The following is a 72,089-nucleotide window of genomic DNA, read 5'->3' on the forward strand; positions in this document are numbered from 1 at the left end:
TGCAGGCCTCAAAAGACTTAAATTTGAAGGTTGGTAAGCAGGCTCGATGTAAACATTAGATGCAAGAAGATGTTGATCATTGTTACCAGTGACCATCACCGACTTGTTATGCCTAATTCACTTGGTCCGATTCGGCTTGCGATTTTCAGTATCGTCGTCGACCATCTCAGCTACGGTTCACGCTTTTGCAGCCCGAGCGGCGTCGCGACTGAAAATTGCGAGCGAAATCTCATCATGCGAATCAGGCATTAACGTACATACATACTGTGGCGTCCACGCGGAATGAATTGCCACATGTCACATTATTCACGCGAAGTTTTGCGGTGTAACGAGCCTCGGTAATTTCACTGACGCCGCTCAAGATAGTCAAACATCGCCAGAAAGACGTAGAATCAGCGATTCGAACGCGAAAAATTACACCATCTTCCCGAGGGGAACCATGAGGTGATGCGGAGCACCGTTCCATCACACTTCATCGGAAGGACGGAGTGAAGTGGAGTCAACAGCGGTGAACTGAACGCGCGCAGAAATTGGTTTGCTTTTTATGTTTATACAGCCTTGATGGAGATGCGCCTCAACGGGTAATCGCTCTCTTAGCTGTAGATGAGAAATTTAGCCAGTGCAGTGCAACCGCTAACCTGGGATTTTTTAAGTGCATCACGCAGTAGTGATCACACGAACGCGTGCCGGTACGAAACTCATCCAGATCGAAACGGGAGGGGGCGGCGGGGACTCGAACCCAGGAGGTTCCCAGCGCAAGCTTTCGCTCCACGCTCCGAGCTGAGACGCGTTAGCCCACTCCGCCACTTCCTCCCCTTGAACGCGCGCAGCGCGCTACCGCTGCTTATATTCACACTTGAAGGAGAGAAGACTAGAAGAGGAGGGTTGCGCATGCGCGCGCGGTGTGAGTAGAAGCGAACGCACGCGAAGAGCAAAAATATTCCGAAAGCAGGGAATCATAATGATAAAAAAAAAAAAAAAACTGCTCCGACTTTACCCAACAAGATTAACAATTTAATCAAACGTTTCGTCTCCCATGCGGAAAACATCGTCAGTGAAACCTTCAAGCAGGAATGATGTTCCCGCATGGGAGACGAAACGTTTGATTGAATTGTTAATCTTGTTGGGTAAAGTCGGAGCACGCGAAGTGCACGCAGCTGGTAGAGAGAGAGAGCGGAGAGAGTAACGCGCAGCTGTTGGAGAGAGGGAAGGAGGAGAGTTGCGCATGCGTAGTGTGAGTACGGACTACGACGCCGCGGGACATAGACCCGAGCAAGAGATGCTCCGCATCTAAAAGGGCAGGGGGACTCACAGCGACGCCGAAAACATCGCATTTCAATGGCTTGTTTATGGGCGACGGCGAGCTTCTTGCCCACACCCCCATCGCGCATGCAGGGCGCCGGTAGCGTCCGTTAGGGGCGCTCCGGTTTGTTTGTAAACATGAGTTGGTGTATATATATATATCAGCTCGTTTTCGATTTTAGTGCAAACTCGCGCAATACTGGATGTACACAAAAGTGTTCTGCTGTAGCCAACTAATGACGCTAACACGTTAAAAAAAATTTTTTTACAACGTGTATTAATGAGCATGGCGTTTCACTTGTCCAGTGTCCCTGTGCTAATCGCATTTTACAAGAGTTACCTAGAGCGCCTTCAAGGCTCCCCAGAGTTACCTGTCTTTTAAGCACCGTCATTTTCTGGGGCCCATCCGCGTTGTTCGCCGAGAATGTCTATCTGCATGTTCTGCAAGAAAGTAAACTGACAGACATTTTTTTTTAGAATGTATTTGGCGAGGTTTTTACAGTCTCAGTCAAATTGCTCGTACAAGGTACAAAATACACGGCGTTCGTTACAAAGACATGATGACAGAATCATTTACCGTCGCAAGCCTCAGGCATGTTTCGAAGCACGTTCCCTTTATACAACTGCGCGCTTCGAACATGTCTACAAACAACTCCGGCATGACCCACGTGACCGGAAAAGCAAAAAGGAACACGCCTCAAGCAATGGGGAGTTTTAGGGAACCGTTTTTGCACGTACGATATGGTATACGATGGGCCACCCGGTACGAACTGCGCATGCGCAACAGCAGAAGACTCGCTCATGCGCAGTTTGTACCGGTTGGCCACTCGTACCCTATCGGTCTCTTGTCTGCGAACTGTCTTTGGTGCGATGCATTGAGAACGTGACGGCGGCTTGCTGCTGGTCGACGAAGAGACCCCAGCGCATTAATTACAGCGTCGAATAAGTGAGTTGTTCGTAGAGCGACTGCTCTGTATACGTCGCTGTTTCGTATTCAACGTGCGTAAACATAAGTCGCCGGCCGGCTTGTGTTTCCCGAACCCAATTTTAGCTTCCAGGTGTCGCCGAGTTTGAGCTGCATATACGGCGCATCCCTTTCGCGGCTGTGGCACGCGTGTGGCAATGGCCCGTCCTTCACCCGCATCCGACAAAGTGCGTCCCTCAGCTGAGACGCGACCTACTTCGCCACGCAGCTTTCCTTCCGGTCGTTTAGCGAAGGTGACAACAAAGAACGAAATAGAAACAAAAATAAAATGCTTATACAAGCACAGATTACAGCGGTGAATCGCGGGGAAAAAAAAAAAAAAAGAAGGCTCGTGCGACGGAAACTTGCTATAGCTTCCGCATTAGCAAGTACCACGTTCTGGAGAAGATAGATGGGTAGTTGTCATCGCCACTCACTCACCTCTGCCGTGTTGGAATATTTGTGACTCCCGTGCATCACAAAGTACGTTTTCTAGGCGAAAAAAAAAAAAACGCGACGAAATGAGGCCACGGAAGTTTCTGTAGAATATCGCCATCCAGTAAAAAAGTGCGATAAAAAAATATATATACCGATCACTCAAAATTCACGCAGAAATTGGGGGACATAAATCTATAAGGTGTGACACCGAATGCTCGATGTGTGAACTTTTTATACCCTCGTTGTGCAACTAGACTACTTCTAAATATTCCCGTATGCAACACTGCGCGCGTTGCATTGCGAGACCTCCTTGGCCATAAAGAGAAGTGGCATGGTTTCGATTTCGATTGCCCCGTTGACTTCATTTTTATGCAGTTATGATACGCACTATGGCGGATATCGGAACTAAATAAAAATAAAGTCAGCGCTCGCTTGCATTGGACCCATTAATCTTCGTCAGAGCCCCCGTTGAATCACGAACTTCCAACGGCCATGAGGACCTCCCTGTAATTCTCGAGGGGTACAAGAGTAGGGCCTGCCGCGTCACCTCCCGCGTCACAGGTAATGTAAGAAGCCTGGGAGATTGAGACGATGAAGCAGGATGATAGGCCCAGACCACTTCTTCTTCCTTTTTTTACCTGCGCAGAAACTTTGTTACGTCGGGAGCACCGAAAGCGTTCCCCTGCATTCTATCCGTATTGGTAGGCATGCACTGTATTTGGTCGTGACTAGAGAGTGGCTCTAGTCGTGACTAGTCGTGACGGGATGTCGTGAATTGATGTTGGCAAATCGAAACCGAAACGGGGACCAAGCGGTACCCAAGAGGCTTTGCGCGGCACTGCGCCGCTAGGGTCGCTTCGATTTTGCAAGAGCTCTTTTGGAAAGAATGCAGCAAAAGCTGTAAAAAAAAAAAAAAAAAAAAAAAAAAAAAAAAAAAAAAAGTCCTGTTTTTTTTTTTTAGAAAACGCCGATCTCACTAAGCGTTCCACGGATGCATGACACCGCCATAACTTTAGTTCACAGGAGGCAGGAGGCAGTGCACGAGACGGCTCGTGCCGTTTCGGGCTGTGCGCGCATAGAGCACCAGCGAAGTTGTCCCACATGCAGAAAGACTGAGTTCCCTCGATGCATTGCGGCAGCGGCGGTGTAACGAAACTGGCTGGTGAAATCGGTCAATTGAAAGGTTGTCATCCGAACTACGGATTTGAAGAAATGAACGATCGTCGCTTTTCAAAGCCGTATTTCGAATGACAGCATTAGTCAAATGCAAAAAATCGCTTAATCGGTCGGTCAAATTCACGAAAAAAAAAAAAAAGTCTCGCAGTGTGTTAGTGAAGATTTCAGGCTCGCTCCACCAAGTCATGCTTGGTTAAACCGGGGTCACAGCGCTCATACATCACACAAACGACCGTCTGCAAGCGCCAGTCCCCGCGATACCCGTAGTTGGAATGCAGCGTGCCAAGTTTTTTCCTCGAACTCGTTGTCATGCGGCACTCGAAGCACGGATCTCGCGGTCGCTCGCGTTCGAATCTGTGTGCAGACTGTCTTTTATAGACGCTTTGCAGCAGCTGTGCATGGACGCCGCCATAACTGACCTTCAGTTTTTGTTTCCTCTTAATTCGTCTATTTCACTTCATCATTACCATAGCAGGCTAGGTTATTGCCACATTAGACTCAACTGTGTCCTTTTCTAAAGCATCGGCCTTTGTAGAGGATCGTCAACTATCGTTTCAGTTGCTCGGCATCTCGGTAAGACAAGAGAAGGTCAGCAATGGCGGCTGTAATTTGGCGCGTGTGTAAAGCGTCTATATCACCCCGGCTTGGTGAGCGTTTGAGACAAAAACACACAGAAAAAAAAAATCTGGTGCGCCTACTCTTCCGCGAAGCACCTGTGAAAGCGAATTGCTGCAATACACAGAGGACGAACCTTAAAATGCTTAAGCATAAAAAAGTAAGATCTGCAAAATGACACTGAGCACGGCGCTTCATCATGCTCCGTGTAACGGCAGTTCAATCAGCTGGGAAGGTTGGGGTTTGCTAAATTGTACTCTCCTACGCTTTTCTCCCGAAGGTAGCCCTCGAGGCAAGGTTGATTCACGTCACCCTCTGTTTATTTCTGTCATTTCGTTACCTTTACGTCTAATTCGTCTTGAATCGATCTTGAATCGATTTACGAAGTTAAGGTCAATAGATCTGTCCAATCTAATTCTGATGAAATGAATTTCTGGGGTTTCTCGTTAGTAGAGAGGTTTAGTAAACCCTTCCGTTGACTCCGATAACGATACCCGATACACCGCCGATGCCTTTAGGGACGGATTTTATCGTTATCGGGTACCGTTATCAAAGGTACCAGAATGGTCTACAGGGTGTCTCCCAAAAGCATTTACTTTTTTTCTCGCAAAAATAATCTATGCACCACTGAACTCTCCTTTTCCGCCTATAATGTAGGTAGCCCTACCGATCCTACTGATCCTACTGATAAATCTTCAGAAGGGTGCGTTATCTTATTAAAATGTTATAACCGATTTTCAAAACTTTCCAATGGAAAAATGGCGGCCGATGAACCTCTCATAATACATGCAGCTGAATGGCGTCAGTTACCGAAAACGGGCGAACACGAGCCCCATTCGTCCCATTGAAATTTTAAGAAAATCAGGTATTGCTTTTGATTGAGATAACAGTTAGTTCTAAAACTTTAAAATCTGGTTCGGACCTTTAGCGCTACATTTGGACGGATAGTGTGCGTTCAACGATGCGTAGTTTAGTTTTGAGATGAAAAATACACTGTAAATTTGTTTTTTTAGGACTCGTTGTACTGAACTGTTCTAATGTAGCGGATTGGTGTGTTGCGATACTCTAAAAGCGTCCGTGAGTTCGCCTTCATATACAGAACACGGAGACATCGGATCACGGCGAAGGATCGAAGGATCCCAGCAATTGACGAAGTCAGAATATGATTAGACGCCAAAAAATGCGATGGGCGCAGTGATGATCTTATGTAAAACGTCATGGCGTTTTCTGGTTTATCTTTATTCTGAGCTCCATCATTCGCTTGGAGCTTTTCACTGTTCCCCATAATTGGCCCTTTCTGTTTTGTAACGACACTACCGCGAATGTGTTTGCGTGTTTATGCGATGCTCGCGCTCCCAGGGTGCTTCCGTCATGCTATGCTGTGCAACAGTCGCTCATATCGCGACAATAAAAAAAGTGTGGCAATCCATTCTATTTTGATTTTCTTCTTTTGACAACTGAACGCGTGACTTTTTCTGCCGCCCTATCCAGAACGGCACTAGGCCAGATGTTACTGCTGCACAGCCTTCCTGCTGCGCTATTTGGAATTAAACAGTGCCCGGAGTTTAAATCTCGGCTCCGCCAAAGATTGTGTCTTTCGGCGGCTTCGTATCTTTGATTCAGTCGATCAAGTACGGTTCATTCACCTGCCTGTATTCGATAATTCTGACTATATACACACAAAAAGACAGACAGGTTGGTTGATCGACCTGTCATGTCATGTGTATTTTATACTATATGTTAATATATTTATAAGAATATTTAAAAGAAAACATAAATTAAGACTCACAGGAACGTGGGTACCATATAGAAATACGATTACTGACCATCCCACTGAGGTCCAGCTAATAAAAGGGACCATATAAATAGATAACGTAGATTGCATTTCCTCTTTTCTTGTTTTTGCTATTTTAGATAATAAGGGCAGAAGTCTTTGGCAGGTCGACCACAAGTGTTTGGCGTTGGTCCAGACATACGTCAATTTTTCGGCACGTGATCACGCTCCTGCATACAACGACGTTCAGAGAGGGGAGGGGGGGGGGGAGGTCAGGTGATTGAAAGGCAGGCTGTTCACTGGCTCAGCAAACACGCAGATTCTTTAGGGGTATCTCGTCTGCCAAACTTGGGAGAGAAGCTGAGATAAAGCAGTGCGGGAAATAGGCAATAGTTAAATTATCCGGCAAACTTGGACATAGACTGCCCCTCAATGTGTGTGTGTCTGTCTTGCCAAGTAGCGTCAAATACGCCAGTGTATACGAACCCGTGTCTCGAGCGGCCCTTGGAAACAAATGCCAATGCAGCACTGAAATGAGCGGCCCTTGGAAGCGAATGGCGGCAGAGCACCCGTTCGTGGCACGTGTCTTGCGCGTTTCCAAAACAATGGTTGGCGGTACTTTTGGGAGTGAAATTTATCGAGGGAGTTTAGTCAGCACGGTTGGCGCGTCGCTGCTTCACGTCGTCTGTTCGTTTCGCGCCTGTTTCAATTCCTTGAGTTTCAGTGTAACGGCTCAGGGAAAGCCGCCGTTGTTATTTTAGAGAGCGTATACCACATTCCTAAAAGTGGTATTGCTATGGTCAGGAACTAAAGAAGAGAAGGAAGAAGTAAAATGGCGGCTTGGCGGGGACCGCCCGATTTGTCGGGGGACGGATCGGTCCCTCAGTTTCCCAGAAATGACATCGTGCCAAAGCTCGCACCATGGACACCCCTTCTTCGTTAGCGGAGAGCATGGGTGAGGCGGCGACGAGGTGCAAAATTGGGGTGCTTCAGTAGGGATCCGCCGCTCCACGCGTTATATTCTCCAGCCGTCGTCATGGATGTGGTGCGCGGTTTCGGCGAGTACCTCGGCAGCAACAAAAGGTACGATCGGCCGCGCTCGTCACTTCGGTGTCCGGTATCGGATATGTGGAACTACCGACGTCTTAATACAAGGTGTCCCCGAAAAAAAATGTAGTTTTTTTGTTTGTTCTTGTACCGACAAAATAAACTACTCATCACATGCCAAAGCTTCAGTAACGAACCGATAGTTTATTTAAGAGTTGTAAGTGACTTTCTGAACATTTCAATGGGGAAAATAGCGACTGACGGAGCTTTCAAATACCATGGAGCTCTATGGCTCCCGGAAAACAATTATAACTTTTGAACAAGATAGCGGTTTGTGCTGAAACTTCGGCATCTTGTTCGGACCGCTGGCGCTACCTTTGGGCGGAGAATGAGCGTTCTGCGATGCGTAGTTAATTTTTCTGGCAAAAAAAGCCCTATAAATTTTTTTTTTTTTTTTTTTTTTGGGGGGGGGGGGGGGGGGGGGACACCTTGTACATGGCTTGCATTCACGTCGCATCAGCTGCCCTTGTGAGGGACCCTGCTGCTGCGAGCGTGCATTTTGTCGCATATACTATTTGGCACCACCGGATTTTGTTTCGTAGGCAAGCAGTGGTAGGAATGACTATTAGTAGCTGGAGACGACGGCACGTGCAAGCCATGGATACTAGCGACACCAACATATTGGCGACTCCAGCGAAATCGACGGCACCTAGCGGCTAGAAGAAAAAGCTGTTGCGGCTGGTTCACTCGCCAGCCTTCTCAATCAAATCGGATACTCACAGCACCTCGTGGTCTAAAGACGAAGCCGTGAATGTAGGTTCAAAAATACGTGGTGAAAATGATCAATGCCATGAGTCATTTGCGAATCGTGCGACTTTCTTGATTTGAAAGCTTGAACGTGCGTGTGCGAAAAACCAACCGAAAATTGGACGTAATTCGGAAAGTGAGAAAATAGCTCCACGTCATTTTTCAAACGACCAAGCAAATGTGGGTTTTTATTGTACATAAATTGCAGGAATGCCATAATTAAACCACATTTCTGATCTAAGGGCGGTGTAAGACAAATACCGCGGTTGGTCAAATAAATATAGTGTGGAACAATTTTTGCATGTTCCAACTGTTGTGCGATTTCTTCTTTTTTTTCGCACATGTGTTCTAAACTTAAGCAAATGTTACGACGTACCCCAAAGCACTTCAAGGGCAGGCAAACTTGATTCTTTTTTTTCTCCGTACTATTATCCTTGATCGCTGTCATAAAATATGGCCTGTACACATGTGTGCACGTCCGGCGTAGTCATGAAGATACCCTCAGCCTCTGAATGTGGTCAGATTCCGGGGATATCTTTGTGGCGAGTTTCTTATCGACCGAGACCGCACATGGGGCAGTTACCGCTCGAGAATTCTGGAAGAAAACTGACGGCGGTTGAATGCTGTACACGGCAAGAATCACGTAGCAACCTGTTTTGACTTACAAACAAAACTTTATCTCGGCGATATAGGTTCTTGTTTTTAATGATGACAGTGTTATTAGCATAAGGCAATCACTAATTACCAGCGCGATTAGTGTACTGAATTACAATATCATGCGCTATTTTTATTTATACGCATTGATGACCTTCTTTGGGAGGCACGAAAAGTTAGCTAATGCACAGAAAAGGTACTTCAAACACCTTTTGTGTAATATTATAGTACTCAGCGAAAACGCGGCAAGGACACACAAAAAAAAAATAACAACAACCGTGCAGTACATACAAGCCCCTTAGCCAACCTTAGTTCAAGAATTAGTCTTCAACAGGTTTAAAAATGTAACAGCAGAGCATCTAAACGCAAACGCTCCAAAACGGCTGTTTCATTCCTCAACAGTTGTATAACGCCTTGCCATCTGAACTACATGAATTAAAAAAAAAAATTACACCCTGAACTTATCATGGCGAGTACGTAGATGAACAACCCCTGAGGTCTTTTAAGTGCGTCCTCTGAATAGCGAGGTTTCAAATCCTTATTTTCCAAACGTATGTCAATTACGCATAAACAGTCAACTTATCGTTTCTGCATTGGCTGCGTTTTCTACACAGAGCCACCTTTTGACCTCGTCACTACGATTCCTAAGGCACGTCCAGCGAATGCCTTGGAAGAAAAGTAATTGACTCGCAAAAACAATGAACACAGGGACAATGAGCAGATGAAACATAATGGTAGTTTCTTCAGTGGAGTGTGCGTTCACTACATTTTTTTTTGTGTGTGTGTGTGTCAAATCCTCTAAGAAATGGAATGCTCTGCCTTTGCGAATGCGAAAAAGCTTTTTTTTTTTTTTACGATTGTTCGTCCCTGCGATAATGACTTATGCCGCTGCAGGTTAAAAATAAATGCAGAATAAATAAAAGGTCTATTCACACGGTTGCGTTTGACTGCGTTGCGTCAAGATACGACAGTGAGTCAACGTAAAAACCGTCCATCGTATTCCGCGTACCAAGAATTGCTCGCCACGCTTCATACTGCCTCGGTAACTGGCAGTCGCATCTATACACAAATCGCCGGAACGCAGTAAAACGCAGCCAAACGCAACTATGTCAAAGGGTCTTATAGGTGCGCATGAAGCAAAACATATAACAACGAGCGCAAAGCTTAGACCGTTGCATGTCCTGCGCGCGCTGTCGTATACCAACGGAAGATTCGTTCGAGGGAAGAATAGTGCGGCAATGTTCCCTAGTTGGAACAATCCAAAGAAGGGCTAGAGATCATTTCCTAGTCCCACTTGAGCTACAAACAGCAAAAACCGACGATGACGAACTTCGAGTACACGTGCAGCCTTCGTGGGAACGTATAGGGAGTATTCACTGGCGGCCATACCTGTGTGCGCTGCTGCTGAGCGCGTGCTGACGGCGAGCTTCCGCAGTCCTTCTGGAGCGTGCATTTAGCACCATCAAGGTTACCGGTCTTAGCAGGCTATTAATGTGAGCTCGTTCTGAGCATGCGCTCTAAACATCGCCCTTAAATATGGAGTCCAGTGAATACCTCCTATAAAGACCTGCATTCTCTCGGTCCTCGTGAAGCAAGCACGAGGGATTGTAATACTGCCAAGGATAGTTTCGCCAAGCTCAGAATATATGGTCCGATCTAAAGGATCCAATCCGCACCGGAACAATTCTCGCGACGTTTGAGTTGATCAGCTTCGCTCAGACATGGGAAGTAGTCCGTTACTTTTTAAAGTAATTTTGTAATTGTCACGTCACTTTTCTTTGCGGCAGCAATTTGTAATGTAATTTCGTTACAAAATATTTGTAACGAATTACTCTAATTACTCGTTACTTCTAAAAAAATATATATGAACATAATACGGAAACTGGAGCAATAGGAGCAAGGAACTCGCAGCAAAAAGATAGCAAGTACAAAAAAAAAAAAAAAAAAAGCGAAGAGGTGAATAGCCAGAAAGAAAACGCAATATTGTGTATAAACAGTCACTATAGAACCACTTGAACACGTGCAAGGCATATACAAATATGTAAAACAAAATCATCAAGAAGACAACGCCGGGCAGGCTCTGCACCTTTCCATCGCCTTTCATCGTGTTTTTCTTCTCCTGCGCGGGATAAAGCTCTTCGTGTGTATTCGATTTTGATTTTACACAGCTTGAAAGGCCCGCTCGAAAAGGGAGCGTAGATCAGTTCCTTACCTCCGAATCTCCTGGCGGAGGTAGTCACTCATACTGAGCATGCACACCGCTAGCTTTGTCTGCAGAATTCTAGGGATAATTTCCGGTCGCTGTGAGCTAACGCGATGGCGGGCGTGGTTGCAGCTTTCGCTGCCTTGTCTGCTTACACGTGAACTTTGCACCTACAATCTTTCTTTTAAATACAATATTTTATTTTTACAATGATTACCACGATGCGGGCGTATGAGAAATGGAAAGTAGTGTTGCAGACCTTTTTTTGAAGACATCCACATTAATTCTATTGGTTTCTCGATAAGTGTACGGGAAAAGTAACTTGTAAGTAATTTGTAACGTAACGAGTAAAGCAATCCGTTACTTTTCATGGAATGTAATTTGTAGAGGTAATCCATTACATCTGAGGCTGGGTAATTCGTAATTCTAATCCATTGCATTTTTCAAGTAACGGGCATAAGTCTGGCGTTCCTGAACACGTAATTTTCAGATCTATTCGCGGCGAAAAGTTTGGTTATCGCCACCTGGTGGAATGTTTCACAGCCCTGAGTGAACAGACTTCAATAGACCGATCTCACCAGCCAGTTTGACTACGCCACCGCTGCCGCAATGCATCGAGGGAACTTTAGTCTTTTTGCACGTGCGACAACCTCGCTGGAGCTCTTCGCGTGTAGAGCACGAGAAGGCACGAGCCCTCGAGTGCACTGCCGTCTGCCTCCTGTGAACTAAAGTTATGGCGGGTTTACGCATGCGCCCAAAGCTTAGTGAGATCGGTCTATTCTTAGTCTGCTGGTGTAAGCACGTGCAATGTGAAGCTTCTATGCACTATATAGAAATTAAAATATAACCGCGTGGGTGGCACGTGCACTACCCATAGTGAGGAAAAGAGAAGCGCCCTAGCAAGCTTCTGACCGCGAATAGTCCTAATTTGAGCTTTGACATTTGCGGGGATCCTTCTGCTGTACTGCTCGTCGTGATTCGTTGCCTGCGTGTTCTGCGGAAAAAAGTAAACTCACGAAGATTTTTTTTTCTTTGTTTTAGAGGTATGGGAATCTATGATTAAGTGAAGCATCGACATACACCGCAAAAGATCTGGTGCTTTGCCTACTTTTTCGCACAACATTTGAGAAAGCCAATCGATCACTGCACTCTACGAAGGGAGGTCGGCGAATCACGAGGCTGTAAATATGTCTAGACCCTAAAACACAGACCGCCCTGGTACACTTGCTCATGACGTTTCACGTGCTTACGTGGTACTCACTGCCACAGCGCAATGAGTACACATCATTAGTTTTGCTATTTGCCGAGAGCCCGCCGTAGCTAGCGATTGGCTCTTCATAGTGATTTGCTGGAGAGAAGGCGCCCCAGAACTGCCTACAGTGTAGACATTCGGGTTCACCTTAATACGTTTAACAAGAAGCGTGACTCTTTCCTTCTTGTCTGGACGCAGCTTAGCGTCTCCCGAGACGAGCCTGCTGGTGAACCGGTTCACGCTATGGGACTACCTGGTGTTCTCGGGCATGCTGTGCGTGTCGGCCAGCATCGGCATCTACTACGCCTTCTTCGGCAGCAAGAACGCGACGCCGGACGAGTTCCTGATGGGCAGCCGCAACCTGCGCGTGGCGCCCGTGGCCCTGTCCATCCTGGCCAGCTTCATGTCGGCCATCACGCTGCTGGGCACGGCCACCGAGATGTACGTGTACGGCACCCAGTACCTGCTCATCATCCTCTCGTACTGCTTCGTCATCCCGGCCACCGCCTACCTCTACATGCCCATCTTCTACAAGCTGCAGGTGACCAGCGCCTACGAGGTATGCCTGCGTTTTAAAGAGACGGTTCTACGTGCAGTGTCGTGGGCATTACAGAAAGAAAAGAAAAAAAGTGACAACATACGTTACTGGCATATAAAAGGAACGCGTTAGAAACCAATTTTAAGCGTTACGGTTATTTATAAACTAAAACGTTTTACTTTTTTGGCGTTACAGACATGCATAAGCGACATATTTAAAGAAACGTTATGTCCATGCAAAAGCTTAACATCATTACCTTATTTCTCTTACGGCTCCACCTGAACATTCGGGAGAAAAAACGCCAAGCAAAACAGAAATAAAAAATAAAGAAATCATATGTCTGGGCCCCTAAAAGCGCACACACGAAAAAAAAAATATTTTTTAAAGTTTTGGGAAGAAGACCTAACGAGCAACGTAACTACGTCACACGTCACTCAAAATAAGTAACGTAAGTAAGTTATTGGCTACTGTTTTGGAAACGTAACGAGTACGTTACTACGTTACAGAAACAAATTAGAGTTACATGTAACGATGTTACTTTGTAACGCGTTACCGCAAAAAATCCGTTATGGGCACCCATTCAGGGATCTTGCTTGCTCGTGTTCGTGTTGGTCGTGCGGTAGCAATGTGACGGCAGAAAGTATAAGCAGGGGAGCGTAGCTGTTGGCTTGACATCGTAGCGCGTGGGACCAATGACGTAGCCCCGGGGTAAGCGGAGCGCTGACACTGCTTTCTCCCCACCCTCCTCCACTGCGTAGGAATGGGGGATGCCCAAGAGGGTAGGAATTGCGTATTAGTAGATTAATTTAGTATACATGTTTGCAAGTCCGGCCTCAGAGCGCTGCCATCTTGTCTGGTTGGGGTGCGCTCGGGCGCGGCCGTAATCGGATCGATTACGATGCCTTAACAAGGCTTCGTAATCGGATTATGACGCGTCCAAGCGCGCCCCAGCTGATCAAGGTGGCGGCGCCCTGAGGCCGGACTTGCAAATGTGTATAGGTGCGGTCACAGTCAGAGAGTACGCGCGGAGGCATTTCAAAGAAAACAATGCAACTCCCCCTAAATAAAAGGTGCTGGGATCAAGAGAAGTCTTTTGTGCATTTCATTTTTGTAGAAAGTGCCGCGGGCGGCAACGATTATGGAGGCGCTGTCAAGATAAAACGGGTAAAGCTGCGTTGTCATTCAATCAAAACGAAGCAGGCTTCATTTACTGGAATACGGGTGTGGTGGCTCACCTCCTACTGTCATCGTAGTTGATGCCCACCAACTTTAAAAGCTTCGTCGCAGCACACAACTCCCATTCATTTTTGAGGTACCGCTGCATTACCAAAGCGTGCCGGCCAGACAAAATAAAATAATAGCTGTACTGTCACAAAAAAAAAAAAAAAAATTAAACAACAACGCAAAAAAAAAAAAAAAAAAAAAAAAATCTCGACGTTGAAACATGAGGGGAAGCGTCCACCCACAAACACTAGAAAATATTCCAAGCCGGTATTAAAATGTCCGAGACAGCGGAAGTTGAAATTCAAATGCCGCGAGTAACAAGTTGGCAACGTCACCGGAAGAACATTTTAAGCGCTCCGTGTTCCTTCCTTTCATGAATTACCGGATCAAACAGTTCGATAGGAGATTTAAAAAGCACCGACGTAACGTTGCAATTACTTTCATCGCTTCTGCCTGCAAAAATCTTGGAAAGCGGGACAGCTCCCGGCGCCGAAGAATTTTTAAAGCTCTATTCAGGCCTGGTTTCAGTTCCTGTCCTCCATTGCGAGCTACTCATATGGGCTGCCAAATGCAAGAGGGAGAAACGTGAAACAGCCGTCACGTCCGCGCTACAGTCGGTCACCCTCTGCCCGGAGCCCCTATTCCCAAACGTCCATCGTCTCCTCAAGATCCTAGCGACTCTGCGCGTAACAACGGCGGAACCTGCGCGCTCGTTTTCTTCACCTGAGAGCGTCCACTTCAAATGAGTAACTGCTGGGTCTAGCGCTTTTGAATGTTCACCGCGACATTGAAGTTCAAGCGGAGGACGTCCTGGATACTCTTTGCCATGAACGCAGGCGGCTGTATCTTAATGTGTAGGCGCTTGGCATAAATGAGATGATCACTAGAGCCTTTAAATTGGTTTCTGAAATAACTGGTCACAGTTACTTTTTAATTCGTGGTAATTCTAGTCGAAAGCACGTACTTTTGATCAGTACTCAAGGTGTGCGTGAGCGCAGCGCCACCCGTTGCTTACAAGGCAGTTGTTTTTACAAATCATTTAATATTCCTTACATCACTGACATTGTTTTATATTACCACCATGTGTTCGTTTCATTATGTTCGCTTTGGCTTAATTGAACCGTGTATTTTAGTGAGGGTAGTTTATTATAATTTGCCTTGAAATTGCCATCCTTCACCCCACAAATGTTTCGAAATATTCGTTTTCTATATATCTGAGATCGAGTTCCGCATCCCAGCAAATAAACACGAATGAAGAAATATTGCCTATTTTATTTGTTTGAGTATTTTCTACCCCACAAACACTTTCCGAAAGCATATAAGTTGGAGATAGTCCTCGCTCCCCCTTTGCTCCATGCCCCGTGCAAAATCGACCTCCCAAACCTTCCCTGCCTACGCCACTAACCGTTTCATTTTTTTTTTTTCTTCAGGCAGTGGTGTTAATCCGCCCTTTGTTCATTTTTTTTTATAAACCGGAAGTTCTCTGGAACGTCAAAGACTGGAGCACCACTTGGTGGCGTTTGCCTTAATACGGACTATATTATAATGCAATCGTTGCAGGTGATGCCACAGCTTCGTTGTCAAACCACCTTTACAGCATAGATTGGAGCCTTAATTTTTTTACTACGGAGACTTTATGATCGAAGAGGTTCGACACACGCCACCGTTTTCAATTGGCTAACTGAATTAAGAAAATACCATTGATTGGATGTTTGAGTGCATCGAAGGGCGGCTTCTTAGAGTGGTGGCACGAATATCTTAGCGTTGCGGACTGAACACAATCAGCTGACCCCAGGGTGCTTCGCTTACTTTTGTTTTCAGAGGAATTCATACAAGTCCAGACAGCTTAAGAAACGGATTCTATAGTTCTCATATACCTATACCACATACAAAAACAAAATCGACTTCCGGCATGGGGAGTAGAATTTTTAGGCCTGCCATTGTGACATGGCAGTCATGACGGCGCCGAACGACAGGGTGCCTTTTTGTCACGCTGGCGACATCCATCCTAAGTTTGCCGACGCTTGAATGCACATATTTTGGGGATTGCCATTGTTCGTCAGCTGTAGCTGACACAAGCCACGGTGAAGACGGTTGCACCACCGTCACCGACATAGGCTGACAGACGGGATTTCCCGCGAGCTCACTTTTTTACTTTGTGCGTGTAACCTATAGAAATACGACGAGCCAACTCGAAAAAAAAGTATCTGTGTACACGTTTTTACGGAATACAGAGAGAGAGAGAGAAAGAGAGAGAGGGGGTCAATCACGGCAGGCAATAGAAGGGTCCTAGCGAATGAAAACGCGAAACATGGGACAAATAAAAACAAACAAACAAAATAAACAAACGACGTGCGCAGGGACAATGAACGGGTCAGACATCATAATCTTTGCCTCTGCGCACATGTAATTTTTTTACAGCGAAGCTGTTTATGGATAGGGTTCCATGAATTTTTCGTGTGCGTCAACAAAAACTCAGAGCGGGTTCGCACCGCCCCCTATTTGCCATCGTTCCAAGCGCCTGCGTGCCTAGTTTCCTATCTTTCCGCCGGGTGGCGGTCCCGTCGCGCGCGTCTAGTTTCCTCCGGCTCCTCGGGGCGGCGACTGTCTTCGGCATGTGTGTGCGCTAGGGAGCCTTCATGTGCGCTTTGCTAGGGTGATGCCATCCTTTGTAATACCACTCGCCGACAAACCAGCAGCCATTTTGTTCCTCGGCGATAATCCGTGGGGCTTATAACCCTCCCGGAAACAAGCACCTTATCTCAGAAGTTCGGAGCAGCGTTGTGGAACCCACGGAGGGAGGATTAGCATATTTCCCCTCGGATGGGATTACCGATGGACACAAAGGCCACTTTCAGGCGCACGGGAAAACAATGAGGGGAACAAAATGGCGGTGGACGAGGGTGTGGAAAAGGGAAACAGGCAGTTGGCATCACCCTATGCGAAGCGCACATGAAGGCACCCTAGTGTGCGCATCTTTCGTAACAATGGCCGCCAATCAAGACAATGAATGTGTTCGTACGTTGTTCAACATTCTGTGTCACGTTTATGTCCTGTGCTAAACAGCTGCGCTGGTCATTCACCTTCATAGAGTGGAATGGCTCATGATTTGTTTACTTTGCGGTCACTGAGAGTTTAGGAAACTGGAGGTGTGACCGCAGTCAGTCAGACTCATGCCCGACCGGGAACAATCGTAATAAAAAGTGCTCGAGACTCGATGGCCACGCCTTGAGCTCCTTAAAAGATGCGACACACAAGACGCGTCCAACTGTAGGGAAATCCATCACGCACGACCAATCCCTCATTTCTCTTCCTCTTCTCCTCAAGCATCGTCGCCAAATCTTGACTTTGATGTGCTACACTCGTATTCATGTAAAGGTGGCCAATAGCCGTGGATACGTGGACGCTACCGTAGGGTAGAAGAGAAAAAGGAGAGGAGCTATAGGCTCCCTCTCTGTTGGATACGCTACTGTTGCATCCATGGTGGGGTTTACGTAGATGCGACCGTATATGAATCAAAATGAAATTGCCGCCTTGGATTGGGGAGAGCGAGGAAGGGAAAAAAGGATCAGGGGCGTGTGATTGGTCACCTCTCTATTCGATGCTCTATGATCGCATTCAAGTAGATCCCGCCCATGTAATCGCTGCCATCCCTTACAAAAAATTTATATCTGGCCAGATCTGAAGATTTCAGATATGGCCATATCAAAAATTGGCCACATATAACCTGATATGGTATATCTGCCAGATATAGCCTGATAACCCTGGTCAGGTATGGAAATCCCAGATCTGGCTAAGTAAGGAAATTCCAGATCTGGCCAGGCATTTCAAAAGGACACAAGCCTGAAATCAGCACTTTACAACTTTTTATTGTCTACAATTCTCACAAGTGCCCCCGCCCGCACTCGAGGAGTTATGGACCTTAGTGATCGCTAGTTTTGACCAATTCCATGGTTACACAGTTTCGAGTGTAATTCGTAGTCACCCTGAACATGCGTCCCATAGGGCTGAAGTACCTGTCATATCACTTTTAAATTTTCTCGCCAATGGCAGCGTTTATGATACTGTGCATTCTGTCCAACCTTCAAACAGGCTGAGCCGCCGAAATCTTTTACCATATTATCATTCTCGTGATTGTTGTTTTAGCTGGAATTACTTAAAAGCCGAGAAATTGCAACAACCAAAACCGGGATTTAGCTCGGATTCAGCGCAGCTGTTTATGACATTTTTAGCGTTTCTAACTTAATATCAGCGTCTTTGAAGTTGTACGAGAATGATAATAATATAAGAGATATGTCTGCAGCTCATCCAGGTTGAAGGTTGGACAGAATGCACAGTACTGACATTGGCGGTACTTGGGTTCTGTACCGCACGTGTTCAGGGTGACTCCGAATTACACTCAAATCTGTGTAACCATAGAATTGCTCGAAATTTTCGATCACTAGGCAGCTGAAGAAACGCCGTCCCCATGATTCCTCGAGTACGGGTCGAAGCGCTTGGGGGATTTAGCAAATCGTCTATTCGGGCGTAATGTTAACACTTTGAAATAATTAAGCTACATTGAAATCCTCGTGAAAACTAGCACAACTAATCTCAAACTTAAGCTTGTCAAAGCTGAAGTTTGGGATTATTTATGTTAATATTTAGCTCGCGAATAATGAGTCATTCAGAGTTTGCTAACAAAAAAAATATTTTTTTACTTTTTTTATTTTTTGTTATATTGAAAACCGGCCGGCCAGATAAGTCTGTATATACGCAAGATAAGTCTGTATATACGGCATATCAGGCTGTAAATACGCCAGATAAGTCTGTATATACGCCAGATATGTATGTATATACACCATATCAGGCTGTATATACGCCAGATAAGTCTGTATATACGCCAGATAAGTTTGTATATAGGCCGTATATAATCATATAATGTTTGATATGGCCAGATATGGCCCAGATATAAAATTTCCATACGGGATAATTCGTTTTTTTTTTAATCTTTGTCGTTAGTTTAGATCCTTGTGCTATTTTTTTTTGTGATTGGCGGTTTTGTGTGCCGCGAAAAAAATAACCCCTCGGACATTTTTTTTTCTTTTTAGTGAATGATTGTTCCATACAAAATACAACACGCAGACAGGATACGTAAAAATAGATAGTTGCTTTCCTGCCAATACGGCCTGATAGGGTTATTGTGGCAGAGGTTGCAGCCAACTTCCAGCCGACCTGTTTTCGCTCGGTAGCGGCGACGTTTCCAGCGAAGCATGCCTAAGTGGTTTGACCCGCGTCGCTGTGCGTGCCATCATGCCGGGAAATGAATTAAGGCTCTGCTCGGGCATCAATCTGGAGCAACTTACTTAATTTGGATCGCTGTTCCAATGGCCATCGGGCCGAACTATGCTGTTTCTGATGCTTGACAAAAGTCAAAACATGTCGAAAAAAAAACATAAGATATTAACTTAGATTCCACAAAAGTAATGAAAGATGATACATTTTTTATTTGACCCTTTGATTTTAAATAAATAACATTTGTGATTAGCTGAATTTACTTGAACTATAGTTGGTGACAGGCTAAGTATACCTGGTAGACGCTCCGTTTGGAGCGCGGGCGTTCCACTGATCTATACTGTAGTACGCTGGATCGCAGATCGGAAGCCCGTTGGTGTCACCACCGGGGCCATCGCTTGACACCAGGTAATACACGCAAGTCTATGGGAGAAACACAGAAAAGTAGGAATATTGAAGTTGACACGCTGTGCTCGAGGGCGAGTGTTTTATGATGCCCTGCGATAATTATATACGCTGTTTGGAGATTGAATAGGTACCTGTCAAACGTTTGAAACACACTTAAAAAAAAATCAAATGTGCCAGAGCACCGTTGATGGTATCGGCGTTGATTGCTTCAGTTGCTAAATAAGTGGCACGTTAAACAAGTGAACGACACGCTCCAAGTTTTAGTTCATCACAGAAGACATCATTGCAGTTTCAAGCAGAAGCTTGCACCAGAAGTATTTTGGACAAGCGCTTGAAGCGATGTCCCCACTAAAGGCCATCTAACATATCATCTGCTACGCTCTGATGACTTTGAGACCGCGAACGATTCCACGTTGATTTCGGGCAACCCTTGTCTCATTGAACAGCATCACAATTTACGCCCAACAAACTCACAACCCTTGACCCTCAACCGCAAAACAATTAGCTAAAAAAAAAAAAAAATATTGGTATTCTAACGTTTTTGATGTTTGCGCCCAGAATATTAACTGTGATTCCCGGAGAACACGAAAACAGTTTCACCGTCAAGAACAACCTACTTAGGTAAGGAATTACAGTTTTCCCCGTCTCTCCCTAAGAGTCCCATGCATTTGATGCTGTCAAGCGATGGCTGTGGATGGTGCCGCTCTACTCCAGCAAGACAATCCTCGATCCGCGATCCTGCCTGCTACAATAGAGATCAGTGGAGCGTTCAGCCTTTGATAACACCTCGTCGCACGCCAGCGAAACCCCGGCGTAAGGAAACGAGCGAGTACTGTATTTCTACACTGGGTTGTTGACTTGTCACCGACTGTAAATCACAGTGGTTATGCAGAAAGACAGAACATTATGTATACCCGTAAATATATACTCGACGTCGATTTTTTTTGTGTGTGTGTGACTTTTTTTAGGTTAGTTTTACACAGTACACCTTCGGCCCTGCACGGCTGCGCTAGAACGTGGTTTCGTCTTGTGTCTGATTCGCACGCGCTCCTGTGGGCAGGAGACGCCACACGAAGCCACAACGTTGCGGAAACTATACTCTATGCGGGCCACAACGTGGAGGAAACTATAGGAAGTATTCACTGGCGGCCATAGTTGTGTGCGCGACTGCTGAGCGCGTGCTGATGGCGAGCTTCCACGGTTCTTTTGCAACGTGCATTCCACACCATCAGGATTGCCGGTCTTAGCAGCCTATTATTGTGGGCTCGTTCTGAGCGTGCGCTCTAGACAGCACCCACAAATATGGCGCCCAGTGAATTGGCGAGGTGCGCGACCGAAAGCGTCGCTGTGGTCGGCCTTCCACGATTGGCTCAAAAGCTGACTATGACGTCGGAAAGGGTATACCATCGACCCAAATAAGAGGAATGAAAGAACTTTAATTTCGACGGTGTTGGCAGTGTTGCTTTGAGAGCGCAATGATTTGAGGCTTCCACCATGCTATTTACAAACACCATCGAATTTGTTGTTCGCAAGGTAATGACGTCACAAGGGGGAACCATAGGAGGGCGCCACCAAAACATCTCGCCGCTAATACTCCTTATACTATATGCGGAGCGCAAGTTCGTCTGCTTCTTTTGCAGGGGTTGTGGTGACGTCAGAAGGCCGAGCTCTGATTGGCTCTGAATGAAGAATAGTGGGCAGACCTCAAAGTAAGCTGCCTTGAGGTCTACCAACTATCCTTCCATCAGAGCCAATGAGAGCTCGGCGTTCTGACGTCACCACAACCCCTGCAAAAGAAGCAGACGAACTTGCGCTTCGTATAGTCTCGTCAACGCCACAAAGCAAAGTTCACGTTAGGTTTAGCAGCTCGACTGATTGGAGTAATTTGAGTTTGTTTTGGGGGTAATTGGGGGGGGGGGGGGGTTCACATTGAGGCAGTGTTGGCGGTAACACGTTTCCAGTAACGGCGTTACGGGCAATGTATACGCTACTTATTTAGAGTAACGCGTAACGTAGGTACCGTTGCTCGATATGTAATCTTCCCGATACTTAAAAAAATCACACTTCTATTTTTTATGTTTTTTGACGCAAAGCCGTACGAATTATTTTTTTTTGCTTTTGTTTTTTTTAGTATTTAACTGAAACCCTAAAAAAAAGATAGGTACGTAATTATGCTCAGTTTCTGCTTAGATATGATGTTTATTTAAATATGCCGCTTATGCGTTCCTCTAACGTCAAAACAGTAAAACATGTTAATTCGTAATGAAAAAAGTAGCGCAAATGTAACATACATTACTTTTTGTCGGTAACAGCAACTGTGACGGTAACGCGTTCCTTTTATGTGCAAGTAACAAGTAACCTGTTTCATTCGTTTTTTGTTTTTTCGGTAACGCATACAACGCTGTATTGAGGACTAAAAAATGACAAAATTCACCTTTGGTGCAATATTCACTCCCCCTCACTGTTTTCTTTGTGTAAATAAGTTCTTTTACCGCCCAATATCTTAATTAGTAGACAAACGAGCTCACCATGCTCTATCTGATTTGGCTGATAAAATTAAATTTGGAAAAAAGAATGAAAGTTGTCGTTACTTCGTTATTACCATTGTGACGTTAAACTCCTATAAGAGGTTACAATAAGAGTTCGTTAAAGATTCAGTAGTCTAAGAAAATCATTTATGAAAACGTTCAAACTGTTATCACGCAATTTGAGTAAACGTGCGACACCAGCCTCATTGCACCACCGTTGAGGGCTATTACAAAGCGGGAACGCCACACTAAGCAGTATTCTCGCAATCAATAATTGATCGCCAAAATAAATAGAACAAACAGCTGTATAATCCGATTATTTGATATGTCTGCGCTACCGGTCACGGCAAATCTGATCTCGCTCGAGTCGCAATACGCTGACAATTCATCGACTCACAGGCTCGCGTTTTCCTCCTACTTATTTGATATCTTATTCGGCGAGTCAAACAGTCACGCACAATATCAGTCAGCCGTGTACGGCTATTCGTGACAAGCTGACTACACAGATAGGCGCACGCAATTGTAAGAGGTACACCACCGTTTCAAATCAGCGAAACTGACGACAAGGTTTCGAGCCACCAGACACGCAAAGGATACACTTGCAGTGGACAATGGGCGCAGCGCATTACGCACGCGCCCTCAACATGGCTAGATCAATAACACTCACATTTGCCTTTGAATATCGCCTGCGTCCGCAGTCCAGAATAGTGTTATTCTTTGGTAGCATTCGGGAAGAACCGAGCGACTGTTGTTCTTTCTCCGTCGAAAAGGCGAGTGACAGTGACAGTCGCGGTGCTTTCTTTCACTTAATTCGCGGACGAGGCAAACCCGAGGCATTTCTGTTTATTTTCATGTGTTTTGTCAGCTGCAAAAGACGAATCGATTATGGGGGTCGTTCACGAATGGCCGGTATATCAATGTATCCCGCACACGTGCATTTACCAATAAGGAGTATTTATTCACTGGCCGCCATAGCCGAGTGCGCGGCTGCTGAGATGCGTGCCGACGGCGAGCTTCCGCAGTTCTTTTGCAACGTGCGTTCCGCATCATCAAGAAGGTTGCCGGTCTTGACAGGCTATCAACGTGTACTCGTTCTGAGCATGCGCTCTCAACCCATCGCCCACCAATACTCCGTTTCACATTAGGTCCGACCACAGCTAACGCTACGATCCAAGAGAGCCGATCAGACGGCGTCAAAAGTGCGTTGTCACGGCGCTTATGCGGCGCGCGAGATCGTCTGCTTCTTTTGAGGCGAAGTATACGATAAGGCGCCGGTTCTTGTACGTGTTGCTCGTTTCGTCGGTGTTTCAGTTGGCGCTTTTAACCTTTTTAAATGTAACATGGACCAGCTGTACACCCAACCAAACTTTTAACGTTTGTGTGAGAGTTTGGTGTGTTTGGGGACAGCCAACGTTACTAAAGCACTCAGTTGGAAAACTCCCATAGAGACAGCTTTCAAAGAGTGGCCCCAATCTGTCTCCGAGCACCGAGCTAATGACGAACACAACGCCACCATTTCTCCCGCAGCGGCCACTCGAGGAACTGCACGTGACTTCTATTTTGGCTTTCAGAACAGATACAGCGGTAGGGGTTACAGGGGTGCCACCCCCGTCTCCCCGGCGGACGCGCCGCGTTCGACTATCGAAGTTAAAATGCACCTAGGTCAGGACGCGCTACCTGAAAGGCCCGCTGAGGCATGGTTGTATAAAAACAATATTAATTGTTCCGCAAAACCTTGCGAACTAAAGATGATAAAAACATCATGCGCCCATCATTTGGTACTAAACTCCAATAAATTTCATACAAAAAGAGACTTTTCCGTTTGCTTTTACGCAAAAACAGGCTTTCAAAAAGCTCGAGGTGACCACAGTACAGACAAACGATAAAGAGTAGCGCTGTTGTCGCATTTAGCTCGGTCTCGGTGGACGCCAGCGGCCCAGGTTTCGACGGCGAGTTTCCCAACTGAGTGTTTTAGTAACGTTGGTGATAGCGAACCCGCACAGAAAATGAACGCCGTGACGATGCACTTTTAGAGTGGCTTTATTGAGATTATCTTTATAAGATCGTAATGATCAGCTGCGGTCGGACTTGAAGTGAGAAGGAGACTATAGACTTCCATTGCTTATCACTCTCGCGAAAAATCTCGCGAAAAATTCTGAGTCACTGAGCTGTGGATGCATGCGCGGCGTACGATATACCGCATAGCATACCTACAGCGCATGCTCAGGAGGCGTTGCACAGCCCAGCAGACAAAGATGGCAGTGCGCAGAGGGCGATTTTATTGGCAAAGGTCTATATTGTAGTTGCGTTCGATTTACTCACGCCTCCTGCACCAGTGCAGAGAAGTGTAGGGCAGTCTACTTCCGGTATGTGCATTTAGATATGACCGGAAGTACACCGCCCTACATTTTTTTTTTTGCGCCGGTGCAGGAGCTGTAAATAAATCGAACGCAGCCATTGTTGGTCTGCGGTCGCGTACGAAAGCAGCTATTATTCTATTCCTGTCCAAAAATAGCGAATGACTGTGACAGTCGCGGTGCTCTCGCTTATATCGCAAACAAAGCAAGCACGATACGTTTTTTTTTTGTGCGTGACTGTGTGTGTGCGTGCGTGCGTGTGTGTTCGTGTGTTGTGTGTTAAGTGTGTGTGTCTGCTGCAAAGATGAACCGATTACCGCGGTCGCTCACGAATGGCCGGTATATTATTCGTCCTCGAGACGAACTTGCACACGTGCCCTTGCCTCGAGGGCTTCGCTTTATCCTCCTGTGCAACGGGTTAGCAATTACGTTTGCCGCATCCGCTGCAACTGCAACAACACACAAACACTCGACGAAGAAAACCGGTCTCCGCGTCTGCCGTATCAAAAATGCAGGGGAGATGCTGGCTTCTCTGTCGTCATCGTCTTCTCGCATGGAAGTGCATCGAGTTGCTCGAATTTAATTTGACCAGTCGGGTCGTTGGGTTCGGCGGAAGTTACCTAAAGTGTTGCAACGCACGTTGACGCTGATCGGTATTTACTAGGTTGATATATCTGACCGCCAGATGTGCGTGCAGCGCTGATAGTTATCTCGTTTTGTTGTGGCGGCGTGGGTAATATTTTGCGACTCGTTTATCTTTCTTTCGTTCTTTTTTTTTTATGGGGGGGGGGGGGGGGGGGGGGTAGGGGGGGGGGGGGCTTGTGGTTTCTAAAGGAGCAATGCAACAATTTTCGTCCTTTCAGTAAATACGACTTAAAGTTAACCCTTGACATTCCTAAGCTAAGTTCGGTTCTCGAGTACCGGATCGGAGCCATTTCTTCCCAACTGAGTTGCTCTAGTGACATTGCCACCAATGCAGCGCTGTATGAGCACTGAGTCACTAATTATTCAGTGCTGATACAATGTTGCTTAAAAGACGCGTGATTGGCTCACGCTTACTGTTTGGTGAGTTGTTCTGCGTTCTTATCGGCCAAGGCTCTCGCTGCGTTTCTTAAATCAGTGACTGTAAAAGTTTGCACAGCGCGTCACACAAACTTGGCACAAGCGCTGCCCCAGCGTTTATTTTGGATTTTCGTATAATATTTTCGATGAATTAGCAGACGCTTCGGCCACAAACCCTTAGATGCAGTGGGTTTTTGTCAAGGACTTTACTGAAGCCACCTCATAGTTTCCTTCTCACCTGCAAAACTGAAGCGAATCGAGAGAGAACTGGTACGGAGGACAAAACATTCGTTGGCTTGTTATGGTACCCAGTGAAACATTACGTTTCTACCGCCGTTAAAACGTGGCAGAAGCTCGTCTGCTATTTGAGCCACTAGACGGCATTGCATGTTGGGAAAGGGGTTTATGATTACGGTGGAGCGCGGCGGCGGAACGAGGAGCATTGCACTCATTTCGTACCTGTGTATTTCCACGTTTTCGTGGCTACCCCACAGGCCACGGTACGGGTGCTGCCGAGCGTAAACCGGTCCGTCGGAGAAGGTCGTTTACAGTGCTCCGGCGCGTGCAGACGGTTCCGACGCGGGAACAGAATGCGAGCAGAGGAAGGTTAAAGCAATCACGGACGCACCCGGCAGAAGCCGGATCTTATCGCTGGTGATAAAATAAAATAAAATAAAATCTTTATTTGACATCACAAAGTTGTTGGGTGCACAAACAAGAGCCTTTTATGTAGGCTTGGTGAGAGATCTACAACGTCTGCCCAGACCTAGCTTGACAGATGACAGCGCACGATTGTTTGGTGACGAAAAGCAGTGCGGAAGCTGCCGATGAAACCGGACCACTCAGACCGTAAGATACCAGGCGACTCTTCTCTTTCTTTGAAGATCGTGCCACTGTAGCGTCGATATGAAGTTTTAGCGAATCGTTGCAGTACCGCAAATGGGTATTGGCCGCGGAAGCTTTTTGATGTATATTTTATTTTGCTAGATCCAAGTTTCTCGAACACAATTGGAGTTTGCTCCAGCAAGCCCGACTGAACCGAGGTTTTATCAGCAGGATATGTTTTTTTTTTTCATCCTGCTTTTGGAATAGTGTGTCATATGCACGTGACTCTCGTGGGCGGGACGAGCCGGTGTCACGTGCATAAAAGAGGATAAAAAAAAAAAAAAACACGAACGGAATAACGAAGTTTTAAGATGAAGAGGTAGTACTTGATAAAACAAAATAAAAAAATAATCAAGCTTTTCTTTATTTTTTTTAACACGAAATGCGTTAAAGGGATAAGTTTCACCCAAAAACCGTTACACTCTAGCGTTACGAAAATCGGTTACGCTCAGGTCTAAGCAACATAAAGCATTCAAAGCCCATAACTGGGAATGTATAAGCATTTAAAGCACGTAGAGGGCATATATAGTCATAGTTCAAGGGACACTAAAGACGATTCTGCAATCTTCTGTTTTTGGTCATAACCGATTCTACGCACCTAAGCATCCTAAAAATCCAAAGATTACAATGACGCGACGCCGATTTTCCTTTTAAAAACGTGATGCAAGGTCGGGACACACCCCTTTCTGAGCGGATTTTTCCGCTAAGGAAAAGCGGGGCATACCCCAGCGCGGTGACGACGGGCGCTCATTTGCCAATCGCAAGTCACCTGAAACCAATAAACCCCGAAAATTAACTCCCGAGCCGGTTTTATCAAAATCTGAAAAAACCGACAAACCTCGAATTTGAATTTGCCTTCACCAAAGAGCACCCTAACTACAAGGGCGAAAAAAACAAAACAAAAAAACTCTAACTACAATTTTATTGTGTGTTTGCCTTAAACACACTGACACTGAACTGCCCGCGAGGCTACGTCTTTGTTCGAAAACCAAACCCCTTATTTTTTTTTATTGGTACCGGTGCGTTCTTTAGGTATTCTGGGTGCGAGCATGTTCTCTTGAGTCACGAGAATTTCATGCCCGTGTCTTGTTTCCTCAACAGAGGGTCAAATAAACACTGATTTCTTTTACGGCACTAAAAAAATGTACACCGAGAATACCTTTTTGTTTGAAAAACTAAACCCCGGAAAAAACACTTCGAATTCCAGAAAAATGAACCCCCAAAACACGAAACCTGAAGTTCATAGCACACCAACAAATTGCGCAGCGGACGTATGTAAGCGAATAGATGTTTTAGCGGGGCCGATAATCCCCATCTCCTCAAGGTATTGCTTGCACCCTCTGAAGAGACAGACCCCATGAAAACTTATAATTAAAACATAATCTCCAAACAGACTCTTTCTGAATGTATTTATACTTGTTTTGATCATTGTGATAAACTCCGAAAGCACATGAGACCATCGTGGGTGCAACGCATCTGAAACCACTGAAATTTTCTAGTAACCAACATAAATCATAACTTACAAATAATGCAGCCAACACATTCTGCACTTTCCAGGAAAATCAAAATGATCGAGACAAATTAATTTTTCTAGGGAGGGGGGAGGGGGAAGATAATATTGTGTAAACTTAAACTGATATACGTTTGTTTTTTCTGTGATTTAACGAACAAAGAGAGCTTACGCACAAACAATGGAGAACACAACGCCGGGAATGCAAGAAGCACATGAGGACGCTGGCGGGCAACAGCGATGTTACTGCGTAGGAGCGCAAGATATTGAGAGGCTGTTGATATGTAGTTAGTTATGTATGGTCAGACACATCATTTTACGTTAGGAAGAAAAACGTCATGTCCGGTTGGTGTGCTCAAGAAGAAAGAGTAATTAAACATGCGAGCTGGTTGATGTTACATATTTTCAAACAAAAAACAACAAATAATAACGAAGACGACGTACGAAGGGGACAAACACAAAACGTCTCGACGTTTTTGTGTTTGTCCACTTCTTCGGTCGTCGTTTCCGGTTCCTTTTAACAATGGTGGGATCAGTTGGATTTGTGGTAAGACCAACAGGAATATCACTCCCGTTAAATACGGGGGCAGCTGATGTTAGACTCTTTCTTTATGGCAGTCAAGTTCGAGACAAAGCCGCCAATTCTTCCTCGTGTCCCGCTTCCAACTTAAGAGACGTAGTTCAGATCGCGCATTTTTAAATTTGAAGTCGTCTCACCTCTTTCTCGAAGGTTAACATGACCCCACAAAGGCACAAGGTACTTCAAAAAAATCATTACATATTTCCCGGTTTGGTAGCGAGCCTATACGGAGCGCAAGTTTGTCTGCCGATTTTGCAGGGGTTGCAATGACGTCAGAAAGACGTCGTGTATTTTTTTTTTATCTGGTATTTAACACAGAAAAATTACAGCATCTACCGTTTGTCAGAGCGTTCCAGTAATAAAACTAGGTAAGCTTGACCCTTTCAGTTGTTCATGCGGTGGGCGGTGACAGGCTAAAAACAACACAAACAAAATAAGAGGCACGTGTTGGCTTTGAGCCAGTGGATGTTTGCCTTCCAGCTTTCTTATGTATCTATTAAAAGTATAGAGAAAAATTCCAACAAATATGAGATATTTCTGAGCTTTCGAAGCCCAGAAATAGTCTTGCTCCATAGAGTACCCGTCGATTGCCAGGAAAGATAAAACGTTTGAAAGAGAAGGTTAACTGCGAGGAAACTTGGGAGCGTATGTGCTTTTGTATGCTACTTAGAGGCACGGAGTTTTTCTTTTTCTTTCTTTCTCATTCCAAGGCTATATTGAGAGAATAAGCATTTTGTATTGCTGGTGGCTATGTATCGTGTAGACCAACTCAATTGTCACGTTACTGCGGTGGCGCTGCTGTGGGCACTAAGCATTCGCAGACAAAGACACCTGATGTGGGCAAGGCGGGCTTGTTTGTAGACAGTGTGGTAGTGTATATCCGGCTTAGGTTTTTTATTCATTACTATTTGTCTGTCATTTCTATTTTTCTGGTAGTGGGAGCACCAGTACATTTTGAACGACCGTTAAAGCCTTGTCAATTTTGCTTTTCACTTTGAACATAAACACTTTTCTTCAAGGCACGCAGGTAGCCAGCCAATCATTGCCAGTATCGGAAAAAGTGCAGAGAATGATTAGATTAAAAAAAAAAAAGTTGCGCTGGGAGATTACGCACGACATTTTGCTCGTTCATTGTCCCTACGCACATTGCGTTTTTAAGATTCCTCATTTGCTGAGCGAATAACTGACTGCCTGGTGTGCAAAAAAAAAAAAAAAAAAAATGCGTACAAGCGTGTTTTTTTCGTTTTTTTTTTTTTTTTTTTTTTTTTTTTGTTAGAGCGTTTTGTATTGACGAACATCCTTGCATCTGTTTCTTCACGAAGCTGGTGACGAACCGATCGTTGCGATCTATCCACTCTGAGAAACTCAGTAAGCCTAACTTCCATCAGTGCTGTTAGGTTTCAGCAGTCGGCTTGACTGCTGAAACGTATGAAGTGAATGACGAGCCTAAAGATATGTTTGATAGGCCAGAAAAAGTTTCTTTTTCTCGTATAAACCCGCGCTCGTCCACAAGCCGTGCAGGTGTGTCTGCGTGGTCTAGTCTGTAGTGTCACGTATCACGTGACGTCACAGGACGTCACGTGTGATGTTATGTCCCGTGACGCGTGACGTCACACGTGACTGTGACGTCATAACTCTACCGACCCGCTAAATTTAGAGGCAAATTTTCCGCTAAATTTGGCAAAACGTTTTCGCTATATTTGTCGGGAAAAGTTTCCGTCAAATTTGGTGGGAAATTTTCCATAAATTTCTCGCCTTATTTAGCGGGTCGACAGGGTCATGACGTCACAGCCACGCGTCGTCACACGAGGCTGCGCGAATTGCGTTATGGGATTTTTTGGTCCAACCGACGCCGACGTCGACACCGACGCCGGATTTTCTGCGACACTGGCTCCTAAACGCTATCGCGTTAAAACGCCCGCGCTGTGACACTGAGCATAACATTTCATGTGTTTACGTCACACCTATACCACCTGCAAGTTGGTCTGCTCTTTGTGCACCTCGTGCGGTTTTTATTCCCCAAACGCTCCATGTGATTTTGTTTTTCCCCGACCTCAACCAATGGCAACGAGCGCTTGGCTACATCGTCATCGCGTTCCGATGCGCGAAAGACGCATTTTGGAACACTTGCTCGCCGTATGCGGAGAGCAAGTCGTCTGCTTCTCGCCCAGGAGTTGCGGTGACGTCAGAACGACGGCGAGCTCTGATTGGCTCTGATTGAAACGATACTGGGTAGACCTCAATGCTAGATGCCTTGAGGTCTACCCACTATTTTTTTCAATCAGCCAATAAGAGCTCGGCGTTCGGACATCATCGCAAACCCTGTTCAAGAAGCAGACGAACGAAGTCTTCAGACATTTTCAACCTTGTCATTCGCAGATCTTCCTTCGTAGGTTGCGGCGAATGGTTTTTTTCAGGTTGCGGTGAATGGCTTTCGAGACGAGCGCTCGCGGAGACGTCGGAACGCCCAGCTCTAGTTGGAACGGTTAGCGGGTTGGCACTTTTTCTCGACTGCACTGGTCGAATGCGTTGGAAGGCGAACGCCAGACGCCGGCGCACCGCGCTCTAACGCGCGTTCGACGAGTGCAATGAAGACAGAAACAGCTACCTTTGCGTCTAGCCACTAATCCTTGCATCTCTTCTCCTCCTCTTTCTCAGTTTCTGGCCGCAATGCATGGCCAGTATCGAGCCCACTCTTGCAACAATATTGAAGTAATGCAAAAGTGCAACGTCAATGCCGGGGGGGGGGGGGGGGGGGTACATTTACCAGGGCCCTAGCCTACACGGCGGCATCAAGCGGGACCAAGACATAAACATGGTTGAGCGTGTTGGTTTCTAATATACGATATCAAAAAAAGGGACATGGAAGACAAACAGACAACACAGGCTGTGTCGTCTGTTTACCTTCCATGTCCCTCCTTTGTTATAGTAAACTACTCTATTTTTACTGTAACACAGTTAGCCTTTTTTATTTGTTTTACCTTACTAAGTGGTTTGCGGACAATATTTGAAAACCTAATTAACAGTTTTCGTTTGTCTTCCCCTCTTTTGCAGTACCTGGAACTCCGATTCAACCACATCATTCGTACCATTGGGTGCCTCACCTTTTCAATTCAGATGGTACGTGTGCACCACTGAAACTACGATATCTGTTCGCTTACACACTTTCTAGAAACGAAGATAATATAGAAAATTGATCGCTAAAACATTCAAACGTGCTAGCTAACTAAAAGAATTAAAGAACCTGCTAGAGAAACATCGTGGAATATAAGCCCCTGTTTTGTCACTCCTTAGTTGAATGTCATACCTCGCTATTCAGCCTAACTTTATTGAAAGAAACCGTCAAGAGTCTCTCTTCCCCCCCCCCCCCCCCCCCCCCTTGTTCACATTGTGGTGTTTTTATACAGAGACAGAACACGTGGAGCTCGTCAGGTCATGCATCATGCATAAACGGGTTTCGACTATTTTTGTTTTTCAGTTAATTTATATGGCCATCGTCCTGTACGCTCCTGCGCTGGCACTTTCCCAAGGTAAGCTTGCAGCGCCAAGTCCGAGTAGTTCTTTGAAACACAAAAAAAAAAAAAAAAAGAGCAGGGTAAAACCCAAAGTCATCTTGATTGCGGCACATTTGGAAATGTTTGGGTCCATGGCTTTAATTGAACGACGTGTATAGAGGTCCGAGTGCGCTCGCCTTCAGGTAAACCAGAGTGATGTACTTTAGGTTATAGTTTCTATTATTGTTATAGTTCTAAATCATGTAATGGGGTAACGCTATCAAAACCCTGGCACCCTCTATCATAGCTCACATATTTGTAACATGACTGCCAGTTGTTTTGGTGATAGCTGGTATAATTTAAGCAGATCGTGTCAATGAGCAGGTTCCAAAAACGATCAGTTCATCAAACTAATAAGATCGTAATGCACAATGGGCATTGAAAATATCAAGACACACTTTTTCGACGTGAAATGTTTCGACGAATGTTTTCGACATGGAAGACACACTTTTTCGACGTGGAATATTAGACGTATTGGGTGTATTTCATCTTGAAGTAAATTTTGGAGCATGGATTTCCATGAGTGTGCATAAGGTAGGTTTCTTGCTTCTTTAGGCGGTCAACTTGGAGTTGTCTACCTTCATGATATGCACAGAATTGCACGACATGAAGCCTTTGCGCTTGTGGGGTGGGGCTACACCCAGACGGGAAAACTGTATTCTGCGCTTTTTTTTTTTTTGAGAGCGAAAAGCTACCGAACACAAGTTGTCGTCTGCTGTCTCCGCTGGGGGTGAGAAATTTAGCTAGCGCAGTACCATTGCTAACCTGGGGTATTTAACGTGCACCACACACTAGTGATGCACGATAGTACGCGGGTACAATACTCATCCAAGTCGAAACAGGCAGGGGTGTGGATTGAACTCGGGATTTCTGGGTATCCCACGTAGTCGGTTGAATTTGGGTTTCTCGGCATGTGTTTAGTTCTTAGTGGGTAGCTTCTTCGAGCAGCGAAAGGAAGGACTTTGACGTCGAACCTTCTGTTTCGTCTGACCATCTATAGTTCAATGCCTGCTGTTTGCCTTCATCTTCACAATAGCCGATTCCGGTTTCGGCCTTCCGTGCCGGACGAACCCCTTCCCCTGACGGACGCAACATCTTTCTCTGACGAGCTTTCGTGTACGATATTCAGACCGATGTCCTTCGTTGAACCACTCGAGCGAAACTGGACTCCAGACTTTCCCGGAAGGAGCGTGACTCTTCCTGCTTTTGGAATCAGATCCTTTGGAACTGTATTGTCGCCAGACACGCGCGTCATTATACACCGTTTCGCCCTAAGATGGACCGCAGTGGACGCTGCGAGTCATCCCTGCCGATCCAGCGCTGTGAACGCATTACGTGACTACGCACTCCACGCGTCGCCAAGCTCTTGGTCACGTGACACTCTCGTGACATTGGATTGGCTCCGATAGCTCGTAGGCCCCGCTGCGGTCCATCGTGCAGGACAAACGCAGCATAATTTTCTTTGGTAAAGGATACGTTCGCATCGAATGAATGGAGGCACCTTTGTCGAGGGTGCTTTGTCAGTACAGACGTCTCGTCCCGCTTGTCTATACGCAAGGTCGCACACCGCCGGCATCCTAGAAATGTACGTCGCTTCGGAGAAGGCTTTTTGTTGAGAAACGCGATCTGCACTGGAACACTTATTCGGTGCCCCGGAGAGGAGGGGATTTCCTGGCCCACACTCCGAGAAATCTGAAGCGTCCACTTCTCCGCGAAGCACTTAAGAGAGTCAATCACTGCAATTTTACTAAGGAAAGTCGGCGAACGACGACGCTAAAAATATGTTTAAACCTAAAAAACAAACAAAGAAAAGAAAACTGTCTGGGGTGTCACACTGACCATAGCACACGCACGTGAAACGTCATGTTCAATATCACAATGCAGACTGTTTTTTTTTTTTAGGTGTGAACATGTTCTGAGTTTCTTCACTCACTGAGTTCTCTCCATAGATTGCAGCATTTGGATCTCCCATGTGCTGTGTGCGAAAGTGGGCGCAGTGGGCTTTGTAGAGCGCAGAGCGTTTATTTGAGTGTTTCTATATGTCATGGCCGGTTTTCTGTTGGCCGGAGGGTAAATTTTCCGCCGGTTCGGTGGGGCAGGCAATAGGAGCAGGGGCCCCATTTCAGAATGATCGCTACCTCTATAAAATCACAGCAACAACAACGACAACAAAAGATGTGCGCCGAATGCACGACTAACAGCGCTGCCAGTAATTCATTTCGAGAATAGGAGAATATGAGGACTCCGATTTCCGGCAAAAGCTTTAGAAAACAGCGAGACATGAAGATTATTTGACCTGAAGTAAAACGATTACGAGTTTGATCTGAAGCAAAGTGAGCGAACTGAAATTCACCAGTGTCATCCTATCTTTCTTTCTACTCAGTGACTGGAATCAGTGTGTGGACGTCAGTGCTCTCCATAGGCATCGTGTGCACATTCTACACAAGCGTCGTAAGTCAACCTTCCGTATAACCCTCAATAATGACAAAAACATTCAATTACAACCACAATATCTTATTTGGACAAATACCTCATATACTCGTTATATTATAGATAATGAAACTTTTAGGGCATCGATTAAAAGCGCGTGGCCTTTACAGGGCGGCATCAAGGCGGTGGTGTGGACGGACGTGTTCCAGATCTTCCTCATGTTCTCGTCCATGCTGCTCGTGGCCTTCAAAGGGGCCTACAGCATTGGTGGCTTCGGCTACGTCTTTGAACTGGCCAGCAAAAACCAGCGGGTCGAGTTCTTCAAGTAAGCCTCGTGGCCGAGACGGCTTATGCAAAAGCATAAGCTCCGCTTTTCCCAGCGCTGCCTGCTGGTTGGCTCCCCAGGTCATTCCACCCCAAACGTCCCAGACGTTGCGCTAGACCATTTTCAATTAAAAAAAAGAAAAAAAAAATACATGGCGTTTTATTCGAAGGTCTTAACTTTTTTCTAAAATATTTTCTCCAAAACAAATTTTGTTTCAGCGTGACCGTGGTTTGAACATATAAAATGGGCGTAAAAATAGGCATCAATCAATTGAGTAAAGATCGGATTTTATTTTAACGCTTCACAATTTTTTTATGAAATTCGAACAGCTTTTAGTTTGCTATGCTGTGATAATTATGCCATGTTTATTATGAAAATATGTTTCAAAATATTCAACAAAACGCACACCTTTCTCAATATTTTTATTTCGTTATTGCTTCGTGCCTGGCGATTAAAGCTTTTTGTTGAAAGCCCTGCAGATGTATTACAAATAAAAAAAATGTTTGAAGATGAAAAACAAAATACTTCACAGACAAAAAAAGTCTAAAGTTGTCAAAAAGCCAGTTTTGCAGCCTAAACAGCCGTTTCTTAAACCCCGATGCGGTCGAAGTAAAAAGATGAAACATAACGACTTTATAAGAGTTTATTGTATTTCATTTCTGAAAGTTTAATCAAAGTAATTTTTTTGTCTAAACCGACAAAAAAGAAGAAAAAAAAAACAATAAAAGCCTTTTTTTTTTTTTGATGGCGCGCGCCAGCCAGTGGGAGCCTATGCCTCAGATTTCGGTCACAGACGACATTGTGACAGGGGAAGTAGCCGTCTGGCGCAGCTAAAAAAGCTAATGACGTAGCTTCGCTCCATCGGACAGTTAATGCTTTCGCATTACAATATTGAAGTTGAGCTCCCGCGTCACAACCTGGCATTGTTTCTTAGCGCCACTTCACCGCACAACACGCCACCTGACACGACACGAGAGCTAACACGAGAGTTCAGAAGGTTTGCGCGCACGCAAGGCAATTTCCGGTCGGGAATGTGATTTCCACAGAGAGTTCTGCGCATGCGCATTATAGACGTTTTCTGCTTCCTGACGTTCTCAGTCACGTGGGCTCCGTATCTGGTATGCGGAACGAAAAAGGCATTAAAACATTTCGACCTCGAATATGCGAGAATATATAGGTGAGGCCAAACAAGAATGCGTGGCTATGACGCATTTTTCGTAAGCACCTTCCAGCGGCGTGGAGAGATCGAAACGGTGTTTTACCGCACACACCAGAAGTGACGACATTCAAGATGGCTGCGCCCTAGTAAAAAAAGGCTGATACATGCTTCCACTCGTACTTTTCGGTTAATAATGCAAACAACGGCTGTTATCGTGTGATAATCGTGCGTGCCGCCACTGCACAGCAGGCTCGGTGCGCCCTTTGTACACGATGTCAGCTCTCCTTATTCCGAAACTTGATGCCCAATCGACGTCGGCATCTCCTGAGAGGGACTTGTATTCAGGAGTCGTGATGACGATAGAGCGAGATCCCTACTATACTCTGTTTCCCCTTACCATGGACTGCGGTGGACGCTACGAACAATCCCAGTCAATCCAGCGTTGTTCACGTATCACATCACCCGCGCACTGGGCGTCGCTGCGCACCTCTCGAAGGTCACGTGACCCTAATACGGCATAGAATTGGCTACAGTGCCGCGTAGCGTCCGCTGCGCATCATCGTAAGGTGAAACGGTTTTGAAAGGAAAGAAACGGCTGTAAGAAAGGACAGAAAAACGAGGGGTGTTGTTTTGAGTGACCTTATTACTGACTAGTGCGATCAGGAATCCGCCCAAGAAAAAAGTTCATGTTTCGTCAGAGTACGATGCTAGAACGATGAATGAAGCAGGTCTTTCGGAACAGGAAAGTCATTCTGCGGTTTGTACAGAAGCTGATGAGTGCAAGTAGGGCACTCTTATTATTTAGTTTTCTAAACTAGGATGATGATTGTCTCGTGTTTACTCATCCTAATGTTTCACCGGCTCTGTTCAGTTGCAACGATAACGACATCTCCGCTGAGTGAATTTTTTTTTTGTTACATCCCACGGGAAGAGTGCTTGCGACGGAGCAGGGAAACGGTGAAGCGTTTAGGCAGCAGGAGCCAGTCTTTAGAGTCCCTTTCAGAATCAAATCATGACGCCCTATCAGCTGTTCACTCGAACTAAAAATAGCATTTTGGGTATAACAATTCACTGGGTTCCAAAATAAATGGTCGAAGAAAAACTAACCCAACTAACTACATGATTCAGCTCAAAGGCCCCCGTCAACGGTCCCCAACACGGAGTTTTTATCACTCCAAGCCAGCATCACCTTTAACGCGACGTGCTGGATTTACGTCCTATGCAGAGACACGAAAATTTGCAGTTTTAAAATCGATTTTAGGCTTTTGTCCTAGTTCAGAAATTTTACAAATGAAAATCACATTAGCAGAAGAAAAAAACAAAGAAAACTGTGTGAGCCTTCGACAGCCGCATGACCAACAACATGGTGCTACTGCGATCTGTTCATCACCATATAGTTCGGGTGGTTTTCACGTTGCCTACTCAGGAGGCTTTTATGCTGCTGCTTACGTGTGTCCCGACACTGGAAAGAGGGACAAATTGCGGTGCGAAACAACTGACCTGCTGGTGGATATGCTGCCCCGGCAAAGCTAAAAAAACCGGCAGATATGACAAGCCGCGCTAGATTGCTAGAGGAGTCCGTCGCAGACGACGGTTGCAATTCCAGTGATTGGAAGGCCACGGAAGCAGAAGCCATCCTTGTCCCATGAATACCTATACGACAACACCACTCTTCTGCGTGTACCTGCGGTGGACGCTCCACTCAAGACAAACAACCGTGCGCTTCGTCCGGCTACAATGTCGACAGGAGCGTGCTGCGCGGTGAAGAGGAGCTAAGAAACCACTCCGAGTTGCGACGCGGGAGCTCAGCTTCAGTATTTTTGTTCTCTCACTTTATACAAAAATCATTTTGAATGAATTTCTAGAAATAAAAGGCAATACACTCTTTTTATAAAGCCGTTATGTTTAGTATTTTTACTTGGACCACCTCAGGGAAGAATAGACGTCTATTTTGGCAACAAAAACCTTTTTACATCATTCGAATTTTTTTGTGTGTGTGTGTGAAGTATTTTGTTGCACAGCCTTAATTTTTTTTCACTTGTAATACATCTATGAGGCTTCCATCAAAAAAAGTTTTCATTTCCAGGCGCACAGCGATAATGAAATAAAAAAACTGAGAAATGTGATGATATTTGTGGATCTTGTTGAATTAAAAATAATTAAAATAAAGTTTTCATAGTTATCACAACATAGCAAGCTAAAAGCCATTCGATTTTTTTATAACACAAATTGTGAAACGTTTCAGAGAAAATCAGGTTTTTACTCAACTATTGAATAATACCTAGTTTTTTAACCCACTTCAGAAATTCAAACACGCTCACGCCATTCAAAAGAAAAAAAAAAAAAAGGTGCAAATATTTTAGGAAAGGGGTAAGGACCTTCATTTAAAGAATTATGAATTTTCTTTTAAAAATCGGAAATGGTCGTGCGCAACGTCTGAGACCTTTGAGATGGAATGATCCTGCTACAAAGTACAGACCGACTTCACCAGGCAGTTTGACTACACCACCGCTGCCACAATACATCGGGAAAACTTAAGCCTTTCTGCGTGTGCGACAACTCCGGTGCTGCTTTGCGCGCGTAGAGCACGAGACGGCACGTGCCCTCTTGTGCACACCCGCCGGCCTCCTGCGAACTAAAGTTATGGCGGTGTCATGCATGCGCCCGAACTGAACCCGAACGCTTACTGAGATAGGTCCGTTGTAGAGGATTCCAACACTGCACTGCGCTCTAAGCATGCGGTCTGGAACATCTACTTTCCCGCAATGCCCTCTGGAGAATCGATCGCTCTCATTCACAGCGTGGGCGAAATGGATATAACGCACTTCAAACTGACCGCAAAAATAGGTTGCTTAACTTATCGCGCTGTTATTTACTACAGAGGTTCCTGAAGTTGGCGGAAGCTTTCACAAAAATTGTAGAAAATTGTCTGACCTGATTAAATCAAAACAAATAAAAAACTATGCTTTCCCTATACTTTGCATGTACACACACACACACAAAAAAGACTTACTGTGGCGCCTTTTGGAGTCAAATATAGTAAAGAATATCTAAGCCAAATTTATTTTCTTTCCATTTCAGAAATGTTTCAATCGTAGTAAACGCCAGAATAGTCCACAACGGTTTTCTTATGATTTCGAGATAAAAAGTTTAGTGATAATTTTTCCATACACAGAACCAGTTTTAATTATCTATCTTTCGACTCCGAAGGTTTCATGTAATCGTACTCTCAAATAATGAATGCACCAGCTTCGATCACTTCTGTAGTAAATCCCGGCGCGATAAGTTAAGAAACCCATTTTCACGGCGAGTTTAAAGTACGCTCAAATCATTTCGCCCACTTTGTATATACGGAAAGAGCTTGCAGAATGACAGGGATGACAAAAAATGTTAGGGTTTAAAAATACAGCCTGTGTTGTGACAATGAGTGTGACTTTTCAACGTGCCCAGCGCCGACTGTTTCATAGCGATAGCTGTTATGGGCACTTTCCACCACTAAAAATGACGTTCGTTGTAATTGTAGTAGAAATATACTACTACTATACTGCTGTTGATGGTACCAGGGCAGAGGGCGTCCTTCGCAATATTGCCAATTGCCCGAAAGAAATCGAACAGTCCTGTGGTAATCCACAGTCACGGCGAAGTCTTCGGGCGCCGGCGTCGCGTTCACGCACCCTGGCGTGCGTGAACAGAAGCGTTCGGAACAAAACCTATATCTGACCCATTTTGTTCCGAACGCTTTGGTTTCCTTTTTGTTGCGAAGCGCGTGTAAGCGCGTCTGCCGGCTCAAGCTCTTGGCGTTGAAACTTGTAGGTGCTACAACAACATTTTGCTATCGGCCTTTTTTCTTTTTTTGCTTTTTAGAGATTACGTGCAGTGGGCATCGAGTAGTACGAGAACGCCAAGTATAAAACGGATTGCTAACGCTGTGGCGTGACTTTGTGGTAACGCCCTCACTTCGCACGCAGCGGACCCAGGTTCCATTCCCGCGGGCGGCACGCGACCTTTTTCAAGGATATGTCAACATCGGCGTAGGACACCCTACTACGCCAACAACAGCATCAAAGATGGACGTCGTTTCCAGTGGCAGGAAGATCCCATAACAGCTATCGCTCTGAAAGATCGCTCTCGTCAATCGAACCTGGGTCCTCTGCCCCTAAAGCGGGCGAGTTACCGCAAAGCTACTCCACAGCGTTGCCAATCCGCTTTATTTTATTATACGGGTTTGTAGAACAAACGTGAGTATACGAGTCTCGAGTAGTGCTCGCTATGATGGCCACGGTTGCTGTGGCGTTGCAATATAAAAGTCTACGTCATTACGAATTAATTCCAAACTTAACGCGAGTTAATTGTTGAAATAAAAAGCTTCGGCTAGGTGGCGCAAGCTGCCGCCCAATTAAAAAGATTTAGTCGTATCATGCTTACCATATAGAAGAAATGCCTACGCATTTCCTCATGGTTTGTGGATCTCTGATCAGCCCCAAGTGTCGGAACGCTCTGAAACTCAACGACAGTACGACGCAAAACGGCAGACGCGGGTATCTTGGCGTCGCCACGTCGCGCTTGTTTTGAGACGCTGAAATACGCGCTGGCGGCGACGCTGACGCGTCTGGACATTCGTCGCAGACAGAACCGTAAGGTGCATCGTCGCGAGAACGAAGTCAATGCGGAGCGCCAGTTCGTCTGCTTCTTTTGCAGGGATTGTGGTGACGTCAGAACGCGGAGCTTTGATTGACTCTGATAGAAAGAAAGTAAGTAGACCTCAAGGCAGCTTGCTTTGATGTCTACCCACTATCTTTCAATCGGAGCCAATCAGAACTTGGCGTTTTTGTGACGTCACCGCAACTCCTGCGAAGAAGCAGCCGGCTTGCTTTCCGCATTGATCCCCCGAGTTCCCTCCGTGGAATGCAGCGATTGACTCACCCAAGTGCCTGGTAGAAAAGTATAGGCGTTCCAAAGTTTATAAAGTGTACGCTTGACAATGAAGTTCGCCCATCTCGAAATTCCAGTGAAACCCCTTATTTTCGCGGCCCTGATATTTCGCGAATTAGGCAGCGGTGTTGTATTTACGACCATTACATTTCGCGATTTCTAAAGGTTGGAATTCGCCTCTAGAAATATTTGCGCCCACTGAAGTTCGCTAATTTTACTATTCGCGAAAATTAAGGGCTCGCAAACAGGAAGGGTTTTGGAGTATCGAACACTTTAAAAAGAAATGTTACAAAAGGGGCTTATTGAAAGCTAATATTTTAATAGAGCCGCGCAGTTTTAGTCATAACACGTTATACCAACCGGAAAGTGTCACTCAGTGGCCTACTTTTTTTACATTTATACAGTTTTAATCCAGACCCCACGGACCGCCACACAGTCTGGGGTCTAATCATCGGTTGCTACTTTACGTGGATGTCTATTTACGCTGTGAGTCAAGCCATGGTTCAGCGGTACCTGACCCTCCCGAACCTCAGAGGAGCCAGACAGTAAGTGAGCAAACTTTAATCACAGCATCGTGATTTTGGGGCAATTCGTGAATTGAAAGATTCTACCTCAGAAAAGTCAGGTCGGAAGCACCTGCGGGAGAAGCTTTATGCATTTACCTCGAAACAAAAACAAAAAAAACGTCGTTTACGCGATTTTTAAGATGTCGTAGTTTTTCGGGTGATTGAGTTAGTCGTGATATACACATTCATGTGTAGATCACGACTTCTCCTACATTCTTGCTCCCCCCCCCCCCCCCCTCATGCAATGAATCGCGAGATGCCCTTGGAGGTAAAATAAATAAATAAAATTAATTTCATACCTCGTATATCATTACTTTTGTTCTGTAATTAATATTTTTTTATGGTACCAAATAACTTATTTCATGCGGGATAAATGAATGGTTTGGGATGTTAAGCATCCGATAAAAGTGTATATCGGATTTTCTTTGAACGCAGCTTCACCTGATTTTAACACACATACACACATGCATATAAAAAAGCTTGCATTTCTATAGGTTTAACTTCCTACTCGATGTTTCCTCCCAGGGCAATCTGGTTCAACCTGCCTGGCCTTTCGTTCCTGTTAATTATATGCGCTTTGGCCGGGCTCGTTATGTATGCCAAGTATTACGACTGCGATCCCCTGCTCACGAAGAAAGTCAGCTCAAGTGATCAGGTGGGTTTTCTTTGATCGGTGCCACCGGTTTCTGTGTTTCCCGTCATGGTGATTTGTGTCCACGTATCGCGTGACGGTCAAGTAGTGAACCCCATGCGCTGAACTCGGAGTGTTCCGCGAACAAAGCGCGTTAACTGAGGCGAATTTCCTTAGACTTTTTTGTTCCGATTTCTTGGAGAGATAGGTGTTTTGGTCAAACTGAGCAAGATTTCTTAAACAATGACGTAACTTATGCCGCCAACCAATGGTGATTTTTTTATATTTACTCGTAATTTCAATTGTATTTTTTTTTTAATTCTGCTTGTTATTTTTCACATTCTAAGGAATTCCTATTCAATATACTTTAAGAGGACTCAAGGCTGTCTGCAAAACTATCATCACAACTTTTTAAAAACCTCCGTTGTCCAATTGGGTCATGACAGGGATATGAATCTGGCCTACATGACTAAGTACAACGAAGTTAGGACAAGCTTTACGTAAACGTACCAGTGGCAGACATAAGCCTTCTGTTCGAGTTCAGTTCCTGGGAGAGTCGACGGCTCTATTACTTAGTCACCAAAAATGAAACGGTAGCACAAGGTAGTCCGGCATGTCTTCTAAATATGGTTCAAGTTCATTGAGCTCTGCTCTCACCTGCCGCATATGCTAAAGAATTTCAAGCAGCTCAGTGCCACAAACTTTTTTTTTTTCATGGTGTCAACAATTGTCTAAAATCATAAAAAAAAAAAAAGAATCGGTGATGAGTCGTCAGGCACATAAAGCGTAATGTTTGGGGGTAATCCCCAGAAGCTCATACGTTTGTATTCTGGTAAACGCAGCTTCTGCCTTTGTACGTAATGGATATTCTTGGACTATTTCCCGGGATCCCAGGATTGTTCGTTTCTGGCATCTTCAGCGGTGCTTTAAGGTGAGTCATGTAATTAAAAATACTAAATATATATATATATTTTTTTAGGGGCGAAGTACATTGTACTTAATGTAATATGGGAACGACGCAATGTCTTTTATTCGTGTCAGTGGAAGTTAGAAAACTGAATGGGTGGACAACTTTGGTGCTAAGTCCCGTGCTTAGGGGGAGCTTCTATTTGTGGCGAATTTCAAACTTCGGCATAGCAATCGAATCAGAGCTGGCAGCTTGCAGCAACAATATGGCATAAAGTCAGAGCTTGCAGAGGTTGTTTGACTTGAGGGTTTCGGTTCTTCAGACGTAGCGGCCGAAAAGGCAACAAAAAAGGAAACAGTGGCTTAGCTTGGCTATGCCAGGATGTACCTAGCGTAAGCTTAGGTTCAGCTGTTTATTCTTGGCTTTCCTGGTTGTCTAGAATTAGCTTGATTATCATGCTTACTGCTGCTTCAATGACACACACACGGTGTACGCGTTATGTGACTACTTCGGGATGCGATGAGCTGTGCGCCGTGTTGTTATGTATCAAGCAACCAAGCTACCGCCCAGAACAACCGGACAGCGCGAGCCATGATCTCAAGCGGGTGCATGCGCGCGGCGCGTGCATCAGGGACTGACACGTGTGACCTCACTGCTCCTCGCGCATGCGCAGCATGGCTCTCTAGGAGCCGCGCGAAACTGCTCAACCTCGGCCAGTGTAGCTTACGCTACAAAACAACCAGGGCGGAAGTAACTTTCAGCCTTTCCACTCTGGTGAAGAAGGAAGAGCAGCGGAGCTGTATTAAGTGCCGCCATCTATGAACGACGGTGGCAACCAGACAACCAGGAAGCTGGTTGTCTGGTTGCCGCCATCGCTCATAGATGACGGTAGCTGTCCAGAGGGTTGTGTCAGGATTTATTTTTTTCCATGGATACGAAACTGGGGAAACTAGCCCTTAACAGCTCCGCTGTAAAAGATTGGCAAGCTCTCCTTCTTTTTGTTTTGGCTTAAAACATTTGGAAGTATTGTAGTATGATAACTACTTAATATTTACTATATACATACTACATCCTAAAAGGTCTAGTCTGTCATCTGAACCAGCCGACACGAGCGTGGTTTCAAAGCTTTCCCTCGAGCTCCAAGTTGTCTCGAGCCCCATCTTTCACTTATAGCGAGTTCGTTTCACGGCACTCGTGCCCACGCGTGCGCACGCGTGCCCACTCGCAGCGTGGAACGGGTTCGTTTCGGCCGGCGCTCCACGAGTGGTTGCACTCTCCGAGTTCGTTTCAGCGCTGACACCCCACGCGTGCGTGCACTCGCTGCACCGAGAAAATCGGGAGTGCGCCAAAATGCAATCCCGTCATGCCTCGCTCCGGCGGGGCCGGCGAGGAGCGTGAGCAGACGGCGAGGGTTCGTCTGCTGCGATGTGTCGCGGAACCGAACGGAAAAAAAGTAGATTTTCTTATAGAAATCGCGTCCCGCGGGAAACGAAATCCAACGCGAGCTTGAATTGTGAGCGCCTGCTATTTCACGGAGGAAGCAATTGACAACCCGTGATTTATTTGCAGGTTTTAAATCGCTCTGTTGCCGTACAAACGCTGTAATATACCAGTGTGTAAGGAAATGCTCAGAACAAACGCAACAGCAACCCCCGAGATGTCGATCACCATCCGTGTGCGGGTGAAAAATTTAGCATTTGTCGATAAAACTCCCCCAGCAGAAACCTCTGACTGCCCAATAAGCATCAGAGAAAACTAAAGATGGTGACTTTACCCGAGGATTGGGCAACATCATCATGTTCAACATTTACCTACGCAGCTAACTTGCCCCGTCGTATTTTGTTCGAGGAAGCTCTCGTTCTCGACGCCCTCACCAAGGCTAATATATAATCCACCTATTATGACGATCCAAATCGAAAGTCCTAGTTTTGCTGGATATTCCAACAGGCTAGTTTTAAGCCGTACCCTTTCTGTGGTTCACGCATAATACCATGCTCAAACGGATCAAGCTTCTGCTCGGACAGCATCATCAGTTTTCTTCAGTGTAAACGGTTATAAGGATTGAAAGATCGCAATCAGCTGCTTTGTAGACAGCTGGTTGCGGAAATTTACGCCGTCTGTAATTATCTCTGCGGCAGCCGAGCTGCTTGAAGACATCGCAACTATAAACTACAGGTTGCAGTTGTTAACGTTTGTAGATAAACGTTGGTAGCGACTGCATTCTCGCATTCCCACGCATCACTCGGAACAGAAAGGCACTAGTTTCGGTTTGAAGTCGGTACCTTTTCTACAACATAGATGGCGACAGCATCAGTCTTCTGCACTCGGTGCATTTGGCGAGTTCGTTTGAGTCCAGTTTTCCGTGCAACACTCAGTGAGTGCGATGCATTCTGGGAGAGAACTCCAACGGTGCCAGTGCGTGTGAAACGAACTCGCTATTACTTGTCTTGTGTCGGCTTTTCCCTACACTGTTAAAAAAAAAAAAGAATGTTCAAGACTAATGAAATCGTTTCCTCCATGCGAAACCATAGAGAAATATGTTGCTTCAAGGCGACATTTCCTTTTTATGCAAATATAACAACAACAGCAACAACAAAACTATATTTCTCAAGAGCGCGCGCTACAAAACTATACTGAACGGTCAGTCGGGCCAGATATTCCATCTGCCTTCTAACTCGTAATCGTTCACCATAAAAAAAAAAAAAAAGTGTTCTGACGGAGTCTTTTTAAATATTGTATTTTCGATTTCTTTTCTAGTACCGTATCTTCGGGCGTGAATTCTCTAGCCGCCGTCACGCTGGAAGACGTCATAAAGAGACACATCAAGAGCGACATGTCGGATCGCTTCGCTACAAACTTGACGAAGGGCCTAGGTATGCAAGTATTGACCTACTTCTTATTTTTAGTGAGACTGAAAAAACTAATATTCCTTCTTTATTATTTTTTCTTTTCGTCAGCAATGTCGTACGGATTCATCGCCATCATACTTGTAATCATTGCACAAAACTTGGGCAACGTACTGCAGGTACGTAATCTTTATTCAGGAGGTATTTCCTGCCGTACGGTGACATGCTTTACCCATTCCTGTAATGCCAGTGCGTCTGCTTTCGCTTTTTGCATATAAAAACTAAAGACTGAGAGAGACATATTACCCAGCTATACTTTGTTTCATCTTAATTGATGCATGACATTAACTGGTATCGTCTGCTGCGCCTGGACTTAAATGAAGTGTAGTTGGGAAGGTAAACGTAAGAGTATACAGCTTCAAAAAATATTTTTGTCACTGGAGCTTCAAAGAGTTATCTTCAGTTTTCGCGGACAAAGTTGGGTATGGTTTATTATCTACTTCATGATCAGTGTAAAATCAATAATGATATGTGTGACCCCGATAGCCCAGTGAACGACAGTGAAGCGTCCTTTTGTCTTCTCCCACATGCAAAACCATTTCAACTTCTTTTTTTATTCGCTCACGGTTACAAGTGAAAACTGCTCTTCAAATGCTGCATTCCGTAAATCATTATACTAATGGTGAAGTGGAAGGCACGTGCGTAAAACTTGCACCAGACAGCCTGCACTCTGGAAACTCAAACTGTAAGCTTTATTTCGTAGTAAACGCTTTAATCTGACAAAAGACAGGCGTTTTTATGGTACAGTCCTTACGAAGCACGCTTCAGTTTCCGTGGCTAAATGCGCGAAATTCAGTGAAGCGCTTTGTCAAGTTTATTGTTAAAAATGCAACACCATTTGTTTTTTTTTTTTGTTTTTGTTTTTTTCAGGCAGCGTTGTCAATATTTGGGATCGTCGGAGGACCCCTTCTGGGCGTCTTCACCCTTGGAATATTCTTCCCTTTTGCGAACAGCATTGTGAGTATATAGCAGATACATAATGGGGAATTTTCATCATCTTACGTGGTCTCTAAAGATGAAATATCAGAACACAATATGCCAATGAATAAACCGCATGGTCAATTGAAATGATTGTTTCGAAGCCTCCGAAAGACAAAATCCCGGTGCCGCCGGATTTTTTGTTTTCCGGCGGCTTTGTAAGAATTGTACCATTTGATTATTACGGTCATTCACATACATACATTTTACATACATTTTATGTATATATATGACCACGGCCGCACTGGAAGCGCGCGCTCTCTTTCTCTTCGCGGGGTGCGCTGTCACCTCACCCCTGGGCTACCCTTTGCCGTTTGCACAGAGCGCGCCTGACAGTGTATCTCAGCGCTGTCGCAACTTACGGCCGAGATTTTTATAGTTTTTGACACCTGATCCTTACGTTTAGACCCTCAGCAACTATCTAATGCGCCTCTGATGAGCCCAAAACGGTGGATATTTGACGCACATCCCCGAAAGATTCGGGAGTAAAAAGTAGTAAGTAGAGACAGCGAATGCAATTGCGGAAAAACTATAATCGTCTTTACCTCCAGGTCTTCCGTTGCAACTCAAGAACAGGAGCAGACGAACCCCTTCTACGTGGAGAAACTCTAAATGATGAATAATTCGTACACCCTCGTGAAATGTAAGCAGGCCCAATCTATCTATTGCCGTGGTCTGCATCATCGTTTCATAGGCCGCACATGAAGTCGGTCAGCTGCTCTAGACGAGGGTGTAGCAGTCTATAGAATTTTCGCACAGTGCATATTACAGCCTAAAGTGCTTCCTCGAGGGCTTGTGCACATATCCAGCTGACTTTTTGTCACGGGGGAACGCCGTTTGCTGACGGCACCGCCTGTCGGTAGAGTGACTTAAATCGAAGCAAAGTTCAATAAACCGTTGACAAAACAACAACCTACGAAGCTCAAACACCAGAGCAAAGCAGCTCAAAGGTACTCTCCGAGTGAGGTGAAGTGGGGTGAGGTGGATGCGCCCCTGGCGGCAAGCAAGTGAACTACATACGGAAAAAAAATGCCATTGACTCCCGGGCGATTGCAAAGGCCGTAAAAAGAGAAAGAGAGAGCGCACTTCCAGTCCGGCCGTGATATGACAGACATGTAAGGGCGTGATATGACAGACATGTAAGGGCGAGCGCTTTTCGCTCGTTTAGTTTTGGTTTGAAGCCGTGTACAAGGCTGACATTTCTTGAATTTTTAATCCACGTTTCACGTCACGCCTAGACCATAACTAGGTCAAGTGTTTATTCTCCGACTACATTACATCCTCAAAATTTAAACCTTAAAAATTTAGTGAAGACTTTTGAATTAGCAAACTGATTACGGTAACTAGTTTGGCTTCTTTTCTAGTGGCTTCCATGGCCGCCAACTTAATTAGGCCATGCCTAAGCAAACCCTAACAGAAGTTACTTTTTTTCAAATTCTGAACCCACTGAAATATAAGCTGTAAGCTGAAATTTGCATGCTTTGTCGGAATGTGCGAAAGCGCGCTTTGTAACATAAACCGCGCCTAAGACATTCAAGTACGCATATAATGGCATGCAGCAAGTTTGATATTCGTATGTGATATAGCTTTGTAAATTATTTTTCTCCAGAACATCTAATTAAAAAGCGCGATAAAATGCGCGATTTCATTACTTTCAGGGTGCAGGCGTCGGCACCATTGGCTCGCTGATTACTTGTTTCTGGATTGGCTTCGGCTCCTTCTACTTCAAGCCAGCCGTTCGCAAGCCGCCCGTTTCCGTCCTCGGCTGCCTACCACTATACCTTAACGTGACTGGACAACGTGGCAACGTCACCCTCCCTGTTCCTGTGGACGTAGATCTGGCAAAGTAAGCCAAATTCCGCCCTCTTTCTTTTTCCGTTTCCGAAAGTTCCCAATTCCAGTAAGCGTGGCCTCGGTCTTTTTTTAAAGGCCGACAGACAACCACATACTTTATTAGGGGAATACATATCACATTACTCGAGTCCAGTGATCTTGGCGAGAACAGGTTTTGCGTAGTTGAAACGGCGGAATGCGCAACAGTGTCGGGGTTTTCGTCTTTAAATAGGGAAGGGTAGCTGCCGCCATCTATCATCGCGGGCATCCCGAGCGCCATCCTCAGCGCACGCTGAGCTAAATCTCGCCATCTAAGAAAAAAAGAAATCGGTGTAAGGAGGCTTGTACGGGGAAGATCCAATTGCTTATGTATATGACAAAAAAGTCCTTATTTGCATTTTTTGATAAGCTGATTGCCCTTTTGATTCTATCTGCAGCCAAGACATCATGTGGATTTATAAAATATCCTACGTCTGGTACAGCATGATAGGATGTATGCTGGTTGTCTTCATCGGGATCATCGTGAGCTTCATCACTGGTGAGGAATTCTTTTAGGCGGCGTCATGTTGTTGTTGTTGTTTTTTTCAACATTTTTCTTACCTTTTTGAAGCCCTGCTAAACCCTTCAAATTAAGCGTGACGTTCTTTGGTAATTTTGCATGAAATTGTGAGGTAAATTTAATCCGAGAATTCATGTACTAATAATATATCGATGGTTTATTAAAAATAATGATAATTGTTTCTGACCAATGAGAGAACACCAAACTTCCGTGCAAAACGTTGGAGCTACAAATTGCCCCCGAGGACTGAGAGTTGTGCTCGTCACGTTTTTGCCTCGTGATACCATCAACAATAATGGAGGCATCAGCTGGGCACGTCATGCTTTACCTCCTCTTCCGCAGCATCACTCGGGGGAGGAGAGAAAATTGTAAATGTGCAGACGAGGAATGTAAAAATCCACTTTCTCGTTCCTGCGATGTTACGGAGCATTTCTGAAAAATTGCTAATTGTCTCTAGAAATGCTAATTTCTAGAGACAATTTCTGCGGCGAGAATTTTGCGTTGGGCCAAACCCTAAAGAAAGAGCAGGGTGAACTAAATTTAAAAACGTGATCGGTATTTACCAGCTGAATTTGTATTTCATTTCTTGTACCTGTAAAGAGGTAGTGCAGAACTGATATGAATTTTGGGGCAGGAGACGGCAGCACTGCCTATCCGCTAGCGAAGCAGAGCTCTAGCGCACGATTTACTGAAAGTCTCTATTGACCTGCCTGTTATTAAAGCAGTTTTTTTTTCCTTGCGTTTCTTTTGGCCGTAGTTGGTTTACGTGTTTGCGATAAGTTTTTTGGGCTTACCTGTAGCTTCACGATGCGCCCTTGTGTACGCAAAGGTGTGCGGCACTAAATTCGGTACTCGCGCTCCTTGCGTGCCGATCAGAGTTTCGCACTTGCCCTTTTAATTTTTTTTCTTCTAGAAGTGCCATATATATATATATATATATATATATATTTGTTTAGCATTCACAATTGTAGAACCACTAAATAAGACACGTTTCAGAACATCGCTACTTCAGCCGTGGATGGATGGGTGGATGGATGCTAGTAGCTGTACCCTTGGTAACGGGCAGTAGCTTGCGCCGCCTATAGCCTAGAAAGCTAACTTGGTGTTCAAAATAATTGTTGCCAGTTTTCCGTAGCTCTATTTGAAATCACAAGAAGCGGGTTTTCGTACCCCAGAATTGTTACAACAATCGGCGACAAATCAGAACGATGTCGCCTGAGCTTCCTGACACCCTATCGCGATATCAGGAAATCAAAATTTTGAATCGCAGCTCTTGCCGATTCTGCCCGTTCTGCTCCACGCACCAGAATGGCGGCACCCACAAAAGAAACGTTTGAATGGAGTACCGGTACTCTAGACCACGATGTAAGATATATATAGGCGTGGACGCGCGCGTCGCAGGTGCCAGATAAAGTCCTGTCCTCGCCTTGGTTGCAAGCAGCGCCACCAGATGGCTCCTCGATATGCGGCTAATGGCAGCCTGTCGCGGGCTCGGGTTCCCATGCATTCCTAAAGCCGGGATCACACTGCTCATACATTATACAAACGACAGTTTGCAAATACGAATTACCGCAATATCCGGGGTTCGAATGCCGCGTTCCAATTTTTCTCCTTGAACTCATTGCCGCATTCAAAGCACGGATCTCGCGGTGCCTCGCGTTCTAATTTGCATGGAGACTGTCTTTTGTGTTGTCTAAGTAATGTGACCCCGGCTTAAGGGAGACATGCCAGTTTTTTTTTTTTTTTTTTTTTTTTTTTTTTTTTAAGTTTTCTGGATGTGCCCGCGTCTTGTAGAGCCTGGTACTGGCGCTACGTGCGTTGCTTAGGGTGCTTCGTTATTGACCCTAGTTTCGTGCATCAACGGCGGCAACAACCGTTTTATGAACGCGTTCAAGGGGAGAGATCTCTGGCGCGGTGTGCTTCTAGCGTCCGTCAAGGTCAGAGCAGACGCTCATAGCCGAAACAGTGCATGTGTGCCGAAGCGCCATGAAAACGAGACACTTTTTTGTTTTTGTTTTGTGTGTTTCTTTTTTTCTTGGTCGCTCCGTCTGGACGGCGGAGACGCTGTCGGTTGAGGCTACTCGGACGCGCGCTAGGAGGACTTCATCTGGTCGATTGCGTCGCAGCGTTCGCCGTGCTGAGTGCGCTCACCTACATACGAAAATTACAGGAGGACGCTTAAGCCTCGTCTTTAATAAGAGTGCAAAGCGATAGCGAAACATATAAGTCCCCGCTCGTTCCTAAGCCGTGCAAGCGTGTCTGCGTGGCTATAGTAGGTACAGTGTGTCTGGCTCGCATCCTCCGCCTAAAATTCTTCAGATTTTTTCATCATTTGATACCTGCGCGGTGACCTTTAATTCGCCTTACATTTCATGACTTAATCACTTTCATTCCACGCGTGACGTCACGTTTCACGTAAGCTTTCAAAAAGTAAAAGCGCTAAAAAAAAAACTAAAAAAAAACCGAACAAGTGAAAGAGACTAACATCACAAAGCGCTACTTCAAACTAAAGTTTACCCATGGAAAAACATATACTGTATAGCACGCCATGAAATGCAGACATGTGATGACAGAAACCCGACATCATCAAACCAATTCTTATCTATCTGCTATTTACTTTACGAAAGATTTTAAAAACGCCACCTTGGATCCAAACAGGGCTATCGATGGAGCGCTGACCCACGTGGCTTCAACGCACTCTGTTACGAATGACGCTTCGGATATCTCCCTTTTCGTTTCGTTTCGGTTTCTGCATAACATAATGGTGTTGGCAAACTTCGTGACACGCCCACATCTGTGACAGTGCACTGCCAGATTTCCCGAGGGTGACGATCTTGTTGACAGTGCATGTTCTCTGAGCCTGCCATTTAACCCGATTGGCCTATGGATACTGCGCAACATGATAAATTAATCTTGTATATCACACCTTCGCTGCACTCGTGGTATGCAAGATTCTTTTATCATGTGGCAGAGTATGCACAGGCCAAACAGGTTATGTGTTTTGCGAGAAAGTACATGCTCTAAAGTTCTTAGACTGCATTATTTAGTAGTAAAACCAGAAATTCTATTAGTGAATCTCGTTTCCTAAGTGATGTACACCAGTTTCCGGTTTCAGACAAGGAAAGCACTAATGCCCAGAGAACCTTCTGTAACAACCGTGATTGACGTGAACCATTGCAGGTTACAAGAAACCGTCTGATGTCAATCCAAGGACCGTCAATCCCCTCTATAACTTCCTCTGCAAGAGGTTTCTTCCAAAGACACTGCACGACAAGTTTTTGGTCAAGTCCATAGTACGTGTTCACCTCTGGTCATTTCAAAAACTGCGCGAGTACAACGCATTTTGTGTGTGTCGGCGCTGCCTAAACACACACTCAACAAAACTTATTCTGAGAATCGTCGTTCGCCGGGATCCTTTCATTTTTCGACTCGTAGACTCTTTTCTTGAAGTCCATATCAAATACTTTACTAGGAAATACATCTTACCCTCAAAAGATTTCAATGATGGCTTTGGCGCCGACAGCTTTTGCGTAGTTGGAATGGCTGGACGCGCGGAGCCCCGGAGTTTTCCCATTGGAATTAGGAGAGTTGGCTGCCGCCATCTATCGTCGTGGACAACGCGATGCGCCTGCGTTTCCCTGGGACTCGGGAAGTCCCCACCGCTAGGGGAGGATTTGGCGCCGTAGGCGCTCTTTCTAGTAATGCAAATGAGCAGAGTAGAATATCATTTCCTATAGTCAACGACAATTTAAGAAACGCAGGGTATTTCTTAAGTTTCTTAAGCTTTGAGTGATTAGAGTAAAGTATTTCTGTGTAAAATGAATGGCCTTTAATTACCCCCGTCATCTTTTTTTTTCGACTTTTAGGAAGAGTACGACAAAGAGCAGATGATTACGCTCGGAAGATCCGGGTCTCCCGAGTTCACGCCGAATTCGAGCAATGGAAAAGTGAATCCTGCGTTCGTGGCGAGCGACGACAAAGAGCTCGCCCTTGTGTCGTCGGCGAGGGACGCCACCAACATCGAAGCGACGACGACGCCCGAACTAAAAGCGGTGCGAGCACTCGGCGAGTCCCCGATCTCAGACCGACGGAAAACGGCGGCCAACGGCGTCACGGGGTCCCCAAACAAGGCCCTTTCAGAAGACGAAGCTGCGACGCCGTTGTGATCGTTGAACGGGAGTCGGCGTGTTTTGTTGTATCTTGTATAAAGAGAAGAACGCTCAGTGTGTGCTACCACAGGCATCTATCTATACGTCTGTCGTAATAAGTTTTTTTTTTTTTTTTTTTTTGTGAATAATAGGAGTCAGTCAGGGATACTCGAGGGTGCTACAGTTACCGAAAACGTAAGAACGGAGGGCTTGGTGAGTGCCGAGCCTGGTCTTATCACGTCGCAACCAATGAGATCAAGGCAATGGGTGATTAGAACGCCGAGCAGTGATCATTATAAACCACCACGCCCTGCGGTTCTTACGTTTTCGGTGACTATAGTAACTATAACCGTAAAGGCACAATTGAGGAATTCAAAACGTCAAGAGTCATGTGTCGCTTTTTTTTTTTTTTTGCGGCTTATTCTTGCGTTTTGTCTTTGTTTCCTCCTAAGACTTTTGTATTTTTCTCTGGTATTTTTTACTTTTTTTCATAGGAAAACATTACATTTATTTTGTGCATACTTCGTATTACAAAACACTTTCGAATTGCCCGATATGCTTCGGAACGCACGACGATGTTTTATGACTGTGTTAAAGCATTGTATAGAATCACTCATTTTTGCTCGTGCAAGAGTAGGGATCAAAATCGCCTTTGAGAATAGTTACTCGCCTCTTTGTGTATCTTAGGCCAGGAGGTTTGATCGTCACGCGCACACCTTTAAATAAAGGAACTACGCTTCATTTTAACGTAGATTTTGATCCGATGAAGACTATGGAATATTCCGCTTCTACAGGTTTTCACGTGCAGTGAAGGCAACTTTCTAAACTGAGATATATCATAATGTATAGCGCTCGGTGCGGTACACGTATCTGCGCTATAGAATCAATCCGGGGCTTCTCTTTTTTTCGCAAATAACTCTGGTGAGCCAATTGCTGCAATGCGTAGAAGTAGCTGGACGAATGACAAGGCGGAAAATAAGTTTAGACCCCCCAAAACAGTCTGCGTTATGGCGCTGAGAATAACGTTTCACCGTGGCCAGGGCCACAGCTGCCGTAGACTGCTCCTTTGGGGGTCTAAACCTATTTACAGCCTCGTAGCTCGCCAATCTCCGTTCGTGAGATGCCAGCGATTGGCCCTTCCAAGTACTCTGCGGGAAAGTAGATGTTCCAGATTTCTTACAGTTTGAGTTCTATATCAGCATAGTCTGGATGCACCACCCTCGGTTGCTGTTGTATGTGCCCAAGTGAATGGCTCCACTGTTTCTGGGAAACGCCCGGCCTACCAAAGCACGAGTTCACATTATTCGCTGTTTGCGCTTGAGTTCGGTGAACACCGTTGTAATGCTCTGTTCGAATGAAAGCCATGGATCCTTACTGTCTCAATTTTTGATGGAATTGTGCGGCTATCGGTGGGATAAGCAGTTCGCCTTTTTCTTGGATATGTCTCGGCTGGCCATTTAGGAAGCTACTTGTGAGGGTTGTGGGATTTGCAAATGTATCCCCAAGCGCATCCGTTGGCACTATATGTGTACTTAAGCGGCTTAGTTTTATTTTGTTTTGTTTTCGTGTACATAAAATAATTTGCGTGTTTTGTAGAGACATCGTTATACTATAGGTAACGCAGATATTCGAGAAAATAAATTGAAACAAATAAAATGTGTTTCTTTTTAATGCATTGTGTTGTATCTACTTGTGGTTGGTACAGTGTAATGAATCATTGAAACAAAACTTTACATCACTACAGTTTTAATAAATGCGATAGCATTCATTTCGGTGGTCCGGGTAAAAAAGCGGTTTCCCCTTTCGTTCCTTTCAACTGTTGCGGTTACGTTCTCGCTCCTGCACCTTTGATAGCGCTGCACGCAACTGTGTAGTGAGACAGAGTGCAGTGTGTTTTGTTATCTGAGGGTTGCTTGCTTGGGCATTTTGAAAAGCTGCGATTTATGCCGCATATGCAAATCCATTAACTACTTATAACGCCAGACTTTCCATAATCAGCAGTCTACACTCCACTTAGGGGTTTTTCAGCACGTTCATATTTTGCACCCTAAAATTCTTTTTAAGCTCCCCTTAAAATGTTTTTTCGCGAAAATCGTAAAAGGGGTTCTTTAAAGATTTTTTTGTGACGCGAAAAAGTTAAAACATTGCTCAGTTGCCTTTCTAGTGCGCCAGGGGGCGATAGTGCTTAAGGCGAGACCATTCTTCATGAGCTGAAAGAGTTCTTGGGGCGTCAAAGAAACTTCGAATATCATTTTTTAAAGTGTATTACAATTTAATATTAATTGATGACGATGTCTGACATCTCTTTGGATAGGTTGGGCGTCGGCATGTATTGCCTTCTTTCGTGTATGTATTACCTAAGCTAGACTTACCGACCCTAGCTCTACATTCAAAAAAATTTAGTTGGGATTACAGGGTTTCTAGGTGGGACAGTAATTTGACATGATCCTTTCACTTTATAGTTACCGGGAGAGCTTAGTGTGGGCCAGGCCCAAGCATCTCATCATCGCTCTGAAGCCAGTGTGAACGGGCTTGAGAACGCCGTAGAACGAATTAGAAAGCGTGAACATAAAAAGAAAGTCATGCTCTGCATTTTACGGGGTAACGACGGTGCGTAGGTTCTAACCATGTACTCTTTTCAGCCCCCAACAAACTCTTAGGTTTTATGCAAAAGAAGTCAACTTCACCTTAAAATCACAGTACAGGCTGCACTAAAAAGAAACAAACCCTTTACATCCCGTGCACAGACAAAGTGGTTTCCTCTGTTTCCCTCTCGTGTGTCGAAAAATATACAAGACAAATTGGAAGTTGTGTATGCGACCCCACAAAATCATCAAGAAAGCAAATATTGGATATCTATAGGCATTCATTGCCGGAACTGCGGAGGCTCAGCAGACTTAAAATAACTGGAACACGCGAGAAATTTCTGAGGCTGAGAACACTGTGAAGCTGGCCAAAAAATGTGTTAGCCACCCTTTTATAGCCTTATCCGAAAAGGTTGTTTTATATAGCAAAAAAAAAAACAAAAAAACAAGCAACATAATTAAGTGTGGTAGATTTACAAACTGCGTAAAGTAAGACCAAATACAACCTGAGTTGGTAGCGCTGAATGACTGCCTCATTTTTACTGGAGCGCCTGTTTCAGTGTGAATTGGTATTGTGCGCTGAAAGTTATAACCTTTCTTATCATGCTTTAGGCTGTCTGATTTTGAGTTAAATGAATATGTTTCGGGTATCTGGCACAAACTCAATGGGAACTTTTAGCAAACCGGTACCGCGTTCCGCTTACAGCATTACCGGAGCCTTTGAAGCATGGTTTTAAGCGCGCGCCCGCGTGACATCGTGAGCGCGGGGCGTGCGCTTAAAAGCATGCTTCGAAGGCTCCGGTAGTGCGGTACGCAAAACACGGTAACTGTTCGCTAAAATTTCCTATTAACTAATAGCTTCCACCTTGGTCCGTGTCACGCTTAGTGAATGTTTAATTATTTTAATGGGAAGTTAATTAATATATCAAAATTGACAAGTGAAGGGCTTGCGAGAGCCTGTCACGATTCATATTCACTTATAAGCACTTTGCGTATATTACAAAAACGCAATGTTCGTCGTATCAAATCAGAGCGACTATTGCAATGAAATCGTATGCTTTGAAGTGCAAGGGATGCAGTTTATTTACAATACCTCCACATTTACATTGTAAGGACTATACATATGAACACAAAAAGCAGGTGCATATCTATGCTATGTACAAATAAATTACACAAAGAGCTTGGGCACAAATTAATCATTGTAACTTGGAGTTAAAGCTCATGGCACATATGAAATACCTCATACTGCACATGTAAAATACCTTCTAATTTTGAGTCTTCATGCTACACCGATCAAGGAATCCATTTGGGAAATTTACCACTTAAATAAGTATGAGACACCGCTGAAATGCAATTATGATAACATTGAAGTTTTTCTATATATAATATCTACGAATGGTGACTAATATTGAACTCAAACATGCTAGAGTTATTTGTAAATGTAACGCGTTGGATTTTAAACAGAAATGAAAAGTGCAAAAAGTTGTCTAGCCGTTGATTCACGCTACAACTCGTAGATGGCGCCTGTAGTCTGTGAAGCATAGAGTGCCTTCATACAAACGCGCTGCACACAACCTTGCGTCAGTGTCACTCAATGCGACAAAAGATGTCTACCCTGAGAGAGGAGGACATGACCTACTTGAAACATTAAGTAACTATGTCACAGCAGAGTGCCGCATTCATCTTTCCCATTCTGACGCAATGCCATGGAGGGAGAGTGAACACGTTACAGCCGCAGTAGCATCATGCATTTTAACATAATGACACTATCACAGACAATCGCACCGATAAGTTGAACAAACTGTGGTTATAAAAAGTAAAGCAGTATGACAAATTTCATTTTTACTGAGCTGCAAAGTAACTTTAAACCTAAGTAAAAAATGTTAATATCCCTACAACTCATGAAAGAAACTCAGTATTTCAGTTTATTGACCTTAGTCTATTACGCTGTAACACGAGACCATTCAACCTGCTTGAGGAATCATTGTGCCACAATACGAGGATCAGAAATATCTAAAACATGCTATTGCACACTTCTGCTACATTGCTGTCACACAACACATGATTGTCCGGTGCACATGGCAGTCCACAACGGTCGCTGGTAAACGAAAAATGAGTGTCCTGTGTGGACATTTCAAGGTATGACGGCCAAACGATACCAGAATTAAAAAGTTGTATCAGTTACCAGCGTGAATTCACTTGACCACTTGACCCTCTAATGCTGCAAGAAAGACACCCTTTTCCTTAAAAACAATACTCAACCTTTAAAATAGACGCCAGCAGTTGTTTGAAACAGCTCATGATGACAAGACAAGAATACAGAAATCCGGCCGCGTTGTTGTAGCACGTGCCTGCGCACACCTTGCCCAAATATCAAATGTTTGCATCGCATCAGTCAAATGTTATTTGTACTCTGCACTCTTTTGGAATCAAACTTTTTTCGAACTTTCCTGACAGATTCGAGCACCGTGCTCTTAAAAGCAAAAAGTAAATCCTGAATGGCGCAGTCGATGTGACAATGAAGGTAAATAGCAGAAGCATGGACTCGGTGTTTTAGTATGGCCAACTTTGACCTGACCATGTCTATTAAACTAAAAATAAACATGCGGTTTGAACAGCGTGGGTTGGAAATGAGGTTGTTGCACAATTGGCACTTTAAAATAAAACTATCATATCAGCATGGTTGTGTTATAGCCGGCAGCTGAAAACGTCGCAAGATGATCTTCGAAGCGACGGCGGCTCGGGGAACGACAGATCTGTGATGCTGCGAATGTACGAAATGGTACTAAGAGACTCCTTGGGTGCCTTGTGCGGGATATCCAATGTGATATGCTTGACCGGAGTCTTCTCTTCTTGGGGCTTGCTGGGTTCAACCTGTCAAAAAAGGCGGCAGAGCTGAATATTAAAGACGGCTCGTTTTGTCTGCCTCTGCATGGAAGAAAAAAGCCCGTACAGGTACGCAGCTAAAAATTTGGGGGATAAGTTAAGAATTAAGCATGCTGAGGGTCACAGGTCTAAACTAACAGAGCTGAAACGAAAGATGATGAACGTTCCCCGTGTTAAAAAATAATTTGTTTTAAATGTTATTAGATGGTTTTAGACCTGTGGTAGAAGGCACCTCCATCGACTTGACAAAAATATCAACTGTTTATAATCATGTACGCAGGAGACGGATGTGCTCAGGGGTAATATAATGGTTTTTACTCTGCGCCATATAGTTATTTGTGTAAGATTATTTAAGGGGTAGTTGGGAAGTCAGCTCAATGACATAATGGAGAGCATTTGTTTGTGCTAACATTTGGCTCTAAATTAAGCGTTCAGAAAGTTTCCGTGAATTTTAGACTTGATATCTGTGAAACCTGCTATGCGGCTTTTCATCAGGTGCGGACTGGATGAGGTAGTTGAATTGGTGTGACTGTTCTCGTTTTAATTTGCATTTAGACGAAAATGTGCGTTTTAAATCCTATCTATGGTTACCTGCGATGAATGCCATCTTACGAGTAGGTCAGGAAGCCGACAGAACACTCAGATATATTTGAAGCGTAACATTTAAACCTAAAATAGGACGAAATTAAGAAATAAACATAAGGATTAGTCGAACTTACATAGTCGTTCCCGACGTTTAGTCTGAAGTGTCTCCTGAATTTCTCAGGTGCAAACCAAAAGACGACGTCGGCTAACTGACAGATGAGTTTTGGATTTAGCGTGGCAGCGTTTGTTGGAGCTGAAATGCACAATACAGAGAAACATTCGTTATTTATTCTTAAAACAAATCTTCGTTATCCTCAAGCTCTTGTCGTGGGTGACAGAGTAAAATATGGTCGCAAATCGTTCAGATTTTATATTTTATTCAAATCTGTTTGATCCAATCTAGGAGCCCTAAAAGTAAGCATGTCTTCATCATATCTAAAAAACATGGAGACGCACAAAAGGTGTTGCGAATGAGCTGGACACATGCTGTGTATATGTGACGTCACGTGACTTTGCGACTTAACACGACTCTGACGCCCCCTGACGTAGTCATGTCACGTGACTTGACGTCAAGTTCGTGTCTCATGCGACGTTATGGGGTCAATCGACGTCATTATATCACGTCAATGTGTCACATGGCGCCAGGATGTCACGTGACATCCTTACGTCAAGGTAAATAGGCAATGTAGCCCCTATGGGGCTATCACCTCTTGTTTAAATGACCTTGACCTATGTGTCGGTCGAATATAACACGTTGATTTTCTCAAAAACCCAGCCCTAAAACACATTCTTTGTTAAAAAACATACAAAAACACTAAAATTTCTGTTTTCATTGAGGCAAAATAGACCAAATTAAAATCAATATATATATATATATATGTATACACATACACTCAGCATTCTATATTCGTATTTACCTCAAAAACCGGAATAAAAAAATAAAAAGTCTAATGTTTGCGTTGGGTCATTTCATGTGGCGAATTAAGACACATATGTAGCTGCATTTTAGATTAGCTATTTGATATCTTATCAAGGCGTAAACGTTGAAACGTCAAAAACATTGGTTTCTTCTCGTGGAAATGGAGCGTGCTGGTTAAGTTACGGTGTTTGTGGATTGGTTTCTTCCCCGAGAACTAAATCTTGTAAGGACTTCTACGCGAAGCGCTTGACCACTGCGCAGGCAGCTTTTTGTTCTTGACGTGACAGGCAGCTTGTTATTGGTAAATCTCGCCACAAAAGCATAAACAGATTGCGATGGTTGGAGCAGAAGTCTTGATGAGTGTAGTGGTTTGTAAGTTTCTCGCATATGATTCAACAAAACCTACCATGCAAAAATATTGGTTCTAACGTGCAAAATACAGGATGCGCATCGGAACTCACTGGTAAAGTAGCTCACTGGGACTGCGACGATGATTACGATGAAAAATGCAATCATGCTGTACCAGAGGTTAGATAGCTTGTAGACGTCCAAGGTGTTCTCTCTGAAAACCAAACGATTCTAGTTTGTACAAGTATAATATCAGTGTGATGTATCGAGGAATACTTTGAAAGTACACACACTTGATGATTTGAGAGGTGATATCCGATTCGTAGAGTGCCCAGTCCGCATTTTAATCGATTTAAAACTGGAAGCGGGAAGTAACATTTTTTCTTTTAAATTTAAGCCAGCGCGCGTCGCTCTGTGAAACGCATTGTGAACAGTTTAAGATAAAATAGAAATTAATTTACATTATACTCATAATGGTGTAATTACTCAAATATGCGTGTTCCTTGATAGTGAGCCTAATGTTCAAAGAGGTTCTTTGACCTTATTGCTTCATAAACTCGTCAATGATATTAGGAAGTTGTAGTATTCGCACCTGATTATAAGATCCACTGTGCTTCTCCAACGTTTAACTGCGAGTGACGAGTCTCAAGAGATTACACAGCAAACCGCTTCTCGTACGTTTAAAATTTAAGATTTCGGGCTAAAGACTTCGAGTTCATGTAAAACTAAGCATGCATGAGGATGGTTAATGGAAACTTGGGAGTAGCATGATTCCATCGGAGACGTTAAATTGCGACAAGCCTCGCTCACCCGGTGATGACCGGTGCACCAGTCGCGTAGGTTCCGAAACCTGTGACATTCCGGAATTCCTCTGGACAACCGTCCACCGTGGCGGGAGGAGACGCGGTGCCCAAGTTGTGAACGAAGGCACCCAGGTTTAGCCAGAGGGACAGCGTCAGAGAAACGAACAGCCCAGATAAGGCGCCCTGCGAGAGAACGCATCGCACACTCACGTAAACTACGAGCACTCTTTTTTATAGACTGCTGCCAACAGCCATAGTTACCTTTACTAGTACGTCCATCCGCTATACTCCGTATCACCTTAAGGACGTGTCACACTGAGGCGACAGTTGGACAGCTCTATCCGGCAACACGAGGAAGTCGTGTTGCCGGCGACCCTGTCACATCGCGGCGACAACAAGAGTCGGGCAACATGTTGCGGCCGCCCGGCCACCGTGTTGTCCGATTTGTTCGACAACACTGTCACACCGCGCTGACGGTGGGGGCAATACGGGGATCAGTCCGCCCTCTTGAATGTTTACCTTCGTTCGTGTGCGGCGCAGAGTCTCTGGAAATGTGACTCAACAAAGTGCTAGTGCTTTCGAAGTGCCGGAAATTACTACGAGACGACATCAACCAGTGACTGTGATTAGAAAACTTGACACGGGGAGTATTTTTCACCTTTTTTTATCAAAATGTTATTCATTCGCTGACAAAGCAGATAGCCTTAACCGAGGAAATCCGTATGAAATGTTTCTGTCCGGTTCTTTCCTTCATGTAATTCCTATTTTGTAAAATTGAGTTAGCACCGGCAGTTCCCCAAAGCGTCTTTTATACCGTGATGTTGAACTGAACTGACAGTGCTTAAAACTACACGACACCGACATGACCGGCCTTCAAGACAATCGGTGGAATAAAGATTTTTCAACGCTGTATATTGGCCTACCACCTGCTATGTGATCGCTTCATTCCCCAAAACATCCTGGGTATTTTCGAAACATATCAGGTGTTTCCAAGTTCCAAGCATCAACAGTGGTCGTTTTAATGCTTCGATTTTTTAAACTTTGCTTTCCCGGATTATTTTTATTGTATATATATTTATTATATCAGGTGAAGGCATGCCATTTTATTTCACCAGCAGTATAATGTGAGCTGGTCTCTCGGCAGTTCTAATTTCAACACCAGTCTGAACGTTCACGACCGTAGCTATGACCATTTCGACAATCGCTTTTCGCAATTACGCCGTAAAAACATTCATCAAATTATTTTAGCTCCACGCTCAGCCTTAAAAGGGCACTGATGTCAATTCTGAGATCGTCCGTTTGTGGTGACAACTCCATTTAGACGCCCTAAGGATCCCAACAAACCCAAAATTACAATCGCGCGTAGTTTGTTTCCTCTTTAAAAGCGTGTTCAAAGACCGCGACACGTCCTTTTTGGAAAGAATTTTCTTCCGAGTGGTCGACGGAGGGCGCTTGTCGGCGAGTTGCAAGTGATGACTCCGCCCGCAGTGAAAAAGGGGAGTTTTATCCGAATGGGTACCTATAAAATTCTCTTCGAAACGAGTTATAATGAAATCATTCGGAAGGTGCGCGTATTGTATGGCTTTCATTAGTCCACACAATATAGTCCGCGAGAAAAAAGAGTCCACATGTTTTTTCTATTGACCTGAGATGAATAAGCGGTTTTGTATTATAGGACTTGGTAAATGCGGGAACTAATACCTTTTAAACGATATAAGATTAAAACCGACCTTTTTCAAAGATGACCCCAGTGCCCAAAACTTATTGTTAAAACGTTCTCTAAGCCTTTATTCAAGTAAGACGGTATTGATAGGGAACTAGCTCTGACATCGAAGCTATCTTTGCTGTCATGTTGCCGGCCCGAAATTCGCTCAGCCAGCGGTCTGGGCAACACACGTCGTCCAACCCAAGTTGCTGCTGTTTTTGTTGCCGAAACCTGTCATAACGAGGCAACGTTTAAGTTGTCGTCCATGTTATCCTGCTGTTGCGGCGATGTGACAGGTTTGTCGGACAACACGGCGAGCGAGCAACAAGTTTTGCCCGACTGTTGGGCAACGTGTTGTATTGCTGTTGCCGTCGTGTTGCCTCAGTGTGACAGGGCCTTTACGATAAACACCAGCAGACTTTACGAGCCTCTCCAGAAGATCCAGCGCTAGGAAGATATCACGTGACTACGCAACCCTCGTCGCTCCACCAATCAGAGGAGGGTAACCTGACAGTCACACGTCACGAGATCTGCTTTGGTGACTGGTAGCGTCCTCTACCGCCAATCGTAAGGCGAAACGAAGTATGGAAGCGTATACGATATGCAATAATCAGAACGACGCAAATGATATATACTATGTGCGCAGTTGTTGATTTTTATTGCTACATTTATTTTTTACTACGACCGCTCTGGTACTTGTGATTTGCCAGTCTACGTTCATAAACCGCAGGTTACAAGTTTTATATTGCAATAGCGGCATGTAAACAGTTGCATGTAACAAAATAAAAATGATAAAACCTGAGAATTAGCAGTTATAAGTTGAACAGGGCTGACCAAACACAAGGGCTGGAACTCCGAATTCAAAAGAAAGAAATCGAACATTCGCAAGTCGTGAGTGGTATCTTGACGACACTAACCTTGCTGTTTGCCATGGGCACAAACATTCCCACGGTGAAAAGACCCAGAAGGGGACCTCCAATGGCGCTATTGATGACTTGCGATGCCTGTGGTTACGTAGCCAGGGAAGAAAAGCATGGCCAAAGGAGAAGCAAAGAATGCGATTTAGTCTATCGCGTTATATGGCAAGCCCATGGACATACAGTTCTACAGCGAAAGGCATGCAACGCAGATGCGTGAAAGAAAAATAAATAATGATGCAATGACTTACAGTTCCGTCACTGCCGGGTTTTACATTCAGAGTGTCCAGGAGGTGTTTTTTGGAGTTTGTAGAATAAAACAGAGTTCGGAGGAAACGTTGACAAAGGTTGAAATCTGGTTCACGAGCTATGCATACCGCGGCATATTCATATCTCAATTTGATTCAATTTCGATTATTATCCCTCGTCTTCTATTCCTTCAACAATGTTAAGGTAACCAGTGATTATAAGTTATAATTTATAATTAATATAATGTATCCCTTGATTGTATTAAACAGTATAAGGTTAAGTCTAGAATTCCTTAGAAATCGCTGGTCTCTTGTTGTTTGAACGCCTTGAGCAGAAATTTATTTCGCAAACCAATGTTGCTTGCCGGTGGTAGCAATTTGTGCCCCACGAGCATGAAATATAGCTCTCTCTGCGACGTATGTCTCACTCGCTACACATTCCGAGTGCCCAATGTAACATGACGCCTGAAGTGCATGATGCAAATCCCTAATGTCTTGCAGGATACGTAGATCTTAGGGCAGCTCAGCACCTTAGTGCAGCCCAGCATACACATCAGTGAAACCTAAGCTTTTAACTTGAACTTCGTGCGTGTCACATCTGCTTAAATGTTTAACTGGCAAACTTGTGCCGAAAACACTAATCCGATTTACGGTTATTCCTACCATTAATATTGCTATTACACAGTATTACTATTGCTCTGTTGGTCCAAGTACGGCTCTAGTTCAACGCAGCATTGATGGTCGGCCTCTCAACACTGACGTTGAACCACAACCAGACTTTAAAGCTCAGTTCAATCACGCAATAAAGTGCTCGGTTTTTTCCGAGGCCCGCGCGATGTTCCCCCGAACTCTGCGCGGTATTACAAAGCTCCGAACCACACACCCCGAACCCCCGGGAGGCAAAACTCCGACCGACGGAAGCGCAAGCGCGTCAACTCACTGCGAGCACGTTGCCCATGTGCGAAGCGACGGCCACCAGGCCAATGGTCAGCAGGCCAAAGAACACACCTGCAGTCCACCGAGAACAGAACGGCGAAGAAAAACCGGGCGCTCTACACCAGCATTATGATCATCTATATCTTAATATACGATGTTTTTAGCCCCCCAAAATGCGGTGGTTTGTTTTTGTTGTTTTTTTTGTTTAGTTTTTTAAGCTTTATTTGCGACACTTCGCAGACATTTCGTCCTTGTGGGCTCTCGTCGCCGGGCGCGCGAATAATTAAAAAAAAAAAAAAAAAACTCTCCTTCCCCTTTTTGCCGCGAGGAAAACGAAGTCAAAGTCGGGACTTCCCGTCGGTCGTGCCGCGCGAAGAAAATAAAGAGGGCAGCCCTGGCGTCCCGCCAAGAATGACTCCACGAAGGGAGATTCTTCGTGTCGTCTGCTTGAAAGACTTGTGTTCAAACATTACTCGCTTTATGCGAAATCCCACTTTTGCATTGTCTAGTTGCTACGCCCGTTACCTCAACCGCACTTATCCATTTACTGCACGAATCACCGAGCACTGGTGGCAGTCGTCTGTGACTCTGTGGCATCCACGACCTTAACCACGACGGCTATGAGAATTAACCACGTAGCACCTCCGTCCTCAGGTACTTGACGGCACCATTCAACCCGCATTGCGCAATCGTGCTATAGCTATACCTTTCGTTTCTTCGCACATCAGGGGAAAAAACTACGACTTTTTTTAACCATAAAAATAAACCACGCACCGCCGAATGCTGATTATTTTTCCATATGTAGCGCTAGCGGTTCGTTCCTGCTGCCAAAGTTCCAGAGCTTGCCGTTATCTGGTTCAAAATCTAGCAGGTATTTTCATAAATTTTTATTCTGGAAATAGCAGCCGACGTAGCCTATGAATATATGAAGATGGAGGGTGTCAGCTACCAAAAACTAACCTTATTTTCATACTAAAAATTAAAAAAAAAACAGTTACAACTCTTGATTCCGATAACGTCAAGCTCTGGAATTTTAGCATCTCGTCTGGACCGCTAGCGCTACGTTGGGGCGAAGAGTCAACATTCCATGACGTGTAGATTTCTTTTACAGTAAAAAACATCGTAAATATTATATTTTTCGGAGAAACGCTGTACATTAGAGCTAATTGTGCCTGGAGCACCTGAAATGTGGTCCCTGGATTTCCTCATTATGAAGTCGTGGAAGTTTCATGCTGTTGCCTGTCGCGATATTGGTGGTGGCACAACAGCGAATTACGTTGTAAACACACCAGAGACACGCTCCAGTCATATTATCACTAATCTACAATGTGTCTAAAAAAAAAGCAGTAGTACATTTTTTTTTACCGTAAAATATAGTTGCTCGTCATGGAATGTTGATTCTTACCCCAATGTAGAGCTAACGGTCCAGAGCAGATGTCAAGGCTCCAGAGCTTGCTGTTATCTGGTTCAAAAGTTGTAAGTAATTTTCTTACTTATTTTTAATGGGAAAATGAGTCCCGTTTTCGGTAGGTGACGCGCTTCATCTCCGCGGGCTCCTGGGCTACGTTGGCTGTCATTTCTATCACGACAATTTTTGAAGATGCCCTCTACGCAGCAACGAGTTGGTACGCTGCGACGCAAGGGACAATTGCGTTCGCTTCTCTTTTGTGTCTGAACTTGCACGACCAATCACCAGGATCGCGACATCTGACAGAACAACACGTCGGCTCCTCCGAGACTTCATTTGTTGCCACATCGGGGACGCTGAACGCACCAGTCGTTCTTGGGCACCGTAATTAAAGCATCAGGGCGCACGGCACTGATTATTTCATTGTAGAGTTCTAGCATAGCGCTAGCGATTGCTAGTGCCGGAGCGGTATACCTGTCCGGGCACGAAATAAGGGCAGGCTTTAAAATCACAGCGCGAGCTCCCGGTAACCGTACCGCTCTTCGCGATGCGTGCGTGCTGAAACTCACTATTAGAGTTAACCCATAGTGGATTGTAAAAAGAAAATATGTGACGATTGCCTATTCCCAGCACAAGGCCATGCGTCCCCAATACAGATGATTTTGAACCAGGAGGAAAAATTCTTTAAGAGACTCACCCAAACCGTTAATTATCCGAGCACCGGTCTGTTCGCTGGTGTCTTTTCTGAAGACGGCTATCACGTCCACGTAGTAGACCGATGCCAAGGCATTCACTCCTGATGAGATGGAGCTGAAAAGGGAAGTGTGACGTTAGAACCTGCCAGCGGACATGAATATTATTATGCACATATAACTAAACATAAACGCCACATTATCAATGTAGCTAGGTTTTTTTTTTTTACAGCCGAGCTGTTAAGGGCTAGTTTCCCCAGGATCGTGTCCACCAGCAAACAAATGATGACACAAAACTCTGGACATCTACCGCCATTTATGAGCGACAAGGGCTACCAGACAACAGGCTTGCGACCAGATCAGACAAAGGCGGCGACCATACAACCGGCTTGCCGGTTGTCTGGTCACCACTATTGCTCATAGATGGGGGCAACATTTCCAGCATTTCCATTCTGGCTTGCCGACTTGCGACTGGCCATTACTTCATTCCCACCATAGTACAGATTCGCTGGTCTTCCTTCTTCACCAGAGTGGAGAGGCTGAAAGTTTTTTTTGTTTTGTGTTTTTATATGGGAGTGTTTTATGAAAGACGACTTGTTTACCCGGACATTACAAATAATTGGCTTGATGTACATTCGGGGACTTGGCAAGTTGAATTTCGAATGAACTTTACAAAAGCTCTCGTGGATTTAGCATAAATCATTGGCACCCAACTACACGCTTCTTTTTTTCAAACTTGCGTTGTCTTTTTTTTTTTCGACATACAGTTTAATCACCTTCATCAATCACCGTTTCTCAAACAGGTTATGATTGACAAACGTTTCGTCAAACATTTTATATTTACCACGTTTCAGTGCATTATCAGGTGCTCAAGAACCCGTTAATTAACTATGACAATAGGCATTGTGCATGCCACTAAGCGGAAATAAAAATAAGAGACCGTTCGTTCTTTTTAATTTTCTCGCTAACAACTCAGACTTATGCCGATCTACCGCATTTTATGTATTTAGTTATATATAAAAAAAGATTGTTTTACATATTGAGAAGTTCCCAAGACACTTATAACACAGCACAAACACATAAATGTTCATCCGTTTGTATTGTCGTCTAAGCTGCACTTAATTTTCGCCACGTTTATTTATTTATTTATTTAACATACTATTAGTCCCCTGTTTAGAACACTTATAGGAGTGGAAAAAGGGCACTTCAAACAAAATCTGCAGGGGTAAAACATCCAAGTAACTTGTATTCGTGCATACATATCTAAATTTCAGGAAGCGCAATCGATGTAGAGAAAACTTCCTCAGGTTTGCTGCAAGATACAACACTTTCGGGCAGTGCATTCCACTCGCGTGTTGTGCGTGGGAAAAACGAATTTTCAAAACACTCTTTATCGTATCTGTATTCTTGTAGATGCCGACTTTGCTTATTTCTTGAAATTCTGGACTGGTGAGGGGTGTAACATATGATACTGTGTAGATATAAAGAAGATTAGTAAGAACCATATAAAGAAGTTTTAAACGTTTTTTTTTTTTTTTTTTTACTGCTGGTAAGCAACGGTAGACTGGCTTGAGAACGAAGCTGTGTGGGGAACTGAAGTCGGTGGTATCTAGAAAATATAAAGCGCACGGGGCAAAGCGTTGAACACTTTCCAATTCCTGTTCAAGATATGTTACGTAAGGTTCTCATACTTCTGAAGCCTATTCAAGTAAGGGTCTCACCAACATGTTATAGGTTAAAAGCCTCGTTTCAGGGGACGCATGTCTAAGCGATCTGCGAAGAAAACCCAAACTACTATTAGGCTTGTTAACTATATTACGGTCGTGCGTATTCCTGCTATCGTGACGCCTAGATATTTATATTCTTCCACACGAGTTAACAAGGTACCATTAAGATTGTAGGGAAACAATATCGGTTGGCGTTTGTGGGTGATAGTCATGCACACTGCCTTTTTAAGGTTCAAAGACATTTGCCACGTGGCACATTTTTCACCTAGTTTGGCCAAAGAACAATACAGTTTTTTTTTATCGAAGACCGTCTGGACTTCAGTAAATACTAAATAATCGTCTGCAAACAGTCTAGCGTGCACATCTTTATCACATTAAGTCGTTTATAAATATTAAAAACAGTAATGGACCAAACACAGATCCTTGGGGAACCCCTGATGTCACGTCACACACGTCAGAGTGAGTGTTCTGATTAACCAACTGTCTACGTTTATTTAAAAATGAAAAAAATCCATCCGTTTACTTGAACCGTTATACATTTTGTTGTTTTACTGTTCCAGCCATAAACACGTCAGTACCCGAAGGCAGCTTAAATCTTCCCGTCCGTCTATGCAAAAGTGAGGGTTCTGTACTCCTTTGAAAAGCTTGGTTTCGGTTAAATGCGTGCTTGTCGTTTTTTTTTTTTTCTATAACTATAAACGTGCAGACGTCTTATGATCTCGAAAAAGGTTTTGGTCCTTTGCGCAATATCCTAATGACAACATATATAACAATGGTCTGAGGATTTTCTCATATACCTGAGTGAGGCGGCAAATATTCCAGCGACGAACAGGCCGGGTATACCTCTTAATTTTCCGAGGACATCCATGACAAAATATGGGAGCAACTGAAAAAAAATATACGTCACTATGGCAGGTATCGACGCTTAGGCGGGTCCAACAATAATATCGCGAAACGCTGTAACTGAGGCCTAGGAACCAAGTGTTAAAATACCTGGTCTTCAGTCGAGATCTGCTTGATGGCGTAGATGTCACAGGTAGCGTACTTAGAGTAAACGAGAAGTCCCGCAAAGCAGCTCAAAGCCAGAACGATGCACAAGTAGGGGAAGTTGAGCCATACCACGCTGGTTGAAAAAAAAAAAAAGAAGATCATTGTGTAAGGAAGAAATATATCTGGTCTGTATATTTACAGTTAGAAATTCTGAAGAAGCGTTAATTCATTTGCAAGCTACAGTAACCCTATTCGTCACCTTGAATCCCAGGCTGAAACGGAGCTTAGCTACTCATCCCTTAATTCAACGAATGTCTACAAGTGCCATATCGTGGAAGTACTCTGCCGTGAGCGTTTTTGTGCTGCAGGAGCTTGTGCCTTAAAGGACAGTTGGTTCATTCGCAATGAAACACAAATTTTTATTATATTTTTAAAAAATGCTGCAGTTTTCTGCAGCTCCCTTCAACTGCTCGTGAGACAAATCACTGGACACTATAATTATGATTTGATATTTCTGAAGCGAAAGTCGCCTGACTTGGTATCGCGGAAAATGCATGCAGGACCAGCCTGCCATATTTCTTTGGCGTCACTTCCGTTTTTTGGTGGAATCATGCACTTGACTAGGACTGGCACATGAAATTTGGAGGCCAACATCTGGAATATTTGGAAACATAAGAAATAATGAAGCAAGCGGGCACATACGTGCCCAATTTCTTTTAGGTCGCTAGTGCAGTACCCGTCCTCATGTCTTATCGAAATATTTGACCGAAGACAAAGTTCAGAAACTCCCGCTTGATCTCCGATGAACACCACTATCTCCGAATTTGGCGCACATTGCATTCGTAGTAGATGTACATATATGAGGAAAACAATCTCACATTTTGGCTTCTCTGAGTGTCGGAACGGTCAGGTAACGGAGCACCATCATTTGGTTGGTGGCATAGCTGGCTGCGTTGGTGAAGAACATTCCGATGGACAGTCCCCAGATTGTCTGGTGGATCATAGGATTGGGGTTCACTCTGAAACATTAATGAAAACGAGTATTTTGGAACCGGTCAAAGCGAAAGGGCTGTCCCAACAGCACCTAGAGTAATCAAATCATGCAAAGAGTCTCTAACTCGGCATTTGAACCCGAGGTTGACGCCGACCGTGCTGTAATGCATTGACTGGAGACGAGGCCCAGTCCAACGCTGAGGCAGCAGTCGTGCCAAAGCTGCGTCTGCGCTCGATTTTAGTCCGATGACATCTAAATTTGCTCGGGCGCGGGCTTTGATTCTCACATAGGCGGTGTTGGTTGGTCCTGCCCTGACATTTCTTAAGTAATCGATGTATCATGATGCCACGGGGGAATTCTTACTCGTCGAATTGAATCTTGTGTCCGTCGCGGCAGATGTCCCAGACCTTTTGGAAGCCTCCCATCTCTCGGATGCCGAGCAGTACCACGACCACCATGGCCAGCACGGTAACGACGGCTTGAAAGGTGTCGGTGTACACGACAGCCTTGATGCCACCCTTAAAACATAAATTAGACAAAAGTTAAGCCATCACTTTTATCTGACACAATATTTAAAAAAAAGTATTTTCGTCTGATATAGTAATGACAGCTTAAGAAACGCAGAACGTAGCTTATTCTATCACGTGTCGGCTAATGCCACAATCTGATTGGATCTGAAGCGAACTTGAAAAACACGAAAGTAATATAAACACACGCCATGAAGACAGGTGGGTCCTCCCTCGGTCTCGCACACACTAGAAAGTCCAATCGTATTAAAATGTACCATGCGTGTTAAATAAATATTATCTAAATTATCAAA

The 72,089-nt window shown here is 44.6% G+C and overlaps 2 protein-coding genes across 2 annotated transcripts in view; one reads left to right on the forward strand and one right to left on the reverse strand.

Moving 5' to 3' along the window:
* The first annotated feature begins 12,485 nt into the window (after positions 1 to 12,485).
* LOC8041376 (sodium-coupled monocarboxylate transporter 1) lies at positions 12,486 to 53,544 on the forward strand. Its single transcript, XM_029966265.4, has 15 exons — positions 12,486 to 12,791; positions 31,653 to 31,718; positions 32,077 to 32,128; positions 34,536 to 34,603; positions 34,753 to 34,907; positions 41,403 to 41,543; positions 42,090 to 42,219; positions 43,038 to 43,126; positions 45,860 to 45,975; positions 46,060 to 46,127; positions 46,879 to 46,965; positions 48,645 to 48,832; positions 49,257 to 49,357; positions 52,559 to 52,671; positions 53,245 to 53,544. Exons 1-15 carry the CDS (start codon positions 12,501 to 12,503, stop codon positions 53,542 to 53,544), a joined length of 1,965 nt encoding a protein of 654 aa, XP_029822125.4. The 5' UTR covers positions 12,486 to 12,500.
* Positions 53,545 to 59,660: 6,116 nt separating this feature from the next.
* The window catches only part of LOC115308386 (sodium-coupled monocarboxylate transporter 1-like), a 22,573-nt gene continuing 10,144 nt past the window's right edge, over positions 59,661 to 72,089 (reverse strand). The window contains exons 5-15 of the mRNA XM_040504459.1: positions 71,633 to 71,787; positions 71,154 to 71,294; positions 70,279 to 70,408; positions 70,083 to 70,171; positions 67,564 to 67,676; positions 65,463 to 65,530; positions 64,275 to 64,361; positions 61,679 to 61,835; positions 60,963 to 61,061; positions 59,717 to 59,835; positions 59,661 to 59,666 (exon numbers count right to left, since the gene is read on the reverse strand). Of these exons, the coding sequence (XP_040360393.1) occupies positions 59,661 to 59,666; positions 59,717 to 59,835; positions 60,963 to 61,061; positions 61,679 to 61,835; positions 64,275 to 64,361; positions 65,463 to 65,530; positions 67,564 to 67,676; positions 70,083 to 70,171; positions 70,279 to 70,408; positions 71,154 to 71,294; positions 71,633 to 71,787 (1,164 nt within the window). The remainder of the gene's footprint in view (positions 59,667 to 59,716; positions 59,836 to 60,962; positions 61,062 to 61,678; positions 61,836 to 64,274; positions 64,362 to 65,462; positions 65,531 to 67,563; positions 67,677 to 70,082; positions 70,172 to 70,278; positions 70,409 to 71,153; positions 71,295 to 71,632; positions 71,788 to 72,089) is intronic.

The sequence above is a fragment of the Ixodes scapularis genome, unplaced genomic scaffold, assembly GCF_016920785.2.
Source record: "Ixodes scapularis isolate PalLabHiFi unplaced genomic scaffold, ASM1692078v2 PGA_scaffold5__190_contigs__length_132052651, whole genome shotgun sequence".
Lineage (NCBI taxonomy): Eukaryota > Metazoa > Arthropoda > Arachnida > Ixodida > Ixodidae > Ixodes > Ixodes scapularis.

Excerpts from the sequence above, each read along its gene's own strand:
- LOC8041376 (XM_029966265.4), top strand. The coding sequence starts at position 12,501 with ATGCTGTGCGTGTCGGCCAGCATCGGCATCTACTACGCCTTCTTCGGC. Across the intron at positions 32,129-34,535 it reads TGCGCTGGCACTTTCCCAAG|TGACTGGAATCAGTGTGTGG; the intron begins GTAAGCTTGCAG and ends CTTTCTACTCAG. Across the intron at positions 41,544-42,089 it reads AACCTCAGAGGAGCCAGACA|GGCAATCTGGTTCAACCTGC; the intron begins GTAAGTGAGCAA and ends GTTTCCTCCCAG.